This window comes from Bombina bombina, chromosome 4 (assembly GCF_027579735.1).
Source record: "Bombina bombina isolate aBomBom1 chromosome 4, aBomBom1.pri, whole genome shotgun sequence".
NCBI lineage: Eukaryota > Metazoa > Chordata > Amphibia > Anura > Bombinatoridae > Bombina > Bombina bombina.
The window spans coordinates 947,081,562-947,153,650 of record NC_069502.1 but is presented as its reverse complement, the minus strand read 5'-3'; the positions used below and the strand labels follow the sequence as shown (position 1 = coordinate 947,153,650).

Genomic DNA, 72,089 nt, shown 5'->3' with positions numbered 1-72,089 from the left:
TAGCTACAATATAACTATTAGTTATATTGTAGCTAGCTTAGGGTTTATTTTACAGGTAAGTATTTAGTATTTAACCCCTAATCTGCTGCCCCCGTCATCGCCGCCATCTACATTACACTTATTAACCCCTATTCTGCCGCCCCTGAATCGCCACCACCTACCTACACTTATTAACCTCTAATCTTCCGCCCATTATGTCGCCGCCACCCAGCTACACTTATTAACCCTTAATCTGCTGTCCCCGACATCGCCAACACCTACATTATACTTATTAAACCCTAATCTGCTGCCCCAACATCGCCGCCACCTACATTATATTTATTAACCCCTAATCTGCTGCCCCAATGTCTCTGCAACCTACCTACACTTATTAACCCCTAATCTGCCATCCCCAACGTCGCCGCCACTATACGAAATTTATTAACCCCTAAACCTAACCCTAAGTCTAACCCCCACTAACTTTAATGTAATTAAAATCAATCTAAATAAAAATTACTATCATTAACTAAATAATTCCTATTTAAAACTAAATACCTATAAAATAAATCCTAAGATAGCTACAATATAACTAATAGTTACATTGTAGCTATCTTAGGTTTTATTTTTATTTCACAGGTAAGTTTGTATTTATTTTAACTAGGTTTGCTAGTTAGTAAATAGTTATTAACTATTTACTAACTACCTAGATAAAATAAATACACATTTACCTGTAAAATAAAACCTAACCCGTCTTACACTAACACCTAACCTTACACTACAATTAAATCAATTACCTAAATTAAATACAATTCACTTAATTACAAAAAAAACAAACACTAAATTACACAAAATAAAAAATAAATTATCAGATATTTAAACTAATTAAACCTAATCTAATAGCCCTATCAAAATAAAAAAAGCCCCCCAAAATAAAAAAAAACCCTTAGCCTAAACTAAACTACCAATAGCCCTTAAAAGGGCCTTTTGTGGGGCATTGCCCCAAAGAAATCAACTTTTACCTGTAAAAAAAATACAAACAACCCCCCCAACAGTAAAACCCACCACCCACACAACCAATCCCCCAAATAAAATCCTAACTAAAAAAAACTAAGCTCCCCATTGCCCTTAAAAGGGCATTTAGCTCTTTTTCAAGTGCCCCAACCCTAATCTAAAAATAAAACCCACCCAATAAACCCTTAAAAAAAACTAACACTAACCCCCGAAGATGCACTTACAGTTTTGAAGACCGGACATCCATCCTCAACGAAGCCGGGAGAAGTCTTCATCCAAGCGGCAAGAAGTCCACAAGGAAGCCGGGAGAAGTCTTCATCCAAGCCGGCAGAAGTGGTCCTCCAGACAGGCAGAAGTCTTCATCCAGGTGGCATCTTCTATCTTCATCCATCCGGCGCGGAGCAGGTCCATCTTCAAGAAATCCGGCGCGGAGCATCCTCTTCAATTGAAGTCTTCTTGCAGAATGAAGGTTCCTTTAAATGACATCATCCAAGATGGTGTCCATTGAATTCCGATTGGCTGCTAAAATTCTATCAGCCAATCGGAATTAAAGGTGACAAAATCCTATTGGCTGATGCAATCAGCCAATAGGATTGAGCTTCAAACCTATTGGATGATCCAATTAGCCAGTAGGATTGAGCTCACATTCTATTGGCTGATAGGAACAGCCAATAGAATGCAAGCTCCATCCTATTGGCTGATTGCAATAGGATTTTTCATCTTTAATTCCGATTGGCTGATAGAATTCTATCAGCCAATCGGAATTCAAGGGACACCATCTAGGATAACGTCATTTAAAGGAACCTTCATTCTGCAAGAAGACTTCGATTGAAGAGGATGCTCCGCGCTGGATGTCTTGAAGATGCACCTGCTCCACACCGGATGAATGAAGATAGAAGATGCCGTCTGGATGAAGACTTCTGCCTGTCTGGAGGACCACTTCTGCCAGCTTGGATGAAGACTTCTCACGGCTTCGTGGAGGACTTCTTGCCGCTTGGATGAAGACTTCTCCCGGCTTCGTTGAGGATGGATGTCCGATCTTCAAAACTGTAAGTGGATCTTCGGGAGTTAGTGTTAGGTTTTTTTTAAGGGTTTATTGGGTGGGTTTTATTTTTAGATTAGGGCAAAGCCCATCCAAATGCCCTTTTCAGGGCAATGGGGAGCTTACGTTTTTTAGTTAGGATTTTATTTGGGGGGTTGGTGGTGTGGGTGGTGGGTTTTACTGTTGGGGGTTGTTTGTATTTTCTTTACAGGTAAAAGAGCTGATTTCTTTGGGGCAATGCCCTGCAAAAGGCCATTTTAAGGGCTATTGGTAGTTTAGTTTAGGCTAGGTTTTTTTTTTTTTTGAAGGGGCTTTTTTATTTTGATAGGGCTATTAGATTAGGTGTAATTAGTTTAAATATCTGATAATTTCTTTTTTTATTTTGTGTAATTTAGTTAATTGTATTTAATTTAGGTAATTGATTTAATTGTAGTGTAAGGTTAGGTGTTAGTGTAAAACAGGTTAGGTTTTATTTTACAGGTAAATTTGTATTTATTTTAGCTAGGTAGTTAGTAAATAGTTAATAACTATTTAGTAACTAGTCTAAATAGCTAAAATAAATACAAAGTTAGCTGTGAAATAAAAATAAAACCTAAGATAGCTAAAATGTAACTATTAGTTATATTGTAGCTAGCTTAGGGTTTATTTTATAGGTATTTAGTTTTAAATAGGAATTATTTAGTTAATGATAGTAATTTTAATTTAGATTGATTTTAATTACATTAGGGTTAGGTTTATTGGTTAATACATTTAATATAGTGGCAGCGACGTTGGGGATGGCAGATTAGGGGTTAATAAGTGTAGATAGGTTGCAGAGACATTGGGGCAGCAGATTAGGGGTTAATAAATATAATGTAGGTGGCGGCGATGTTGGGGCAGCAGATTAGGGGTCAATAAGTATAATGTAGGTGTCGGCGATGTCGGGGGCGGGAGATTAGGGTTTAATAAGTATAATGTAGGTGCCGGCGATGTCGGGGGCAGCAGATTAAGGGTTAATAAGTGTAGGTGGGTGGCGGCAACATTGCGGGCGAAAGATTAGGGGTTAATAAGTGTAGGTAGGTGGCGGCGATGTCAGGGGCGGCAGATTAGGGGTTAATAAGTGTAATGTAGGTGGCGGCGATGTCGGGGCAGCAGATTAGGGGTTAATAAGTGTAATGTAGGTGTCGGTGATGTCTGGGGCCGCAGATTAGGGGTGTTTAGACTCAGGGTTTATGTTAGGGTGTTAGGTGTAAACATAACTTTTGTTTCCCCATAGGAATCAATGAGGCTGCGTTATGGAGCTTTATGCTGCTTTATTGCAGGTGTTAGGCTTTTTTTCAGCCGGCTCTCCCCATTGATGTATATGGGGAAATCGTGCACGAGCACGTAAAACCAGCTCACCACAGCTTTCAGCAGCGCTGGTATTGGAGTGCAATATGGAGCTCAATTTTGCTTTACGCTCACTTCTTGCCTGATAACGCCAGGTTTTTGTAAACCTGTAATACCAGCGCTGTAGGTAAGTGAGCAGTGACAATAACTTGCAAGTTAGTAGCGCACCCCTCATAACACAAAACTCGTAATCTAGCCGTCTATTTCTTGTTGAGTTTAAATTTAAGAGATGTATGTTGTAAATTCAACTCTTCAAACCATTCTTGCAAGGATTGCTCCGATCAGCAGATCATCAATATATCTTTTGAAATATCTAATGTTCGGCCTTCAAAAACAGTGTCCCATTTAAAATTCAAATTTTGCCATAAATAGATTTGCATATGATGGGGCCAGACTAGCTGTGTCCATCAATTGTAGCTAAAAAACATAATTCATGTAAGAACTTACCTGATAATTTCATTTCTTTCATGGTGGTGAGAGTCCACTAGCTAGTTACTGATGGGACAAACATTCCTACCTAACAATCCTGTACGAAACAGTGAACAAGAAGATTAGCAATCTGTCTGTGAAATAAAACAGAAAGAGCAGAGATTTGTCCTTTCAAAGTATTGACAGACAATCCTTTAGCCAAACCATCCTGAAGAAACTGTAGAATCCTAGGAATTCTAAAAGAATGCCAAGAATAATCATGAGTGAAACTATCAGGGTTATACCCTGCTTTGTTTGCTATTTGCTGCTGGCTGCCATTTTACTTACCTCTCTCACTGAATCTGGTGCAGAGTGTGTAACGCTGCTCACTCATCTGGGCACCATCTTATGGCCAAACTGGTGAACATCATCAATGTGAGACAGGTTGCAGTCCCAGGATTATGATGTCACACTAATTATTTAAAGGGCCTCTGTTCAGTATGCTTTTGCCCATGTGTTGTCTCAGACTTGTTTGTGAGTTCCTTTGTTCCAGTTCCTGTGTATTACCTGGCTTGTCTGACGTCCCTTCTAGTTCCTGATCCCTGGCTTGTTCCTGACCTTGCTGTTTTCCTAATTCCTGATCCCGGCTCGTCTGACTACTCACTTTGGCTCCTGACTTGGCTCGTCTGACTACCAGCTCTGGCTTTGACTCCTGGCTTGTCATTTAGCTTGTGGACTTTCTATTATTTCTTCTAAAGGTGTGATTATTTTTTGCACTTCTCGTCTTTGTCTAATTCCTGGTACCCTGACAGGAACACCATGAATATAGGTTTTCTAAACCTTGTGATATATTTTCCATGAAACAGGCTTATGAGCCTGTATCATAGTTTAAATTACAGAGTCAGAGAAACCTCTATGACTAAGGAATAAGCGTTTAATTTCGATGCCTTCAAATTTAGAGATTTGAGATCCAGATAGAAAAACAGGCCTTGAGACAGAAGGTCTGGTCTTAGAGGAAGTGACCAAGGTTAGCAACTGGACATTCGGACAAGGTCCGCATACCTGAACCTGTGAAGGCCATGCTGGTGTTATCAGAAACACATAAGATTGTTCCATTATGATCTTTGAGATCATTCTTGGAAGAAGAACCAGAGGTGGAAAAATGTAAGCAGGTTGGTAAATCCATGGATCTGCTAGAGTATCCATCAATTCTGCCTGGATCCCTGGACTTGGAGAGGCATCTGAGAAGTTATTTGTTTAGACGAGAGGCCAACAGATCTATGTCTGGAAGATCCAACATCTGCACAATCTGATAGAACACATCTGGATGGAGAGACCACTCCCCCGGATCTAGAGTCTGATGGCTGAGATAATCCTCTTCCCAATTGTCTACACCTGGTATATGAATTGCAGTGATTAGACAAGAGTTGGATTCCGCCCCAAGAAAGTATTACAGAAACGTCTTTCATTGCTAGGGGACTGCAAGTCCCCTCTTGAAGATTGACATATGCCACTGTTTTGACATTATCTGTTTGAAACCGAATATATGATTCTCTCTTTAATAGAGGCCAAGCACAGAATTCTAAGATATTGATTGGTAACCTCGTCTCTCGAGGATTCCAAACTCCTTGTGCTGTCAGAGACCCCCAAACAGCTCCCCAACCTGTGAGACTTGCATCTGTTGTGATCACAGTCAAGCTAGGATGAACAAAGGAGGCCGTTGAACAATAAGGTGATGGTTTAACCACCAAGTCAGATAGAGTTGAGTGTTGGGATTTAAGTATATCAGTTGTGATATCTGAGTATATTCTATCCCTACACTATTGGTGTAACTTGCAAAGCTGTAGAGGTCTCATATGAAAACAAGCAAAAGGGATTGCATCTGATGCTGCTATCATGAGACCTAAAACTTCCATGCACATAGCCACTGAAGGGAATGATAGAGACTGAAGGTTTAGACAAGTTGAAACCAATTTCAATCGTCTCTTTTCTGTTAGGGGTAGAGTCATGGACACTGAATCTATCTGGAAACCTAAAAAGGTGACCTTTGTCTGAGGAATAAATAATCTCTTTGGTAAACTGATTCTCCAACCATGTCTTTGAAGAAACAACAGAAGTTGTTTCATGTGAGATTCTGCTAAATAAAAAGATTGAGCTAGTACCAAGATATCGTCCAAATAAGGAAAAACCATAATACCCTGCTTTCTGATTACAGATAGAAGGGCACCTAGAACTGAGAATATTCTTGGTACCGTTGGAAAGCGAAACGGAAGAGCGAAAAATTGGTAATGCTTGTTTAGAAAAGAGAATCTCAGAAATTGATAGTGATCTGAATAATTCGGAATGTGAAGGTAAGCATCCTGTAAGTCTATTGTGGACATGAAGTGGCCTTGCTGAACAAAAGGCAGAATAGTCCTTATAGTCACCATATTGAAAGTTGGGACTCTTACAAAATGATTTAAAGTGTTCAGATCCAAAATTGGTCTGAAAGAAATGTTCTTTTTTGGTACAATGAATAGATTTGAATGAAAACCCAATCCTTTTTCTTGCGATGGAACTGGGACAATTACCTCTGAAAGTTCTAGATCTGAAACATATTTCAGACAGGCTTGAGCTTTTACTGTTTTTTTTTTGGTACGTGGGTAAGAAAGAATCATCCAAAGAGAGGTCTTATTCTGAATCCTATTCAATACCCCTGAGAAATAATATTCTGAATCCACTGATTTTGGACAGAGTCTGTCCAAACTCTTTGAAATAGCTTAAGTCTGCCCTACCACTGGCTTGAGGGCTGCACCTTCATGTAGGTTTAGGGGCAGGATTTGGTTTCTTATAAGGCTTGGATTTATTCCAATTCAGAGATGGTCTCCAGCTAGAGCCAGATGCCTTAGGAGAAGGAGTGGTTTTCTGTTCTCTAGTCTGATGAAAGGAATTAAAACAATTGGGAGCTTTAAATTTACCCTTAGATTTCTTGTCTTGGGGCAGAAAAACTCCCTTACCCCAGTAACAGTGGAGATAATAGAATCCAATTGTGAACCAAAAATATTTTTTCCTTGAAAAGAGAGGGATAATAATCTAGTTTAGACACCATGTCAGGATTCCAAGATTTAAGTCATAAAGCTCTTCTAGTTAGAATGGCTAAAGACATGGATTTGACATTGATCTTCATAACATCAAATATAGCATTACAAATAAAATGATTTGTATGTTGAAGTAAAATAATAATGTTAGATAATTCAGACTCTGAAGACCACTGCTGTGCTAAACTGTCCACCAGAAAGTAGCAGCCATAGATATAATAGGTCTAAGAATATAGGCAGTATTTAAATATGCCCTTCTTAGATAAGATTCAAGTTTCCTATCTAAAGGATCCTTGAAAGAAGTACTGTCTTCCATAGGAATAGTAGTACGTTTGGCAAGAGTGGAAATTGCCCCATCAACTTAAGGAACTGTTTCCCAAAGTTCTAAATTGGCTACAGGTAAAGGATGCAATTTTTATACCTAGAAGAAGGGTTAAAAGAGGTACCAAGCCTACACCATTCTTTAGCAATCACATTAGAGATAGCAACAGGAATAGGAAATACTTTAGGAGTAATAACAGTAGTCTTAAAAACAGAATTTAGACAATTACTAGCTTTATCATAAGGAGGTTTAGACTCCTCAATACCCAAAGTAATAAAAACTTTCTTTAAGAGAGAACGAATATATTCTATCTTAAATAAAAAAGAAGATGTGTCTATATCTATCTCTGACATGGCATCCCCTGAATCAGAGGAAACCCCATCAGAGAGGACACATCAGTATGCTGAAGGTCAGAACTTAATTCACTAGGTTTAGGAAAATGTTACATTTATTTGAAGGTGGTATAGCAGTTATTGCCTTCTCTATAGCTACAGCAATAAAATCTTTCATTTTTGCAGGAATGCTATGTACATTAGACTGAGATAGAATAACAGTGTGTGCATTTGTACTCATAGATATATTATAAGCATTTAATAAATTGTCAAAACAAGAGCTACATAATTGAGCTGAAGTATTTAGATGAGCTTTATTACAACAAACACACTTAGCTTTGGTAGATGTGTGTTCATGCAGCTCAAATCCTATGGTAGCATCAGAGGCAGGTTCAGTTTGAAACATAATTGCAAAAAAAAAAAAATTTGAAAAAAATAAATTAATTCTGCAAATTTATATCCATGCTCCTATATATGCTATATATAACAGGCTTGAGAGAATGGGAAACAGAGCGAAAATTTATAAAAAAAGAAAACAGATTCATAAAATAATGATTCATGAAAGATCTCTAAGTGTTTTCTGAGAGCACTGAATTAACCTGAGGGCGGGGCTTATTATGCTATGACATAAATAACATCAATACATGTGCGACATGCAAAGCTGTAGTGAATTTCTAATACACCTATCACTCTAAAAAGCAGGTAAGAATTATGATTGTAAATACAAAAAATAAAAAAATAAAAAAATGTACCTAAATAAAGCCTAATGGATACTTCTATTATAACATCATAACATGTGATTATCAACATTACATGAGACTAAGATAATACTTAGCATCCTAATTTATAATAAATTACTAGCTTAAAAAAAAAACTTATTTGTTTCACAGACTCTACCAACCTTGACAAATAGCCACAAATAAAGTTGCTAAAAAATGAAATACTGACTCAAGGCATGTATACAAACAATATATAACAACTTTACTTAAAAAGTGCCCAATCCATAATTGAGAGTGTCTTATATATAAAAGTATATACTTAAAGTATACGACATCCATCCACATATAGCAGAAAGCCTAACCAGTACTGAAACATATCAGCAGAGGTAATGGTACAAGAGTATATTGTCGATCTATAAAGGGAGGCAGCAGATGAATCCCTGCGACCGATTTACAGAAAGCCTTATGAAAAGCTTTCCCATAGGCGAAAACATGGTATCATCAATCAATACTTCCTTCACATCCCTCAGACAAACACTGCACTTAGAGAGGAACTGGTCTTCAATATGCTTAGAAGCACCTTTCACTGAAGAAATCAAGCATGTCATGCTTCACCACCTCCTAAGGAGGCAAGGTTTTTAAAACTGAGGTATGAGTGAGGTGGGAGGTGTATTTATAGGCATTTGAGGTTTGGGAAGCTCTGCCCCCTCCTGATAGGAATGTATATCCCATCAGTAACTAGCTTGTGGACTCTCGCCACCTATATGAAAGAAATGCCTCTTGAAACAAAAATATTTTTTTCTCAAACACATATCCAACAAATCTAGAAGAAATTCTAGCGGAGGCGCAACATAAGGATATTTGAGAAGTTGCCTGAGTATTGAAGCAATTAGTTCATTATGGGGGATAACAGTGTAAAGACTTGTGACATCCAATTTCACTAGAAGGATATCCTCAATCAGATGGCTTTGAATTGCTTTGAATTTGCATTTTATTTCTTGTGTGGGCATGCGCGTTTGTTCGCTTGCTTCCCCATGCATGCTCATCTTAAATACCCCCCCTCATCCACATCCACCAAAACGCAGTCCCTTTTTTGCAGCAACGTCATGCGGTACGTTACGTACAACATCACAGATTCAGATTGGGTATGCGCACAGGAGGAAAAATGCATATACGTATATGCAGTTTCTATTAGACAACATTACCCACGTGACCCAGGAGGACGGGATTTTTTTTTCCAAAACAATCTTTCTCAAAGGATATTATGTATATTTTAAAGAGGTTTGGCTCAAAATCATTATATTTACATTATGCGTACATTTACGCTAAAATCCTTGAGGGTTGAGTGGTCCTTTAATTTCAAATATACCATTTCATCATCCAATTGTGTCATTATCTCTTCGTGATAATAAAAGTAGTCTAACAGGACAATTGCTCCTCCCTTATCCGCTCTTCTCACTGCTATTGAATCATCATTTTTCAGACTTCTCATTGCTTCTCTTTCTTTATGTGTGAGATTATGTCTAATTCCTGTTTTTTATAGTGAATTCCATCAGAGCTTTTCTAGGGTGCGTTGAAAGCGTTGCACATCTATATATAAATCAAATTTATCTGTATAGTGTGTGGGCATATTTGGAAGTTCCTTCTATAATAGTGATATGTTATCTGTTGTTAAGACCCTTTGGCTAATATTCCCAACTATGTTCTCTGGTGTTATCTTTTCTGGGGTCTTCTACTTATATCTACCCCTCCTCGGGTGTGGGCACGTCCTCCACCGTTTTTTGATCTTGTAATAACTCCTGTCTCTTCCTGCATTTTATTCCTTTTTTTGTGATTCTTGAGGGTTGGCTGAATCTGTTCCTGACCCTGAGCTGTCTATTGTGGTAAGACTTATTGGTCTCCTTTGTCTATATAGTGTAAATGGACAAAGCAAAAAAACTCTCCTTAGTGTGGCTCTAGGTGCGTGGTGTGTGTATAGAAAGTCCTGTCAAGGAGGAGGCAGAAGGGGGCAAACAGGGGAAGGGGAAGATGGAACAAATATACCCTATGAAGATCATAAATTTCTCCTCCTCAGAATTAACAACAACTGAAATCGAAGTACTCAGTTTGGGTTTGGGTTATGTTCCCAGTAGAAAATTTAATTTGTTTGACACCATAGTGGACGTCAATAAGTTAGTTAGAGACTTAACACTAAGAACATTTTTCTGGGATAAGGGCACAAATTATCACATAACTACTTCTGATATTCACACATACCAAACAGAGTCACAATTATTTGATTTAATTAACTTTCAAGAAGTTTGTGACATACTTAGTTTACAAGATCTAGGGGCGGAATCCCATATGGAGTCACAGGTACTTAAGACTTCACATTGTGGTTTTAGGCCAAAATCTGTGTTCTACCCCACTCGTGAAAGGGGACCTTTTTTAGAAGCCTTTCACAAGAGAGTTGAACAAGATTTAGTAAAACTCTTTAACAACCCAAAGAAAACATATCCCAATTTGACTATAGCACAAAAAGAGGCAGTAGACAAATTGAAATCAAGGGAAGACCTTGTCATCAAGGATTCGGATAAGAAAGGGAGTATAGTTGTCTTGGACAGATCGCATTATATTGCTGAGGCCCACAGGCAACTATATGATAAAGATGTGTATCGAGTTTTGAACTCTTATCCCACAGAGATATTTAAAACAAAGTTGTGGAGTCTGCTGGATGACAGTCTGGAGGAGGGAGATCAAGAGACTGTTGATTTTTTATATATCTCTAACCCAGTTGTACCCATATTTCATCACCTCCCGAAGGTACACAAGTCCCTGGAGGAGGTTAAAGGGAGACCTATAGTCTAGGATATTGGCTCCCTTTTTGAGCGTCTCTAAAGCTGGGTAGACTCCCTCCTCCAGCCAATCGTCCTGCGGATTCCATCCTATCTATGTGACACAAAACATCTACTGAACGGTCTTGCCCAGGTTGTGTGGGATAAGGACTGTTCTTGGCTAACAGTTGATGTAGTTGGCCTTTATTCAGCCATCCCGCACGACCTGGGGCTTAAGGCCGTTAGTTGTCTCCTAGGCCAATTAAGTAATTATGATGACACTCTTAAAGAATACTTGGTCAGGGTGCTGGATTTTCTCTTGCGTCATAATTATATTAAATTTGAGGGTGAATACTTTCTCCAGAGGCGTGGGACCGCCATGGGCGCATAATTTGCACCATCGTATGCCAACATTTTTATGGCCTGGTGGGAGCGGTCCCACATCTATGGAGAGAGTAACCCTTACAAACATTGTATTAAAACATATAAAAGATACATAGACGATCTTTTGATCATCTGGACAGGTACCGAGGAGGAAAAACTAGACTTTGTGTAAATGATTAAACGTAATGAGGTGGGTTTGCAATTTACCTCCCAATCAGATCCGATTGAAATTGCTTATTTGGATCTAATTTTAATTGGGGACTCTGACATTGGTCAGGTTAAAACCGATTTATATCGTAACCCAATATCATCTAATACAATTTTGCACGCAAAAAGCAATCACCCCAGGCATACTGGGTTTGGGATAGCTAAGGGGCAATTTATACACCTGAAGCGCAATTGTACAGATGAGATTGATTATGAAAAGAACAGTGAAATTCTGAAAGCTCAGCTCTTGGAAAGAGGGTATTCTAAAAAACCCATCAACAGAGCCTCGCTTGAAGTTAAGCGTATGAACAGGTCACAAATACTACTTGACAATAATAAGCTATTGAGAGATAGGACCTTTGACAAAACTAAACCGCTTTTTATAACAACCTATAGCTCACAGTACAGACAAATATGTGGAATTATAGACAAACACCTCCCAATATTAACAGCTGAGGACAGTCTTAAGGAATTTGTACAATCTGGATGTAACTTTGTAGCCAAAAGAGGGTGTACCCTTGGCAATATATTGTCACCAAGCATGCTGAGACAAAAACCAGGTGTGAGTAGCTGGTTACATGTGAAAATGTAATTTCAACAAATGCAGTGCCTGTGGATGCACCAAAGTTACAAAAAACTTCCAGTCAATGGTTACAAACAAGGTATATTTACTCAATAGTTGTACTAACTGTCGCACACAGAATATTGTCTATTTAGTCGACTGTACAACATGTAGAAAACAATATGTGGGGTGCTCCTCTAGGGAGGCACGTACAAGAATACGTGAACATTTAAACAATATAGATAAGGGAGTAGAGTGTTCAGACTTAGCCAGGCACTTTATCCATAAACATGGCAAAAATGTGAATAGTTTTTGCTGGCAAGTGATAGAGCAAATCAGAGCTCCAAATAGAGGTGGGGACATCAATAGCAAACTTCTTTATCAGGAGGCCTATTGGATATTCCAATTGAGAACTAGAAGCCCAGAAGGGTTCAATATTGTAGGTGATGTTATCAATTTTTGGCAACGTAAATAGACAATGAAGTTCCCCACATGTAATTAAAGAAATATTCAGACAGAATAAAAATATGCCTATTTAGAGTAAATATATTGTTTTTTTAATAAATTAATACTTTCTATTTAAATATAGGTTAACATTTACTCAAATTTTCCTATTTTGGACATCAATGGCCCAATAGTTTTGACTATGTACTTAACCTCCAAACACACATGCCTCTTGTGGCATACTTTATATCACATTTCACCTAACTTGTTTTCACTGTTTAGAAGAAAGACAGCTGATCAAACAGTACAGATTGTAAATTCCTTTGCTAATTCTATTTAAAAATATACATTTCTAAGGATTCTTAATTATAAATCCACATCATGAGGATATTTAACAAATTAAATAGTGACAATTTTTTTATAAGATATGTATTGGGACTTTAATTAAGATATGACCCTTTGATAGGATTATGTAGTCTCACTCTGAATTACGATATTTATACGGACATGATATATGGGTCCAAGTAAAGGAGACAATCCTATCTCATTAATAAGTCCTATATACATCAAAATATCTTCATATTGGTATACGGTCCCTTAATTGAGTTTGACAGGTTATAAACGTTAAGTACATATCTGGGCTCATGTATTTGGCTATATTAATTCAGTGCATGTTTTTGTATGTCTGAATTACTTCTAAACTTGTTCCTTCGCAGCCTCCCCAAAATGCTAATTAACTGTGTATTCTGAACGGTAGTTAGGAAATGTATTTCACGCAATAAGAGTCATTTTTGTTTCACATGTCTGTTTGTGTAAGAATACTATGTGAGGCATGATTGTATGCTTTTTTAATCTTAATAATGTACAGCTGGAGCTCTGTGATTGTAATGGACGCTAGGCTATTTAAGCACTGTGTCTATACTCACAGAGTATGTCTATGAGTAAGGCTGACAAGCAGCCGAAACGCGTAAGACAATCCAGCTATTGATCTTATGATTGCACTTTTGTTTTAAATTTGTTCACAATGGATTCCAATAAAGCTAACGGATGTTTTATCGTATTGCCTGGAGGTTTCGCCTGGTCTTTTTGAATTTTGTCTATATAGTCTAAGACAGTTTTCTCTCCATCTCTGTCACTCTTCTGGCTTTAAAAGCAATTTATAACTTTTCTCAATCTTCCAGTACTGCTTCAAACTTTTGATTCTTAAATTCAGTTAATTCTTTCTGATACCCAGTCCTCTTCTCCTTTAGAGGCTAGAATATTAATGTGTTCATTCATATACTTCTCAATTTCAATACAAATCTGATCAAGTGGTGTTCTAACCTCCTGAACCACTAGCAGCATCAGATCTAAGGAACATTTATTTAAAATGTTGCACCATTTCTCACAAAAAGCTGGATTATTTTTACCTATTGTTAGTATGTTTCTAATTCTAAAATTTTTAGGTATATATAGCTTTCTATGATATGTCGAAAGATATTTACCATGTAGCTCCTAAATCTCTTTCATTTTTCTTTAATTTCATACCACAATATATCTAACAGGTTTATTAGTAGGTCCCATAGACAATGTTTCAAATATAATCTGTACCGCCTCCTCCTCTGAAAAATGAAAAATATTAGTACCCAGGACCAGAAGAGCTGTTGGTCTCCATACTTGTAGAATACTCAGGCTGTGGCATGATAGCACATGAACCTTTGGTTCAAGTGTAATTTAAGTCCTTTTTATGTATGCTGGGTGCTGAAAGCAAAATATAATATATCCACAAGAAAGCTTAGCACTCTTGGTAGCCCAATATTGACCAGGGCATGCAACAAAAACAGCAATAGTCCAAAAAAGTAAAAAGCACTCTCCGTATTTAATCCCAATGTGTTTCTTTAACCCCTGAGTGCTAATGACGGCTCAGAGCCGTCATTAGCATTCAACTACCTTTTCTGCAATCTGGGGGCCCCCATCAGCTCCTACCCTGGCGATCGGGCCTGCATAGTGACAGTGGCTTTCCGTTACGTGCAGTGACGTCATGTGCAATGACGTGATGACATCAACGCGCAACTTTATTTAAAATTGTTAATACAAAGTATAGGGAAAGGGGACATGCTGCTTAGAAACCTGTATCTCAGGGATCTAAGCAGCTACAGACCCCCAAGACCCACCATTGGAAAGGTAATCACATAACCTTTCCAATGGTATAAGTCTTGGGGATCTGGGGGGAAAAATAAAAAAGTAAAAAAAAATGTTTTTTGAAAATAGTAAAAAACAGACAAATATTAAATTCAGCTTAGCACTCAATTAATTAAGTGGCATTTTGGGGTTTAAATCCCATCGTCAGACCATAAAGAACAGAAATAAATCACATTCACACACTTATATATACTACTTATATATACTACTCGCCCGTGACCCAAGTGCTATTGTAAAACGCCAAAAACCACCTGTGTACACCAGCTGCGGCTCAACTTGGCTCAGCACATACATAATAAATAGCTATCAGCTGGGTAAACTAAAAAATTAAAAACAAAGATTTCCATCAACAATGTACAGCCTTCATATATAATGTTCCTTCGGAGCATTCATCCCCATAACTTATATGCATATCTAACTAAGGAGTATAATCAGCAAACAACAAAATGTCATCATATATATATATATTGTTTTTTACAGTATCTATAATAGTTTTTAATAATAATTTTTTTTTTTATATATTTTATATTTAATAATTAAATAATGCAATTTAAGATAAGAAATTCTTTATGTGCCCTAACCCGACCTACAAAACTCGAAGCGTATTATGCATATTTTATGTAATTTTTATTATTAAATATATATTCTATATATCTGATAATGTTAATGTAAACTATATATCTTTAGGAATATATATATATATATATATATATATATATATATATATATATATATATATTAATGAATAGCAGCGTGTCCGCAACATATTAAGATTATAGGTTTGATACTATAAACATATAATAGGAATGCTATATCATTTTGTCAGTTATATATGATTTTCTGCTGTTGTTATTACTGATGTGATGGTTATTTTTATTTTTATGTTCTGTATATATCACTGTTGATGTATTGTGTTCACTGTGTTTGGGTGGTTGCTATGACAACCTTTGGCGGTTTTTTCCACTTTGTGGTGGGTGGGGTCTTTATTTGTTTGTATTAGTGGGTATAAAGGGATGCATTTTGTATGTGTCCTCTGTCTGAGGAAGGGGATACGGTCCCCGAAACGTCACAGAAATAAATATGTTTGAAAAGGACCAGTGAGTGCAGCCATCTGTTCATTAATATTATTCATTTTTTTGCTTGCACCCTGGCATGTGTTTTTTGTAAGTGAGAGTGCTCTCCTGTTGCTAATATCTATATATATATATATATATATATATATATATTGCTATATACATATATATTTATATATATATATATATTTACATTATAAATAAAATGTTACTGTATGTGAAAAACATTGGAATTTTAAACATTTATAACTCATGTTGGGTATAGCGCACTTGATTAAACACTGTTGGGATAGCGTGCCAGCTATAGGTGTTAGTTTTTTTTCTTTGGTGCTTATCATTTAAGTTTATTCGGAAAATAACATAACTTGGTTGCCATATTCGTCCTTTGGTTAGTGCGCATTGGGTTTTGATTGCATGCTAACTTTTTTGCTTTCAACTTGTAGGACACGTGCTATCTGATGCACACAAAAAGATTACTTCTAGCAAAGTTTACAGTCGAGTGGGATATCTACATAGCGCTCCGCTTGTAATCTAGTCCTAAAGGTTCCAGCAATTTGGAGGCAAACGGAACTAAGGAGACTGGCCAATAGTTAGAAGGAGTGGTTGGGTCAAGCAAGTTTTTTTTTTAGAATTGGTATGATTGGATAGAATGGTGAATCAGGGCAGGGGTTGAAGAAGCAGAGAGAGAGAGAGAGAGAGAGAGAGAGAGAGAGAGTGAGAGAGAGTGAGAGAGATAAAAAGTTGTGAATTAATTGGGTCAAGTGAGATGAGAAGAAGAGAGAAGTGTGGAGACCTCTTCTGCTGTTATAGGAGAGAAGTAAGAAGATTTTTTATTAATAGAACTGGTGGGTAGAAGGGCTGGCTTTGAGTGGGAGGGAGAGATGCGTTTTCTATTTGTGTCAATTTTATTTTTAAAGTGATCAGCGATAATCTGAGCATTGGGTTTTGTGGTGGGTGGAAGTACAAACTTCTGCTTTATAAATGAGTTAATCCAAGGGCTGAGAAATAAATTTATTTGACCAGGTTGAGAACAGAGTTGTATGGCATGAGGATAAAGTTATAATTGATGAAATCTGCATGGGTGTGTGAATGAAATCATCAGTCTGTGAACATCTCTGAAGATAGCGGGTCTATTTAGTGTGACATGGTTGTCGATGAGCTCACAATCCATGGTAAACTGTGGAGGGTGAAGCATTGTCAACAGGTGATTTGTGTGCAGAATTGTAGTGCAAGGCCACAGGGTCTGGACAAGAAAGGGAGGAAATGTGTAATGCCTATGTTTATATTTTTTGTCTGTTTATTGAATTTGAATGTGTATAAAATGAACCCATTTGGTTTGCTTATTTTAAATGCAAACCCCACCAGCTCCTTTCTGTGCACAACTCAATGGGGCCTGATATTCAAAAAATTCCAGCTCCAGCGAGATATTCTAAGAAGTCTCGTCAGTACTGTGACCTTAATTTTTTTTCTAGAAACACAAATTTTATCTTAGGAAATGTTTATGTTGAAATGTTGTGTTCTTTATGTGAAACAGAAACTCCTACATTACAATACAAGGTCTAAAATATCCCATTTGTGTGATTTCTCTCCATGCCAGCAAGGTTTTGAATATCAGGCACTGAATGCATTAATATAGCTAAAAATTAGGCTAGGAGTGTGTAGCACTGAAAGTGCATATTGGTTTGACACCCACAAAGACAGCGGGAACACATTTCTGAATCTGGTATCGCCCTTTAGTGGCATTAAACTAAATCAAGATATTTGCATAAATATAGCTAGTGCATCACATATGAGCTAGCAATTTTCAGCTTATCATTTTAGGATAGCATTTTTGATTAATGGATTAAATTCTAGGTTTTCACTTTTAAAACTTGTGTTCTAACGTATATATTTTCCTTCTCAGGATGCCTTTTATCACTGGTTTGCTTCTGCATTATACTTGAGTGCTGCAATACTTCAAGCTTACTTTACAGATACTGTTCAGAGCGATACATATTTCTATTTCAGGATATACAATCTAAACATTGCAGCATGTGTAAGTATTTAAACTGGTGTTTGATATTAATTATGTATTATATATCAACTGAAAATGTAAAATACTAAATAACTTAATTTTTTTAATGAAATGTCTTAAATTTAGTCTAATAAATAGTGTACTCATTTTCAAATGGTAGAAGTGTAATTGTAGACTAAAATGTATATATTTACTTTAGCACACATACAGCTAGATTACGAGTTTAACGCACTATAGGGATTTTTTTGTTTGTTATTTAACATATTTGGTACCAAACTAATTCTCATGATGTCACTAAGGAACTGCCTTTACATGAATATGAAATAGATATACATAACAGAAGTTATAAGGTGTTCTATAATTTCAGCCAAAGTCTCTAACTTTATGACATGTAGTAAAAGAGAGGGGTGGATATTTCCAAGGGCCCTCAGTAAGAAGGTTGTGTCAAGCAATTTGATATCAGAGAAGCAGGTATAAAATGTTGAGTTTAACAATACAAGTTGTTCATTCTACTTGGGAGGCTGCTACAGCATGAGTGACCATTTCTCTTGCCCATCTCCCTGGGCTAGACTTATAATCTAGGAAAGTATTAGGTCTGTTATTTCTCCTTTTTATTTTTAAAACTGTTTGATTGTGTATAATTTTTTTTTATTTATTAACATCTTTTTATTAATAATGCACTGTGCATAATTTTTCACATAATAAACATTCACTTATTAAGCTTTTGTCTTTGTCTAATATTTGAACCACGTTACTGAAAGAGACTGGTAGTATTAAGACTGTGTTTTTAGATTATTTTTGCTAAATTGTATTCTGGAATTTAATTTGTATGTCTGAGTTTTTCCTTAGGATTTCCCATAAATAAATCATAAGTGGTGGCAGCTTAGAGATAGTTTTAGTGTGGGTGGCATTAAAGGGGAGTTTGGGCATTTTTTTCTAAATCTAGGACTGCCTAGAGAGTGTTGTTAACTCTTGCACCCACCAAACTAAGTCACAGGCTTACAGCTAGAGGGTAAGCAATGGCACAACAAATGGACAATCTCCCTGTTAAATCAGTGTAAATATTACTATCTTGTATTATATTTATTATTAAACAAAGGGAGTGGTGCTAAGCAAGAATTAACTTGAACCAAATGTGGGAAAGAAAGAGAATATTCCCACTCTAGAATGCACAAAAGCACTCTCTGCCCTGACTACTATAGGCAGACTTGAAAACAGAAATATTGAAACATAGCTTTTATTAATATATACACATACAAATTGGGTAGAAATAAGATTTAAAACAATGAAAGAAAAGTGTTACGATAATAGACCCTGGATCATTATGAAAAATACCCCTCGTGGTTCAATGACCTTAAATAATCTTTCCAGGGTCAGTACTTATGGAGCAGTTATAGAAATGGAGAAGTGAATATGGCAGCTAACAGTACATGATTCTCTTAATCAAATCTCCACCTCAGTTCTAGCAGCATATAATCCATGCCATTTCCTTATATATAATAAATTGGGTTTACGAGTAATGACCATATACAAAAGTATAGCTAGGATGTAGTAATATGCCACCCCATTCAAAGATCAGAGTCATATCAATCATCAAGAGCATTCATACTGATACTGTAATCCAGCTAATTGTAATAACGGTACCTGTGGTCTTATATGGGTGATATACTGCAGTTTCAATCAACGCCTGGTAATACCAGGTAGTTATAAGAAAATATATACTGATATGTGGGGTGTTATAATTATCTACATGTGATTGCTCAATTTAACAGGAACAATTAATAATATGAATAAGGCAAGTTATCGTAAGTAATAAAGATACAATGTGGCAGCTATTCAGACACTGTTTATATTACAGCGAATACTGAAGGTTACGGTGAGCTGTATGTATCAAAGTGAAGTACTGTTGTTCTTGCTCACTGATTTAATATTGCCAAAGTATCAATATCACATACCTGGTTGAAATAATATCTCTGTTAGATACTATATGAATCTAAGTGTATACTTCCAAAATAAAATAAAAAAATAAGAGGTTTAGAAGAGGTTAATTATACCAAATATATGTGAGCATAGTGCTAGCTCTTGCGGTAAGTAATGACTCAACTAGCCTAAACCAGTTATCAATCTAATTAAGCTGAGATATCATGTGATTATATGGATACAATGTTACAGCTATTCAAACACTGTATAATACAGCGAATATAGAGGATTATACCACGCTAAGTGTATCAAAGCAAAGTGCTGTTGCTACAGCTCACTTCTATAATGCTGTTAAAGTACCGATATCCCATTTAAGGTAAAGATAATGCTTTTGTTAAATACAATATAAATCTATGATTATCCCTCCACAGTTTCACTCCAAAATTAGAGGTTAGGAGATGTCAATTATGTCAAATGTAAGTTAGCATTTTGCTGGTTAACTGCAGTAAGTATCGACTGAGAGAGGCCTGTGCTGTGCGTATGTTACACACCACATTAGTCAGTGCCACATTACTAATATGTTATCGATATGAATTCCACAAAAGAAAATAGTTGTCAGTATTGTAAATGTAATCGTGACTGCATTTAGTATGCTCGCCAGTTGGGACGCTAATTAATGGATTAAATATATTTAGATTATTACAAGCGCCATACTATTAGTTAGATAGCTGCTCCAAGACTTATTAGCTAAAACAACTGTTTTCAAGCGGTATTGACAGACAAGTGCCGTATTCAACTACTGCTATATGCGGTCAATATAGATTAATTAAATCACTGCTCCATGGACTATAATTTAAACAACTTTTCTTTCTTTAGTTAAAAAGAGCCCCCATAAGCCCTAAGAGTGTTCCCTAACGCGTTTAACCCTACTGGGCTTTTTCAAAGGCAGCGGGCCACGGTATGTTGTGGAATTTAAGGCCGGTAAGGTGGATAACGTTTGACTGACTTAAGGTAGATTGAGATGCAATCCCTATTAATGGAATTGATAGGAACTAATTAATTCTATTCTATGTTTGGTGAAGTGTTCAGCAAATTGCGTTTCAATCTCACATATGTGGTTATTTTATAGCAGCATATAATGATTTCCCACAATATAGTAGTATTAATACACTATTTTTCATGATTGATTGTTATTATTACTAATATTATTTTATGCAGGTCATACAAATCTTTCAGATCTCCAATGGATCTAAGTTGGTTATATATTCACCTCTATGAGTTCTCATATTATATATGTTTTCCATTATTATAATAATCACAATGAATTGCCTTATGTTCTAATTCACTGTAGGTCCGTGGTTTCTGTATATTGTGTGAATCTATACTCTATTTCCATAAGATCAGTGTTATTAATTTACCATATAGGGTATCAGTTAGGGACAAGTGTAAAATAAATGGTGATTTATACAAAAAAGTGAGCTTGGAATAGTGATACATAAATTTAAAAAATATATAAAATTTATTTTATTAAAGCATATAAAGGAATGTGCCAATTGAGAAAAAAGAGGAAAATTACTCCAGTTTAAAGTGGATCATACTCTAATGTGATCTGTGTTGATGGGTGGATTGATCTGTGTGTTATGTGCCGTGTTCATTTGGACTTACAATGAGTGTGCTGGAATTTATGCAATAGTATATTTTCACTATTGTGTTGTTGAATACTCTTAATGCGGGTTATCATTATTAAATGCTTTAACTATTAATTGATAGAATTTTGGGTCTCCTTAATATATTTAATCCACTAATTAGCATCCCAACTGGCGAGCATACTAAGTGCAGTTACGATCACGTTTACAATACTGATAACTATTCTTTTGTGGAATTCATATCAATAACATGTTAGTAATGTGGCACTGACTGATCTGGTGTGTAATATACACACAGCACAGGCAGTTTACTTTAGACCGAAAACTCTCTCAGTCAATACTTACTGCAGTTAACCAGCATAATGCTAATTTACATTCAACATAATTGACATCTCCTAACCTCTAATTTTGGAGTGAAACTGTGGAGGGATATTCATAGATTTATTTTGTATTTAACAAAAGCATTATCTTTACCTTAAATGGGAGATCGGTACTTTGGCAGCATTATAGAAGTCAACTGTAGCAACAGCACTTTGCTTTTATACACTTACGGCTAGATTACGAGTTTTGTGTTATGGCTGAAAAAGCCTCATAACGCTGCTATTTCACTACCGCTGGTATTACGAGTCTTGCAGGTATTTCTGTACCGCACATTTTTTTGGCCGTATAGCAGTGTAACTACCGCAGCTTTCAAAAAGTCCTTTTTCAATGGGACTTCCATAGTATTACGAGTCTGCCTGGGAGGCCAAAAAGTGAGCGGTACAGCCAATACCATCAAGATCCATACCATAAACTAAAAGTCAGTAGTCAGATGTAGCATAAAACTCATAACTAAAGTGCTAAAAAGTACACTAACACCCATAAAGTACCTATTAACCCCTAAACCGAGGCCCTCCCGCATCGCAAATAATAAAATAAAATGATTAACCCCTAATCTGCTGCTCCGGACATCGCCGCCACTATAATAAACATATTAAACCCTTAACCGCCGCACTTCCGCATCGTAAACACTAGTTAAATATTATTAACCCCTAATCTGCCGCCCCCGACACCTACATTATACTTATTAACCGCTAATCTTCCACTCTCGACACCGCCAACACCTACATTATACTTATTAACCCCTAATCTGCCACCCCCGACACCGCCGACACCTACATTATACTTATTAACCCCTAATCTGCTGCCCAACACCACCGACACCTACATTATATTTATTAACCCTAATCTGCTGCCCCCGACACCTACATTATACTTATTAACCCCTAATCTGCCGCCCCTAACATCGCCGCCACCTACCTACATTTATTAACCCCTAATCTTCCGCCCCAATAACGCCGCCACTATACTATTGTTATTAACCCCTAACCCTAAGTCTAACACCCACTAACTTTAATGTAATTAAAATAAATCTAAATAAAGTTACTGTCATTAACTAAATAATTCCTATTTAAAACTAAATACTTACCTATAAACTAATAGTTACATTGTATCTATCTTAAAGGGACAGTAAACTCAAAAAAAATCTTTCATGATTTAAATAGGGCATGTAATTTTAAACAACTTTCCAATTTACTTTTATTAGCAATTTTGCTTTGTTCTCTTGGTATTCTTGGTTGAAAGCTAAATCTAGGAGGTTCATGTGCTAATTTCCTGGACCTTGAAGGCTGCCTCTAATCTGAAAGCATTTTGACAGTTTTTCACCACTAAAGGGCGTTAGTTCATGTGTTTGATATAGATAACATTGCGCTCAGGCACGTGAAGTTCCTAGGAGTCAGCACTGATTGGCTAAAAATGCAAGTCTGTCAAAAGAACTGAAATAAGGGGGTAGTTTGTAGAGGCATAGATACAAGGTAAAAAGTATATTATTATAACAGTGTTGGTTATGCAAAATTGGGGAACGGGTAATAAAGGGATTATCTACCTTTTTAAACAACAAAAATTCTGGTGTTTTCTGTCCCTTTAAGTTTGATTTTTATTTCACAGGCAAGTTTGTATTTATTTTAACTAGGTAGACTAGGTAGGTAGTTATTAACCTAGCTAAAATAAATACAAAATTACCTGTAAAATAAAACCTAACCTGAGTTACACTAACACCTAACATTACACTAAAATTAAATAAATTACATTAATTAAATACAATTAACTAAATTACAAAAACAAACAAACACTAAATTACACAAAATAAAAAACAAATGATCAAATATTTAAACTAATTTCACCTAATCTAATAGCCATATAAAAATAAAAAGCCCCCCCAAAATGAAAAAAACCCTAGCCTACAATAAACTACCAATGGCCCTTGAAAGGGCCTTTTGCGGGGCATTGCCCCAAAGAAATCAGCTCTTTTACCTGTAAAAAAAATACAAACACCCCCCCAACAGTAAAACCCACCACCCACACAACCAAACCCCCACAAATAAAATCCTAACTAAAACAACCTAAGCTCCCCATTGCCCTGAAAAGGGCATTTGGATGGGCATTTCCCTTAAAAGGGCATTTAGCTCCTTTTTTCTTGCCCAAAACCCTAAGCTAAAAATAAAACCCACCCAATAAACCCTTAAAAAAACCTAACACTATCCCCCGAAGATCCACTTACAGTTTTTGAAGACCCGACATCCATCCTCAGCGAAGTGGCAGAAGTCTTCATCCAAGCGGCAAGAAGTCCTCAATGAAGCCGGGAGAAGTCTTCATCCAGACGGCAAGAAGTGGTCCTCCAGACGGCAGAAGTCTTCATCCAGACGGCATCTTCTATCTTCATCCATCCGGCACGGAGCGGCGCCATCTTCAAGACATCCGGCACGGAGCATCCTCTTCTGACGACGGTGACTGAAGAATGAAGGTTCCTTTAAGTGACGTCATCCAAGATGGCATCCCTTTAATTTCAATTGGCTGATAGAATTCTATCAGCCAATCGGAATTAAAAGGTGAAAAAATCAGCCGATAGGATTGAGCTCACATTCTATTGGCTGTTCCAATCAGCCAATAGAATGTGAGCTCAATCCTATTGGCTGACTGGATCAGCCAATGGGATTGAACCTCAATCCTATTGGCTGATTACATCAGCCAATAGGATTTTTTCACCTTTAATTCATCTTGGATGACGTCACTTAAAGGAACCTTCATTCGAGAAGAGCCATCATCAGAAGAGGATGCTCCGCGCCGGATGTCTTGAAGATGGAGCCGCTCCGCTCAGGATGGATGAAGATAGAAGATGCTGTCTGGATGAAGACTTCTGCCGTTTGGAGGACCACTTCTTGTCGTTTGGATGAAGACTTCTCCCGGCTTCATTGAGGACTTCTTGCCGCTTGTATGAAGACTTCTGCCGCTTCATTGAGGATGGATGTCCGGTCTTCAAAAACTGTAAGTAGATCTTCGGGGGTTAGTGTTAGGTTTTTTTAAGGGTTTATTGGGTGGGTTTTATTTTTAGCTTAGGGTTTTGAGCAAGGAAAAAGAGCTAAATGCCCATCCAAATACCCTTTTCGGGGCAATGGGGAGCTTAGGTTTTTTTAGTTAGGATTTTATTTGGGGGACTTGGTTGTGTGGGTGGTGGGTTTTACTGTTGGGGGTTGTTTGTATTTTTTTTACAGGTAAAAGAGATGATTTCTTTGGGGCAATGCCCTGCAAAAGGTTTTTTTAAGGGCCACTGGTAGTTTATTGTAGGCTAGGGTTTTTTATTTTGGGGGGGCTTTTTAATTTGATAGGGCTATTAGATTAGGTGTAATTAGTTTTAATATTTGATAATTTCTTTTTTATTTTGTGTAATTTAGTGTTTTTTATTTTGTGTAATTTTGTTTTTGTAATTTAGTTAATTGTATTTAATAAATGTAATTTATTTAATAGTAGTGTAAGGTTAGGTGTTGGTGTAACTCAGGTTAGGTTTTATTTTACAGGTAATTTTGTATTTATTTTAGCTAGGTAGCTAGTAAATAGTTAATAACTATTTACTAACTATTCTACCTAGTTAAAATAAATACAAACTTAGCTGTGAAATAAAAATAAAACCTAAGATAGCTACAATGTAACTATTAGTTATATTGTAGCTAGCTTAGGTTTTATTTTACAGGTAAGTAATTAGTTTTAAATAGGTATTATTTAGTTATTAATAGTAGGTTTTATTTAGATTTATTTTAATTACATTAAATTTAGTGGGTGTTAGGGTTAGGTTTAGGGGTTAATACCTTTAGTATTGTGGCGGCGACGTTGGGGCGGCAGATAAGGGGTTAACAAATGTAATGTAGGTGGCGGTGACATTGGGGGACGGCATATTAGGGGTTAATAAGTGTAGGTAGGTGGTGGTGATGTCGGGGGCTGCAGATTAGGGGTTAATAAGTGTAGGTAAGTGGGGGAGACATTGGGGCGGCAGATTAGGGGTTAATAACTGTAATGTAGGTGTCTGCAACGTTGAGGATGGCAGATTAGGGATTAATAAGTGTAGGTAGGTGGCGGCGATGTCGGGGGCGGCAGATTAGAGATGTTTAGACTTGGGTTTATGTTAGGGTGTTAGGTGTGAACATAAATTTAGTTTCCCCATAGGAATAAATGGGGCTGCGTTACCAAGCTTTACACTCCTTTATTGCAGGTGTTAGACTTTTTTTCAGCTGTCTCTCCCCATTGATGTCTATGGGGAAATTGTGCATGAGCACGTAAAACCAGCTCACCGCAGCTCACCGCAGCTCACCGCAGCTCACCGCAGCGCTGGTATTGGAGTGCATGAGCACGTAAAACCAGCTCACCGCAGCTCACCGCAGCTCACCGCAGCGCTGGTATTGGAGTGCGGTATGGAGCTCAATTTTGCTTTATGCTGCAATATTGCCTGCTAACGGCAGATTTTTGTAAACCTGTAATACCAGCAAAATAGGGAGGTGAGCGGTGACAATAACTTACATGTTAGCACTGCACCGCTCATAACGCAAAACTCGTAATCTAGCCGTTAGTGTGTTATAATCCTCTATATTTGCTGTATTATACAGTGTTTGAATAGCTCTAACATTGTATCCATATATCATACGATATTTTATCTTAATTAGATTGATAACTGGTTTAGGCTAGTTGAGTTGATACTTACTGCAACAGCTAACACTATGCTCACATATATTTGTTATAATCAACCTCTTCTAAACCTCTTATTTTTAAGAGGTATACACTTAGATTCATATAGTATCTAACAGAGATATTATCTCAACCAGGTATGTGATATTGATACTTTGTCAATATTAAATTAGTGAGCAAGAACAACAGTACTTCGCTTTGACACATGCAGCTCACCGTAACCTTCAGTATTCACTGTAATATAAACAGTGTCTCAATAGCTGCCACATTGTATCTTTATTACTTATGATAACTTGCCTTAATCATATTATTAATTGTTCTAGGCAAGCGACATGATCCCGTTAAATTGAGCAACCATATGTAGATGATTGTAACACCCCACATATCAGTATATATTTTCTTATAACTACCTGGTATTACCAGGCATTGATTGAAACTGCAGTATATCACCCATATAAGACCACAGGTACTGTTATTACAATTAGCTGGATTACAGTATCAGTATGAATGCTCTTGATGATTGATATGACTCTAACCTTTGAATGGAGTGGCATATTACTACATCCTAGCTATACTTTTGTATATGGTCATTACTCATACACCCAATTAATTATATATAGGGAAATGGCATGGATTATATGCTGCTAGAAGATATTTGATTAAGAGAATCATGTCCTGTTAGCTGCCATATTCACCTCTCCATTTCTACAACTGCTCCATAAGTACTGACACTGGAAAGATTATTTAAGGTCATTGAACCATGAAGGCCTATTATTCATAATGAACCAGGGTTTTCATTGTTTTAAATCACATTTCTACCCAAAAGCTACGTTTTAATATTTCTGTTTCCAAGTCTGCCTATAGTAGTCAGGGGAGAGAGTGATTTTGTGCATTCTAGAGTGGGACTATTCTCTTTCTTTCCCACATTTGGTTTAAGTCACACGCTTGCCTGGAGTGGCTAGACTGTGACAGATTAGTTAAAGTGGAAAGGGTCTGTTAACTTTCTGTGCTAAACAAGTGACTGCTACAGAGTTGGTTAACCCAGGTTGTCAAACCTAACATTACAAAACAAAATAAAATCTAAAATTACACAAAATAAAAAAGCTAACATTACACAAAATAACAAACAAAATTATCCAAAATAAAAAATATTTCTATTCTAATACCCCAGTTAAACCCCCCCCCCCACATCAAAATAACCCCCCCAATAATCTCTAAATGAATTACCAATAGCCCTTAAAAGGGCCTTTTGTAGGGCATTACTCTAAAGTTAACAGCTCTTTTGCCCAGAAAATAAACAAAGTAAATAACATTACAACCCCCCACCCGCCCAAAATAAAATAAAAAAACTAACTAAAAAAACCCTAATCTACCCATTGCCCGAAAAGGGCATTTGTATGGGCATTCAGCTCTTTTTAAACCCATAAAAATAAAAAAGCCCTAATCTTAAAAAAAAAACACCCCAAAAAAAACAAAAAAAATCCTAACACTAACCCCAAAATAGGTACTCACCATTTCTGAAGTCCAGCGATCCATCTTTATCCAGGTGGCGAAGGGTCTTCATCCAGACGGCTCCATCTTCATCCATCGCGGGACCATCTTCTATATTTTTGGCGGAGGCGGAGCAGTTGGAGGAGCAGAGATGATCGGCGACGTGGAAGTCCTCTTCATGCGATCGTCTGCCGCACACTAAAGATTGAATGCAAGGTATCCCTTTTATATAGGAGTAACATTGCATTCCTATTAGCTGAAAAATTCAAATCAGTCAATAGGATGAGAGCTGCTTACATCCTATTGGTTGAGTTTATCAAAGTTAGATTTTTTTTTTTTATTTTGGGGGTGGGGGTTGTAATGTTAGGGGGTACTTTGTTTTTTTTCTGGGCAAAAGAGCTGTTAACTTTAGGGCAATGCCCTACAAAAGGCCCCTTTAAGGGCTATTGGTAGTTTATTTAGAGATTAGTTTTTTTTGTTTTGGGGTGGATTATTTTTAACTGGGGGTATTAGAATAGGAATATTTTTTTTGGATAATTTTGTTTTTTATTTTCTATAATGTTAGCTTTTTTATTTTGTTTAATTTTAGATTTTATTTTGTTTTGTAATGTTAGTTTTTATTATTTTTTGTAATGTTATGTTTATTTATTTTTGGTAATGTAGGTTTTTTTTGGTAACGTAGGTTTTTTATTCTTGTTCTTTTTAATTTTTTTAAGCAAGTAATGTAAGTTTTTTTTTAGTTTAAGCTTAGGGTTTTTATTTTTTTTAACAGGTAAGTTTTTATTTATTTTAAGGTAGTTAGTATATTGAAACTTTAATTTAAAGTTAGGAGGTGTTAGGTTTAGGGGTTAATAGTTTAATTTAGTGTTGGCGATGTGGGGGTATGGCGATTTAGAGGTTAATAGGTTTATTTAGTGTTGGCGATGTGGGGGGACAACAGTTTAGTGGTTAATAGGTTTATTTAGTGTTGGCGATGTGGGGGGCGGCGGTTTAGAGGTTACTAGCTGTATTTAGTGTTGGTTATGTGGGGGGGGGGGGTGGAGGTTTAGGGGTTGTAAGACAAGGGGCTTATGTTAGGGTGTTAGGTTTTTGTAAAACTTTTTTTTCTCCATAGACATCAATCCCAAATATTAAGCTTTATAACTATGTATCGCTATGTAAGTTTGCCTTAGATTGGATAAGGGAAAGGAACTATGTCTCCTTTACTGAGATGGAATCTCAACTAATTCAGCCGTATTCGCTGAAAGCAGTTCTACATATACCAACTTCCAAATTGCCGGCAAATGTGATCCAACTGTACACCTTTAAACATATAATCAAAGCTTGGCAAAGTGTTTGTACAGAATTGAAGATTAGCTATCACAGATCTGGCTATTTACCTTTAGTTGGGAATCCTGAATTTGGACCCGGATTGAAACAAGGGGTATTTACAATATGGGCTAGGAGAGGTATCAGATCTATCAGGAAAGTGTGTAAAAATGGAATGCTTCAAGCTAAATTATTCCAGGATTTGTGTTTGGAGTTCAATATTCCGAGAACTACATTTTTTGCATACCTCCAGACTAGACACTGGATTGATTCTCTTAAAACGGAAGTGGGAGCTGATTTATCCTTAGGAGAATTAGATAAAGTTATTAGAGCATACTCAGGAGGGAGTGTCTCTATTTCAGTCTTATATAAAACTCTTATTAATTGTCATGGAGGGATACATATTAAAACACTCTTCTCTAAATGGAATAAGATACTGATAGATCTCCCAATAGAAAATATTATGAAAAGCATCCGGTTAGTTGGAAGTACACTGGTCTCCTCTAGCTGGGAAGAATCTCATTTTAAACTGATTAACCTATTATATGTCACTCCCAATAGAATAGCAAAATTGTACAATAAAGAGGAGAACTGCCTGAGATGCGATGCGGTTTCAGCAAATATCTTACATTGTTTATGGTATTGTCCCAAAGTTTTTCAGTTTTGATGTAAGGTGTCTTTTTGGGTTAATAGATTATATAATGGGGATTTTAAACTCCAACCTGATCGGATCATTTTTCTGACTAAATATTCAACTACTAATACCAACTACAAACTCATAAATAAATAAATACTCTAATTCTGATCTTTAAAAATTGTAAAATAGAATAGAAATAGAAAGGGGACGGTATTTACTGAAAGGGGACGGTATTTACTGAATTTATAAAAATGGTACATAATCAAATTATATTAGAACAGTTTAGCCTGAAAATATTCAATGAAAAACAGGTGCAGTCCTTCTTCTACAAATGGGCTACCCTGATTATGTCCTTGGCTGTCGAGTCTCAAATACAAATTGTTACTCCATTCAACGGCTCAGAGTGGTTCAAACATAATATTGACAATGGCACCTTCCCAGTGATCTGGAAGGAAAATATCTAAAACATTTTTTTTTTTTTTTCTTCCCCTTCCTCGCATATCATTCATAATATCATATTACTTATTGTTCAACTTTCAAAGTAGAGATGTATTCAGTTACAGAGTTAATCTGGAACATATTTTCTGTTTTGTAAATGCAAATGGTATTTGTAACTTTGAATTAGCAGGAATACTTAAAGTGAATGTCAATTTTAATGCTAAAGTGCCCAGTTTTTAAAAATTTGATTAAAAACAGGGGCACTTTAATTCATCAAAATTTACATTTCATTCCTGTTTTGAAAAAAAACTTACCTTTTAATCTGGACATCAGCTCCAGCTTCCTCCGGCCGTTGCAAGCCATTTCTGACGTCAGAAATGATGGATAGGTCATCCTCCAATCACGGCTTCCCCCCCCCCCCGGGGGAATCAGTGTCTAATTCAACGCCGTGATTGGAGGAAGCCGGATTCCTCATTTTAGACCCAGGAAGAGGCTTTGCGACGGGTACTGTATATGGTGTGAAAAGGCCAATGTACCTAACCTTGCTTGTAGCATATCTGTATTAGTTCAAGACTCCATGATAACAGGTATAAGTACTTTCCTTAATCTGCTCGGTTTCTTTTTTTTTTTTGTGTTTTCTTTTTTTGGATTTTGTTGAATTGCATGTACTTAACACATTAATGTAATGTAATTAATGTTATCAATAAAAGATAAAAAAAAAAAGAATAAAAAAAAAGATATCGGGCACGCAAGGAGATGGCTGCTTGATCCCTGGCTCCTAAGCCCTACACCCGATAGTACTTTAATAACAGGGCAGTTCCCTTACTTATTTACCCCATACCTTGGGCAACACACCAACAACATATCCTGCCATACATTTGAGTGTGAGAAGGCCGTTTTGAGGAAGCTGCGACATCGCTGGAGTTTGCGGCCTAGACGGCCCGGTGGCCTCACATATATTATACAGCTCCATGTTCCCATGTCATACAGACATTGACGGCAGCGCAATCGAGACCCGCGCTCTAATCACTGGGCCATAGAGAGGTGGAGGCAGCCAACCACTTGTGAACCGATCACAGTCAGCCCATGTAGTGTTCCCGCGCCGCCTAAAGCATTTGACTGACTGAGGCTGAAAAGAGCTCTGCTGACCTCTGGTAGAGTCGGCATTTGGCGGGTGTAATATCCTTCACACAAAAAACTACTACACGTGAGGTGAGAAGGCTCAGATTCGAATCTAATACGCCCGTCTGGAGCACAGATTAGCAGCACTGTTGGGGGACCGCAGAGCACTTGAGCGTGATGTAAACTTTACATAGAAGCTATCTTGCTGAGGGATGTGAAGGTGTTTGTTTATCCTTTTTTCTTTCTGTGCCACTGAATTTGGGGTGAGAAAAGACCCTCCTTACAATTGGCCATATTGAGAGAATAAATGTATAGCGGGTTGCTGCCATATTAGGGGATACACGACACGGAGATCATACTTTACTCCCCTCCCTGCTTCATAACATATCTGCCCTAACAGCAGAGGGACTACCCAACAGAGCTGGGACATTAGATCATTAATTGAACAAAGAAGGGCAGTGCAGCAACTCATATTGTAACATCTGCAACAGTAGGGGTACTGACTGACATCAGTTAACGGAGCATATAAACTTAGGCAGGGCCTGAATTCTCACAAGAGCAGGGGATAATAAAACCTGCAAACAGGAGTAGCCTGCATTTAAGGTAAGATTTTGAAACAACAGTCATAGCAGCAACCACTGTCTTGGGCTGAGAGTGTATTACAAAATATACACCTAAGCTTAAAATATGTCTAACAGGAAAAATAACAAAGCAGAGAAGGGCCCCAGGAGTGCAAACCTCACCAACTATCTCAAATTGGTAAACCCAGGCACAGACATAATACCCAGGCACAGACATAATGCGCACGGAGTCACCCCCACCTACTCCATTGCCGGCTGTTGAGGGTCCAACATCAGATTCATAACCACAAGAACTTACTAGAGAAGACCTAAATGTTATTTACTAAAAAAGCTCATATAAATGCTGTGCTGACGGAGATGAGATCATTGTTTGGCGACATAAAAAAAGACTTTCATCAGGTCAGCCAGCAAGTGGAGACACTTGAAAAAAAGCATGAGACAATGCAAAAATAGGTGACCTCCAACTCCCAACATATCCAAGAAGGGAATATACAGTTTCTGTTGTCCAGGATAGAGGACCTGAATAACAGAGGAAGAAGGAATAATTTGCGGATCAGGGGGGTCCCAGAGACAGTTGGTAATACCGCACTAGAGGGCTACTTGCAAGATCTATTTAGAACAATAAAGGGCATGCCAAACTCAACGGATGTCCCACTTTAAAGAGCTCACCGAGCTCTGCGGCCAAAGCCCTCTCCTAAAGCCCCTCCAAGAGACATAATAGTAAAATTTCTGAACTACAAGGATAGGACACAATTTCCCAAAAGGCAAGAAGATATGACGCATGTGGGAATACCCTTACAGGTTTTTTCGGACCTAAGTCAAATTACTCTGCAGAAGAGGAGGGATCTTAAGTTTATCACCAGTGAACTCCAGTCGCGAAGAATCCAGTATAAGTGGGGTTTCCCGGTGTGTATCATAGCCATCCTAAATGGAAAGCAAGTGATATACAGAACACAAACGGACCTGTCTGAATTCTGCAGAATACTGAAGATGGATATCCCATCGCCTGACAAGGCGACTACCTCTCTGCAAGACCAAAACACATAGGAGGATGACCCTGCTAAGTAAATGTTAAACACTGGACAGACTTTCGGTACATCAAGCACTATCCTTTTGGTCTTTCTCGAGGAGCTTGTTAAGTATTGACTGTTTTTTGACAAATATGTATATTTATGTGTAAAATGTTGTTTACTGTGTTTGGCACATGTTTGCATTGTTGAGCTGTAAACTGTACATATATTTGCTATTTTGAGGACATACACATATAGCATAGCATAGTCCATAGCAGGCGTATAGATATATGTGATCTGATGAGGTACAACTATAAACCAAGGTACGCTTGGTACACATGTTCGGATAGATGGCCGGATAAACAAAGTGGGCATTTTACCTTCCCAGCAGACATGAACACGAGATTCCCATAAAGCAACACTGACATATGTTACTACAGCGAGCTGTTATGTTAGTTAAGATGTAGCTTTAAAAAAAAAAAAAAAAAGTTTCCTTTTAGTTCGAAGGCCCCAAGAGACCTTTGATGCTATGGGGGCACACCCCCGCCAAATTTTATGTTCAGCAACATGTTGGGGTAAACTTAAATAACTTGTCAACCACTGTTAAAAATTAGAGTTTTTTTTGTTTTTTATTACTGTAAAAGTTATTGTATTGAGTTAAATGCTGTTATTATATCTGAATAGAGGATTTCATCTAGATTTGGCTTTTTTTCACTTAGGAAATGCCCAAGGTTCCTACCGGTACCTGGCTGGCTCAGGTACAACTGTACCTTCTATATCATATTCTTTTACACTAACCATATCGGATGTGGGGATACTGGTCCCACACTTTTTTGTTCTTCTTTCTTCTTTTTCACTTATCACAACCAAAACAGGTGGTTCACTTCTGTGAGTTTACTAATTTCTACCTTACCTAACTACACTACCTACTGCTTATATGCCTGAACAAAACATAGGAAAAATAACCTATTAATTACAAGAGACTCCTGATCTCTCCATTTGGCGTAGAGGCTTACTTACTTTCCCTCTTTTAACTCCCCCCCCCCCCCCCCCCCAATTTTTTTCTTTTTTTCCGTTCTCCCCTAACTCACATCAACATGCCCATGAACAGCATACACAACTTGTCATTGATGACATTAAACACAAAAGGCCTCAATATCCCAGAAAAACGATCATTTTCATTTGATAAGAGATGCCATTAGGCTGCATTGTGACATAGTATTTATACAAGAGAACCACTTTAAAAGGGGCAAAGAACCAAATTGGCCTAACCCGAAATTTCCGACTTCCTACTTCGCGTCAGGTACCACAAAAAACAATGGGGTGGGCATAAACATTCTACTCCCTTTTCCTTGACACATATAGAAAGGGACCCTGAGGGAAGGTACATAATATTGTTGGGCACTTTGCATAACAGGATGGTCACTTTAGTTAATGTGTATTTCCCAAACCAACACCAGAACAAATTTATGACCTCTATTACAAACAAAATTCTGGAACTACAGAAGGGGGCGCTGATCCTCAGTGGTGACTTTAATCTCCCCCTTGATCCCCTACTGGACACATCCAGAGCGAAAGCCTCTACTCCAAAAAAAATGATCAAACAGTTTAATTCCAGACTCGAAGAACTAGCGGTTCATGACACATGGCGTATTCTGTACCCAACTAGACGGGATTACACCTTTTTCTCACATCCTCATGACCTTTTCACAAGGATTGACTATATCTTCACGGACCAATCTACCCTAGCCCTGGTCACGAATACCCAGATACTCCCAATGACATGGTCTGATCATGCCCCTGTCGTTTGCAAACTGAAATGGCCTACCGTGCCAGATTACCCCTTTATATGGAGATTTGACGATTTCATGATTAACAACCAGGCAATTAGAACCCAAGTAGAGAATACACTATCGGAATACTTCCAAAACAACTACAAAGGTGAACTATCAAATCACATTGTATGGGAGGTGCACAAGTGTGTTCTAAGAGGTGAACTAATTAAGCTGAAAGCCTTACTATCTAAACAAAACAGAATTAAATACACATCTCTACTAACTAGGATACATGATCTAGAAGTTAAACATAAAAAAACACCAACAAACACCTCAATTAAGTTAGTGCTTCAAAAGGCTAGAAAGGAGATACAAGACTTGCATTCCCTAGAACACCAGAAAATGGCCCTAAAAATACAACAGAAGTATTTTGAATTTAGGGACAAACCGGGCAAACTTTTGGTGAGAGCCTTGAAAAGGAAACAATTCAAGTCTCATGTCCATTCCATTACAAATCAACACAATCAAACATGTTCAGATAGCCCGGCAATTGCGGAGGTACTACGTACATACTACCATAACCTGTACAATATACAAAGTCCCACAGATGTTTTGAGAGATGGGAAAAAAACTCTACCCTTGTCCGATATTGAATCATACTTGGCCTCTTTAACGCTCCCGTCACTATCGGGGGAGGAGAAGGAGGAGCTTGATGCTCCTATCTCAACGGACGAAGTAGCTAATACCATAGACAGTTTACCAACCGGTAAAAGCCCGGGCCCAGATGGCTTTAGTGCCAAATACTACAAATTGTTTAAAACCATTCTATCACCAAACGTAGCCTCACTGTTCAACACAATAGGGAGCACACAGGGATTTCCCCCCTCTATGCTGCTGGCACACATTACCACCATCCCAAAAACCCGGAAAACCCGCAAATCGCCCTGAAAACTTCAGGCCAATTTCTCTCCTCAACGTAGATTTAAAAATCTTTGCCAAAATACTCTCGACCAGACTAAACAAATTTTTGCCACAATTAATATCCCCTGACCAGGTAGGGTTTGTCCCTGGAAGCCTCCCTCCTTGTAAATTACCTGGACCTTTCTTAGAGCTACCCTGTTGAAGATGAATTTCGGACAACATTTTATAAATAGGGTTTTTTCCCTCTATTCGAAACCCTCAGCACAGATTAAGATAAACAACATCTTGTCAGACCCCTTTAGAAAAACCAGTGGCACGCGACAGGGCTGCCCGCTATCACTGTTGCTATTTGCCCTCATGATAGAGGTGTTGGCGCAGAAAATAAGAGGTAACGGAAAAATCTCGGGAATCAAGATAGGGGATCATGAACATAAACTATCTTTAAATGCGGACAATGTTCTTCTGTATGTCACAAACCCTCTGATCTCGCTTCCGGAGACCCTTAAGGAGTTTGAGGAGTACAGCAAGGTATCCAATTTCCATTTAAATCAAACTAAGTCTGAACTCTTGAATATAAACCTCCCTCAGACAGAACGGTGCCAACTCTCAGACATCTGTAAGTTGCGCATACAGACTCGCACACTTAAATATTTGGGGGTTAATCTCACACCAAATGTAGATACCATTTTTGAGGCTAATTATGCACACCTACTATCCTCTGTAACTGGCGATCCTTTATCGTGGAAGAATAAAAAGGTTTCCTGGTTGGGTAGGATTGGAATAATTAAAATGAATATCCTCCCCCGTATTTTATATTATCTGCAGACTCTACCGATTCCCTACCCAGCACAATACCTACAAAAATTGCAGGGAAAAATGGAAGAATTAATTTTGGGGGGGGGGGGTTAAAACCACGTATTCCATGGCACACAATGTATCAATCAAAAGAGAGGGGTGGTCTGGGGGTTCCTAACCTTTTGTTATACAAACAAGCCATAAACCTTCAACACCAAGTGGAATGGAGTAACAATTCAGAAGAAAAAATGTGGGTTCAAATAGGTAGAACACTTCTGGGAGCACAGAACATGGGATTGCTTGGGTGGACCTCCACTAAAACTAGACCTAAATTGATCAGTTCTTACCCAGTCCTACGGGAATTCTTATTACAATGGGATAAAACAATAATAGAACATCCCCATATATCCTCAAACCCCTCCCCTTTAACCCCGTTCGTTCACAATCCGGATATACCATTTACAGACACACCCCATGTGGCCCTAAACAAAATGCAAATAGATCAGACAGCATTTCATAGATTAATGTCTGATAAGAAACTTAGAAAACGTGAGGAATTAGAATGCTCTACAACATTATTTATCATCACATAAAAGCTTGCAAAACATAGCCAGACAACCAACCCTGTTGGAAACACATTGGCCTAGATTACGAGTTTTGCGTTAGAGGCTATGCGGTGCTAACGAGCAGCTTTGTCTCACCGCTCACTTACCTACAGCGCTGGTATTACATTTTTTTACAAACCCGTCGTTAAAAGACAAGAAGTGAGCGTTGAGCAAAATTTTGATCATTACCGCACTCCAATACCAGCGCTGCTTAAGTCAGCGGTGATCTGGTCGTACGTGCTCGTGCACGATTTCCCCATAGGAATCAAAGGGGAGAGCCGGCTGAGAAAAAGTCTAACACCTGCAAAAAAGTAGCGTAAAACTCACTAACGCAGCCCCATTGATTCCTATAGGGAAATAAAATTTATGTTTACACCTAACACCCTAACATGAACCCCGAGTCTAAACACCCCTAATCTTACACTTATTAACCCTAATCTGCCACCCCCGACATCGCCGACACCTACATTATATTTATTAACCCCTAATCTGCCGCTCCGGACACCGCCGCCACCTACATTATATGTATTAACCCCAAATCTGCTGCCACCAACATCGCTTACACCTACATACTATTTATTAACCCCTAATCTGCCGCCCCAATGTCGCCGCAACCTACCTACACTTATTAACCCCTAATCTGCCACCCCCAACGTCGCCACCACTATATTAAAGTTATTAACCCCTAAATCTAAGTCTAACCCTAACACCCCCTAACTTAAATATAATTTAATTAAATCTAAAGAAAATTACTATCATTAACTACATTATTCCTATTTAAAACTAAATACTTACCTATAAATAAACCCTAAGCTAACTACAATATAACTAATAGTTACATTGTAGCTATCTTAGGGTTTATTTTTATTTTACAGGCAAGTTTGTATTTATTTTAACTAGGTAGAATAGTTATTAAATAGTTATTAACTATTTAATAACTACCTAGCTAAAATAAATACAAATTTACCTGTAAAATAAAACCTAACCTAAGTTACACTACCACCTAACACTACACTATAATTAAATAAATTAACTAAATTAAATACAATTACCTAAATTAAATTAAATTAGCTAAAGTACAAAACCCCCCACTAAATTACAGAAAATAATAAACAAATTACAGATTTTTAAACTAATTACACCTAATCTAATAGCCCTATCAAAATAAAAAAAGCCCCCGCAAAATAAAAAAAAATCCCTAGCCTAAACTAAACTACCAATAGCCCTTAAATGGGCCTTTTGCGGGGCATTGCCCCAAAGTAATAAGCTCTTTTACCTGTAAAAAAAAAATACAAACAACCCCCCCAACAGTAAAACCCACCATATAAAAAAACTCCCCATTGCCCTGAAAAGGGCATTTGGATGGGCATTGCCCTTAAAAGGGCAGTTAGCTCTTTTGCAGGCCCAAACCCTAATCTAAAAATAAAACCCACCCAATACAACCTTAAAAAAACCTAACACTAACCCCCTGAAGATCGACTTACCGGGAGAAGTCTTCATCCAAGCCGGGCCGAAGTCCTCAACGAAGACGGGAGAAGTCTTCATCCAAGCTGGGTGAAGTGGTCCTCCAGACGGGCAGAAGTCTTCATCCAGACGGCATCTTCTATCTTCATCCATCCGGCGTGGAGCAGCTCCATCTTCAAGACATCCGACATGGAGCATCCTCTTCATCCTACAACTAAAGATGAATGAAGGTACCTTTAAGTGACATCATCCAAGATGGCATCACTTAGATTCCGATTGACTGATAGAATTCTATCAGCCCATCGGAATTAAGGTAGACAAAATCCTATTGGCTGATCAAATCAGCCAATAGGATTGAGCTCGCATTATATTGGCTGATTGCATCAGCCAATAAGATTTTTTCTACCTTAATTCCGATTGGCTGATAGAATTCTATCAGCCAATCGGAATCTAAGGGACGCCATCTTGGATGACGTCACTTAAAGGTACCTTCATTCATTTTTAGTTGTCGGATGAAGCGGTTGCTCTGCGTCGGATGTTTTGAGGATGGACCCGCTCCGCGCCAGATGGATGAAGATAGAAGATGCCATCTGGATGAAGACTTCTGCCCGTCTGGAGGACCACTTCGCCCGGCTTGGATGAAGACTTCTCCTGACTTCATTGAGGACTTTGGCCCGGCTTGGATGAAGACTTCTCCCGGTAAGTCGATCTTCAGGGGGTTAGTGTTAGGTTTTTTTAAGGGTGTATTGGGTGGGTTTTATTTTTAGGTTACGGTTTGGGCCTGCAAAAGAGCTAACTGCCCTTTTAAGGGCAATGCCCATCCAAATGCCCTTTTAAGGGCAATGGGGAGCTTAGGTTTTTTTAGATAGTATTTTATTTTGGGGGTTGGTTGTGTGGGTGGTGGGTTTTACTTTTGGGGGGTTGTTTGTATTTTTTTTTACAGGTAAAAGAGCTGATTACTGTGGGGCAATACCCCGCAAAAGGCCCTTTTAAGGGCTATTGGTAGTTTAGTTTAGGCTAGGGTTTTTTTTTTATTTTGGGGGGGGCTTTTTTATTTTGATAGGGCTATTAGATTAGGTGTAATTAGTTTAAATATCTGTAATTTGTTTATTATTTTCTGTAATTTAGTGGGGGTTTTTTGTACTTTAGCTAATTTAATTTAATTTAGGTAATTGTATTTACTTTAGTTAATTTATTTAATTATAGTGTAGTGTTAGGTGTTATTGTAACTTCGGTTAGGTTTTATTTTACACATACTTTTGTATTTATTTTAGCTAGGTAGTTATTAAATAGTTAATAACTATTTAATAACTATTCTACCTAGTTAAAATAAATACAAACTTGCCTGTAAAATAAAAATAAACCCTAAGATAGCTACAATGTAACTTTTACTTATATTGGAGCTAGCTTAGGGTTTATTTTTACAGGTAAGTATTTAGTTTTAATTAGGAAAAATTTTGTTAATTATAGTAATTTTATTTAGATTTATTTAAATTATATTTAAGTTAGGGGGTGTTAGGGTTAGACTTAGATTTAGGGGTTAATACATTTAGTATAGTGGCGGCGAAGTTGGGGACGGCAGATTATGGGTTAATAAGTGTAGGTAGGTGGCGGCGACATTGAGGGCTGCAGATTAGGGGTTAATAAATATAATGTAGGTGTCGGCGATATTGGGGGCAGCAGATTAGGGGGTTCATAAATATAATGTAGGTGGCGGCGGTGTCCGGAGCGGCAGATTAGGGGTTAAAAATTTTAGTATAGTGTTTGCGATGTGGGAGGGCCTCTGTTTAGGGGTTAATAGGTAGTTTATGGGTGTTAGTGTACTTTTTAGCACTTTAGTTATGAGTTTTATGTTACGGCGTTGTACCATAAAACTCTTAACTACTGACTTTTAAATGCGTTAGGACTCTTGGAGGTAGAGGGTGTACCGCTCACTTTTTGGCCTCCCAGGACAGACTTGTAATACCAGCGCTATGGAAGTCCCATAGAAAAAAGACTTTACGAAGTTTACAAAAGTTGTTTTGCGGTAAGGCCAAAGAAGTATGCGGTGACCCTAAACCTTCAAGACTCGTAATACCAGCGGTAGTAAAAAAGCAGCGTTAGGACTTCTTAACGCTGCTTTTTTACCCTAACGCACAAATCATAATCTAGCCATTTGTTTGCTACCTCGCACTCCAAAACTTCTTATATCTATAATGTATCGTTTGCTGACGTCACACAAAGAGACACCTATGCCTACATACATTAGACAGTGGAATCGAGAGATGATACCTCCTCCCACAGACAAAGAGTTGCAAAAAATATTCCACAATCATACAAAAGCGTCGGTCTCATCTAGAACCCTTGAATCTAACTACAAGTACCTGTCTCGTTGGTACCTTACACCCGATAAAAAAAAAAAAATATATACAAGCAGTCAGATGGGAAATGTTGGAGAGGTTGCGGAGAACAAGGTACATTTCTCCACATATGGTGGAGTTGCGAGCTAATAAAACCATACTGGCAGACAATTCTGGACACGATAGACTCTAAATTAAAAATCACACTAAATAGGAGACCCGATCTTCTTCTCTTCCATGGTCTCCCTAAATTAACAGACAAACCCAAAAAACACCTTCTATATATAATGCTCAATAGCACCAAATCCCTCATCCCCAAAAATTGGAGATCCATTAATGTTCCATTGATTCCTGAGTGGGAAAATCAAGTAGATAGGCACTTGTTACTGGAGCGATTCCGATGTTAGAACTCTGGAAGACCCCGGACGCGTAGTATTTTATGCTTTATAAAACCCCACAACCATCACAATGACCACTCATAACCCTTCTCCTTTTTTTTTTCCCCTTACCCCCTTTTCTAGACGGTTGTTTCTCCTTTTTCTTCTTCTGCTTTCCCTCTTCTTATCTCCCTTATTCTCCCTTTCCCTTTCATTATTGTTACATATCGCTGCCATGCATCGACGGTTTGATGCATGTCAAGATTTGAGTATACTGTTTGGTGTGCGTTAATACACCTATAATATAGTGAGTGCAACAGTTAAAGTGTTACAACTTAAGAACTGGAGATCTCAGGTTAATAAACAAACTAAAGCACTGGAGAAATCATTGAAAAAGATTATAAGGGCGAGACTTAGAACCCTACATTGTTGCCATACGATCATATTGTTGTGTAATATGGGACATTCGAAAAACACGTATACTATATCAACGGGAAGATCGACAACAAGTTACTAGACTGCAGATCTCTGGGCCCTGAAAAGGTATAATGTACCTGAGATCCTTTAGATTGTATCATTTATCTTTTCTTTGTTTTTATGCACTCTTTTCATGTAATGTTTTCATGATAACCAAATAAAGCTTTTGAAAATTGGAAGAAAAAAAAAAGATATCAATGGGGAATGCGAAAATGCGGTAGCGATTTCTCAATCACAGGTGTTTTAGGATTTTGTTCCTACATTTTTTATCCATTGATCTCTATAAGGGAATACGTGCACGAGCACGACAAGTCAGAACTTGTTTTTTGTGTGGTATGCGGCTTACCGTACAATAACGCACGAGAAAAGAAAGTTTTATGATGACTTGTAATGGCGGCGCTATGGAAATAGCGTTACAGACCCATTTCTCACTGTGTGTACGCAACAGGTTTACCGCACAACTTGTAATCTGGCTAGACATGCATAATGGATGAATGAGGGGAAATTTTGCTTGCTAAACTTAACCAATTGGGGTCTTCAGTGCCCAAACGCTTAATAAGTGTTATTAAAAGAAAAGGTGATTTTACACAGTGGTAAACAGTGGACTGTCCCAACTTTTTTGGAGTGTGTTGCAGTCATCAGATTTGAAATGAGTGCATAATTTTAAAAAACTAAATTCACAAAGTAAAACAAAAATTATATGCTATGTTGATAATGTGTTTTCAATATAGTACAGGGTGAATTGAATTTTCAAATGACTCTTTTTTTTTTTTTTTCATTTTCCATATTGTCCCAACTTTTTGGAATTGGAGTTGTATGTATATATATATATATATTTATATATATATATATATATATATATATATATTTATATATATATATATATATATATATATATATATATATATATATATACACACAACAAATATAAAGTCTGGCACTCTCTTGTAAGCACACAGCTATATTAAAAGAAAAATGGAAGAGTTAGGTACAGCATTTTGATAAATGGTGATAGGCTCAGGACCATATCAAGGCTTTTTCCTCACTGTTTCACCAAACTAGAGCCACACAATGCATGCCTTCAGCCAAACACACTGAGATAGAAACAAGGGGGACACAGTCCCTTTGTAATTTTCCCAACAGAGAAATTAGGCAGGCACAACTCCAGACCGCATTAAAGTTAAAAAACAAAAAATACTTTATTTGTCATCCATTAAAATAAGTACATGCAGACAGGCAGTATAGTGGACAAAAAGTCTAACATGTTTCGCGCCTCCACGGGCGCTTACTCATAGACTGTAGTCTGTGTCTGAACTCAAACCCTTTATAGAGCATGAAGCAGCCAGAGTTAACCATTTCATGCCCCAAAGGGAAGAAAATGTGAGTAAAAACAACAACCTAATGTGACACTGAGAAATATTGCCATACTTCAAAAAAGGTGTACTTAGACTATATCTTCTAAATGGTAAATCCCATGATTTTTGTATATATATATAGAAAACTACAAACAGATGTCACAAAGATAAAAACAAATTAATATTATGAACATATATTAATTATTAGTAAACAAACACATGTTAAATATTAACTATGCTGAATTTTAAAAATGTGTGTGAAAATATGTAAGGAACTAACTGTACATATGCTGAAAGACTGCAGTGAACAGAAAAAATAATGATAATAATTATAACAATAACAATTACAAAAACCATAATTATTATAGTGACAAATATCATTATAAAAGAAATGAAAAGAGATGGTGAGCTGAGTGACCTATCAGTTAAACAATTTAAACTATGGTATACATGTCAAAATTGTTTTTAGAAGTGTATGAGAAATATCTATTGGCACATGACTGCACTTCCTATTGTTACCAATACCCGCTAGCCATATGTATTAATTATCTATGAAAAAGTTAATATCACATTCTCGATTCATTCCATATGGCGAGCGGGTACACAATTTCAGTATCCAATAGAGTTCTTTTTTCTCTAACATTTTGTCCCTGTTTCCACCCCTTGGTGGTGTTATAGCCATATCTATGATTTGTAATGAAAGGTTGGCTTTATTTGTTAAGTGTAAGTTATTAAAATTATCTGCTACTGTGGAATCCTTGCTATAGTTTTTTACATCCCTTACATGCTCATTGAAACGTGTCCTTACAGTTTGTGTGGTTTTCCCTACATACTGAAAAAAACAAAGGTTGCAAGTTAATAAATATACAACTAACTTAAAGCCACAATTGGCATAAAAATCAATTGGATAAGTTTTCTTATTAACTTGACACAAAAAATGATCTTCCTGTAAAATGTTGGGACACGCTAGACAAGTTCTTATTCCACATTTAAAGGTTCTTTTTTTTGTTTATCCATGTGGCTGTATTGTGGGACTGTGTTGTATCTAATTTAACCAAACTTGGAGACAAAACTTGCGCCAAGGTTTTGGATTTTCTTGATACAAATTTACAGTTTCATCAGCTTTTAACAGATTTAGATGCTTTTTTTATAATTTTGACTATCTGGTCATACTGCTGACTGAACAGTGTGGAAAACACTATAGCATCATCAAAATTTAAATTAGTATCTTGTTTTGTGACCACCATAGTATCATCATGATGTTTTACAGTGTTTCTCACATCCTCCAGTTTTTTAGGTTTGTATCCTCTTTTAACCAATCTATCCCTCAATTCAATGGATTGTTTTTCATAAATATCATTTGATTGTGTGTTCCGTCTAATTCTTAAAAATTGGTATTTTGGAATTGAGTGTATTAAATGTTGCGGGTGTTGTGACTTTGCGCGCAAGATGGTATTGCCCGCAGTTGGCTTCCTATATGTTTTATTAGTAATAGTATTGTCAGTAACTTGTAATGTTAGATCTAAATATTTCTTTCAGGTTATAATCTCCTGTGAATTTCAAATTCAGTTCATTATTATCACAGAAAAGAATAAAATCTTAGAAAATATTATCATCAAAAGGAATCTTAAAAATAAAAAGCAAATCATCTATGTACCACATATATAATTCAATTTTATCACTCCAAATTTTATTCGGTGAGTAAAGATATAGTTGTTCCCACCATGCAACGTAGATGTTAGCAAACGAGGGGGAAAATTTTGCCCCCATCGCCGTGCCACATGTTTGGATATAATACTCATCATTAAATAGAAAATAGTTGTGAGATAGTAAGAATTTTAATACCTCACAAATATAATCCACTTCCTCTGAGGTGTAAAGTGAATCTCTCTGCATAAAGTATTTGACAGCTGTAATACCCTGACCCTGTGGAATGGAGGTGTAAAGAGAAGTGATATCTACAACTCCCCAGGAAAAGTAGATGCGAGGTGTCCTGTAGGTAGCTCAACTGTGAAATAGCAATGGGTTGTAAAATGGAATCTAGCCATTCGGCTAAGGTTTCAAACAATGAACCGATTCCTGCCACAATCGGTCTACCCGGAGGGCACCTCGCATCCTTATGAATCTTTTGCACATGATGAAATATAGGACATATAGGATTTTCTGGTATTAATATATCAATGTCACTTTCATCAAAGATGCCCAACAATATACCATCCTTAATGAGTTTTTCTAATTCCCTCTTAAAAAGTAAAGTTGGGTTCCTTTGTAGTTTCTGATATGTCCTATCATTCGAAAGTTGTCTATATGCCTCATCAAAATAGGTTTTTTTGTTCATAATTACAATACTGCCTCCCTTTTCTGAATTACGGATTACTATGTTATTGTTGTCCTGTAAGGATTTGACCGCTTTTCGCTCTTTAGCAGTCAGATTCAGGGAGGCAGTATTGATTCCAACATTTTCTTCTAATGCCAAAATATCTTTTTGCACAGCCTTTTGAAAAGCATTAATAAGGGGCCCCCTGTAATTAGTAGGGTAAAAGCTTGAGTGTTTTTTTCTAGGTTTTGGGAAAGGAGATGATTGAAACTGTTGGTTATTATCACTGTACATATTAACTAGTGTTGTAAGTGTACATGCTTCTTCAAAATTAATATGTACATTCTTTTTATATTTCTGTGGCTTTGCCACATCTCCTAGAGGTGAATCTTCACGTTTATTTAAAGCAAAATACCTTTTTAAGGTTAATTTGCGCACAAATTTATTAATGTCTAGGAGTGTGGAAAAGCCAGAGAAATTGCTTGTTGGAGCAAATCCCAAGCCTTTTGAAAGTACATTCTTTTCATCCTCATTCAAAATGTAATCAGATATATTAACAATACTTAGTCCATGTTTTTCACAGCCTATAATAGATTGAGTCTCATTTAGAGAATTATCTGATATTAGTGTCCCTTCTTTTTCTTGCTCTTTTCTTCTCCTTTTGTTCTTCCATCGTCGCCTTCTTCTTTGTTTTTTTTATTTATTTGAGAATTTTTTCTCGTCTTCGGTCTGTCCATCTGGGGTTCCTCGTCTGCTTCCTCCATTGAAGATTCCTGTAAAAAAGAGGAGGAGGGGGAGACAGAAGAAGAAGAAGAAAGGGACATGGAGCTGGCAGAAACACATGTACTTCTAGCACTGGCATCAGAATCTGTGGATTCACCCTCATCAGTGCTAAACACCACCTTTCGGTGGCTTTTATTTTTTAGTATGGATTTAGGCTGTCCCAGGTCTTGTTGTGTATCATATTGACTCTTTGTTCCAGTATTTTTATTGGTGTTCCTTCTATGTAAATTTTGTCTGCGCACTGCTGCCCAATTGTACACCTGATTTTGCTCATAGTCCTCTTTGTCACGCAATAATTTTTTGCCTTTTCTGGTAGCCTGATCTCCATCAAATTTTTCAAGGGACTCATCCATTTTCTTTTTATATGTGATACATTTTATGTTTTTCTCATAATTTTTTAGTCCCTCTTTGGCAGAATTTAAAGGGTCTATAAGTTTAATGCGCTTTTTTTCTTTTACCCTTATAAGTATATCAATTAGTGTTAAGGAACATTGTGTGAGTGCCATATTCCAATATTCTAGGTCTTGTTCTTCCTCAAATTCAAAAGAGGGATATTTTTTTATTCGTAGGCCTCTAGGGATGCGTTTACAATCCCTATATTTTTTAAAGGCTATCACATCCCACATAAGTCTTAGGTCAGTACATAGTAGATGTTCCAAATTCTTAAAGGTTTTTTTAATGTCCTGTTGGTCTCTTTGCTCAGCCTCCAACTCCTCTGCAAAGATCTTATTAAAATATGTCTGTCTTGTTTTAGTGTCAAACACTGCATGCTGATACTGTGTGTCCCATATAATCTGTTCATTGTCAGTAGTTTCTACATTATCATTTAGAAGATCGATTACTGCTAAGTTACTGGCTTCAGTGTCTACACCTGCCATGTCTGCTAAGTATGCGGTCACAGGTACAGGAGTCAGGATAACAATCACATTTCAATCCGGTGGGTATATTTAATAACCCTATCAGAAATCCTTAGTCAATTAACGGCATGTAAAAACAATTACACAAACTGTAACTTTAAGGCAGTTTTAAGATTCACTGTATCGGAAATATTGTAACAGCAAAAAAGTCTCTTACTTCTTATCTCCGTAGTCTGTTCCGTCTGTGGCCATATAGACTTTGTAAAAGCTGTTGCCGATATCCACTGATGTTGTCCGGTCAAGCGGTAAAGGTAATCCGTGATACTCGTAGGAGGAGAGGTAACCGCAACCAGAACAAACAGTGCCTGACCCGGAAGCCCAAACACTAGATGAGCTCAGAGACCTGACGTCCTGGTATGCCGTAGCCAATTGCGGCAGATCAGACCGCAAAAAAGTGCACCAACAGAGAAATTAGGCAGGCACAACTCCAGACCGCATTAAAGTTAAAAAACAAAAAATACTTTATTGGTCATCCATTAAAATAAGTACATGCAGACAGGCAGTATAGGGGACAAAAAGTCTAACATGTTTCGCGCCTCCACGGGCGCTTACTCATAGACTGTAGTCTGTGTCTGAACTCAAACCCTTTATAGAGCATGAAGCAGCCAGAGTTAACCATTTCATGCCCCAAAGGGAAGAAAATGTGAGTAAAAACAACAACCTAATGTGACACTGAGAAATATTGCCATACTTCAAAAAAGGTGTACTTAGACTATATCTTCTAAATGGTAAATCCCATGATGTTTGTATATATATATAGAAAACTACAAACAGATGTCACAAAGATAAAAACAAATTAATATTATGAACATATATTAATTATTAGTCAACAAACACATGTTAAATATTAACTATGCTCAATTTTAAAAATGTGTGTGAAAATATGTAAGGAACTAACTGTACATATGCTGAAAGACTGCAGTGAACACAATAACAATTACAAAAACCATCATTATTATAGTGACAAATATCATTATAAAAGAAATGAAAAGAGATGGTGAGCTGAGTGACCTATCAGTTAAACAATTTGGGGCATGAAATGGTTAACTCTGGCTGCTTCATGCTCTATAAAGGGTTTGAGTTCAGACACAGACTACAGTCTATGAGTAAGCGCCCGTGGAGGCGCGAAACATGTTAGACTTTTTGTCCCCTATACTGCCTGTCTGCATGTACTTATTTTAATGGATGACCAATAAAGTATTTTTTGTTTTTTAACTTTAATGCGGTCTGGGGTTGTGCTTGCCTAATTTCTCTGTTGGTGCACTTTTTTGCGGTCTGATCCGCCACAATTGGCTACGGCATACCAGGACGTCAGGTCTCTGAGCTCATCTAGTGTTTGGGCTTCCGGGTCAGGCACTGTTTGTTCCGGTTGCAGTTACCTCTCCTCCTACTTTGTAATTTCCCTAGACACATACAAACACGGAAATGGACTGCACTCTCAAACCAGACTGGGTACACATCCTTGACCCCTGCAAAACTTACAGCCCTGGGTGCTCACTAGCACTCACAGACAGCTGCACAGCTTTCAGAGACTAAGACAGTTAACCCCAGCCAAGCATGGGTGCAAAGCCCATAGGGAAAATTACAAACCAAAATGTTCGCTTTGGACTTTGTGCCCAGGCTTGGCAGGGGTTAACTGTATTGAAATGTATTTTTTGCATGATGTTGAAAGTCCACAAGATCATCATATGTGGAATTATGTTTCCTTTCCACCAGGAGGAGGCAAAAAGCACCCCTAATTCCATTGCATTGTTCTACCCCAAACTCCTCAGCAATCAAAAAGTCAGAGATATAGGGGCAAATGAAGTGCAGAAACAAGTCCTGTTGCCAGCTCTATATAATAACAAGGGCAGGGGTTAATGGACCCTTTCCACAATGAACTTATCAAGTAAGCAGAAATGTAAGTGAAATGCTTGTGCAATGCCGCCCCTATCTCACCAGCAGCTAATCAGCCACTAGCAGGGGGTGTCAATCATCCCCATCATATCAGATTGGGATGATTTCAGTCCACCACCTAAAAGGTGGCAAGAAGTTAAGGAGCAGCGGTCTTACAGCCGCTGCTTCTTAACTTATGTTTCAGGCGAGCCTGAAACAATGGTGGTAGGAAGCAGCATTCGCTGCTTAATAAATCTACCCCATGTGTGGGACCAAATACCCAAGTAGCAATGTCCACAAAACCACCACGAAAGAGAAAGGAATAATAAAGATAGGCAGGCATAATACTGGTCAGGCACAACATCCCACAGTACTTTCCTTCTTAAGGCCACCTCAGCAGAGGTATAAATATCAAAATGGTCGAATTTGGAAGATGTATTCAAGGAAGACCAAGTTGCTGCCTTACATATCTGATCCAGAGAGGCATCATTATAAAAGGCTCATGAAGTAAGAGCTGGACACAAGGTGGGAATCAGAATTTCCTGATTGATAGTACCTGTGGATACCACTTTAGGAAGAAAAGAAAATCTATTAACAAAACAGTATTATCCTAATCGAAGATCAGTAAAGGAGCCAATGAACCTTGCAGCGTAAAGCAAAAACCTCAGACAACAACCAAGCTGAGGAAATGGCTATTTGAAAAAAAACTTCCCAGGACAAAGGCTGAAGGTCTAACCCATGCATGGATTCAAATGTAAGGGGATGAAGTAACCTCAGAACCAAATTGAGACTCCAATGTGAAGTTAATGGATGAATAACATATTTGAATTATATAAACACCTACAAAAAGGTCTGAATATTGGCAGATTTAGCAATCTCACTAAAATACAGAAGAGACCCTTAAGAGAACTTGCTGTCAAGCATTTCTCCAAGCCATCCTGGAGAAATTCATGAACTTCTATGTTTGGTAAAAACTGACAGTTTTCTTTCTTCTGCAAAAATCAAAGGAACGGCTGAATGATAGCAAAAATCAACATCATTTAATGTATTGCTTTAGATCAAGTGTCTAGTTCTTGGTAATAATGATCAAGTCATTCAAACATTTAATGGCGTTCTTCTACAACTTCTATGTGTGTATCTTCAAGGAATAATTTTAAAGCTTGAAGATTGACTGTACATTATTCAAGACTTTATCCGGCTGTTTGCAAATATTTTTGTGTCTGATTAACCTCATTTAAAACTTCACACTAGAAGAAAAGATAGCTCAGAAAAGAAAAATACCTTTTAGCAGAGAGCAAACTCTGAGCAGACCCTCCTGTATCCTTGCTTTCTTTTGGACCACACAGGTCTTCCAAGGCTAAGATTAACTTTTTAAAATGTGTATTTACTGCACGCATAGCTTCATAATGAGCACTCCATCTTGTCTGGGAAAGTCTTTTCACTTTTATACCTACATTCTGTAGCATTTCCCATCGATGAGGTGAGACAGAATTTTTTTATATATATTTTTTCCAAAGTTCCAAAAAAAGCCACAAATGTAGAAACGCTTGTAAAAAGTACAAATATGGGCCTCTATTTATCAAAGTCTGGCGGACCTGATCTGACAGTGCGGATCAGGTCCGCCAGACCTCGCTGAATACGGAGAGCAATACGCTCTCCGTATTCAGCATTGCACCAGCAGCTCACAAGAGCTGCTGGTGCAACGCCGCCCCCTGCAGAATTGCGGCCAATCGGCCGCCAGCAGGGGGTGTCAATCAACCCGATCGTACTCGATCGGGTTGAATTGCGGCGATGTCTGTCCTCCAGCTCAGAGCAGGTGGACAGGTTATGGAGCAGCGGTCTTTGTGACCGCTGCTTCATAACTGCTGTTTCTGGCGAGTCGTCAGAAACACGGGCCGTCAAGCTCCTTTTGGAGCTTGATAGATAGGCCCCAAGGACTTAAGATTGGATTAAGATTGGTTTGTTTAATGTTTGCCTGAATACCACCATGAATATCAGTCATAGTTACAGCATTGTTATATCTGTGACTCTGACACAGGCTTATGTCTAGTCTATTACTATTCAATTGTTTCAAGATCTCATCTGTGAGTTCAGCAGCAGTCTTCCCAGAAATACGAAAGAAGCACAAGAATAATTTCTTTATTTCAATATCATCATCTTCAATATGGACATCAGGCATACTATCAAAACGAAATCCATAGTATTTTGCTTTCTTTATATCTGTCTTTATTTTTTCTGAAATGATTTCCAAGAGGAAGATTAAAATTACTAGACTACTAGAAAATAATAAGGGGCCTTGGGTTCATACCAAATAACATAAGCTATGAAAGTCAAATAATATTCATGATTTAGATAGAGCATGCAATTTTAGACAACTTTTCAATTTACTTCCATGATCTAGTTTGCTTCATTCTGTTAATATCCGTTGTTGAAAAGCATACCTAGATAGTCTCAGGAACAGCAATGTACTACTGGGAGCTAGTTGCTGATTGGTGGCTACACATATATGCCTGATGTTATTTGCTCACCCCATGTGTTCAGCCAGCTCCCAGAAGTGCATTGATGCTTCTTTAACAAAGGATACCAAGAGAATGAAGCAAATTTAATAAAGGTAAACTGGAAACTTGTATAACATTGCATGTTTTGTCTTAATCATGAAAGAAAAACATGTGGGTTTCATGTAACTTTAAAACAGACTACTAGAACAGTTTTTCTCAAGTCTAGTCCTTAGGACAAACTAACAGGCCAGATTTTCAGGATTACCTTGGTTGGGAGCAGGTTAATAAACAATGTTACTGATTAGCTGATTATGTCTGTCACCTGTTCTCTAGTTTAGACATCCTGAAAATATGCCCTATAAGAGTATCCTGAGGACTGGAACAGAGAAGCACTGCACCAGAAATACAGTATGTTTGAGTCTAAAGTTGCTAAGCAAAGATCAGGGGCCAACATAGGGCTAGATTACGAGTGGAGCACTAATTATTAATATACAAAGTATGAGACTAATTTGAGAAAGTTACACAGAAACTTTGAAAGCATAATCACAGTCCTAAATACCCTGCTGAATACAAAATAAAATAGAAAATAGAAAGTGCAAAGTGTAAATGTAATAAACGTTAATCTGAAGTGTAAAATTATATAACATACAAAGCACAAAGTATAAATGCAGCAGAACTCTCATGTCAAGTAATTATATATTGTTCTGAGCTTGACTCTCCTTCACACAAAGAAACGCAGGGAATGACCCTTGGAGAAGTATAGCTTTAATACTGTGAGAATAGTCTTTTCATGCTTTAGCTATTCCCTAGGAGAGAAAGAGATTAGTTCAGATAAGGTTAAGAACCCAACTGTGGATTTGATTTCGTACTGGTTATTTTCTATATAAGTCAGTATAGGTACTGTAGATATATAGAAGGTTTGTGGGAGAGATCATGCTACTAGGATGATCTGTAAATTTATAATGATAGGTGGAGGATAAATCATTTAAGAAGCAAGACCTCTTCCATTAATATAAGGCGAAGCAGTTTAATATTTCCTCTATTGCCGCAAGGTTGCAACTTAATAGCGGCAGAGGAAACAAACAGTTCACCTTGTTACAATAAACCATAGTGCACAACAATTCTGGGAGAAGAGATACAATAAGTTTAATAGGCTTACTATTTTTAAGATCGGAGTAGGATCTGAAGGGCCTGAAGCTGGGTATCGAATACCTTCCAGTATTAGGTACAAAACCTGATTGGAGAGATACCTTTGCAGCTCTGTGTACTCCGTGCGGCTACTGAGAGAGTGAAACTTTGGCGTGTGACGTCACTGCATGTGAAGCTTACAGATCTAATGAGTGGGGAAGATTCAGAGAGGCGGATAGATCAGAGGCAATCCGGATTGAAGCTAAATCCCCTAAACATTCACAAAAAGAGAAAGCTCAACAACGTGGCTTTAGACAAAGACTTTAAGTAGAACTCCTTGTAGTAGAATTACCAAGCACAGAACAGAGCGTGGTTTGAGCTTATATACAGGTGGATCCAATCAGCCAATAGGATTGAGCTTGCATTCTATTGGCTGATTGGAACAGCAAATAGGATGCAAGCTCAATCCTATTGGCTGATTGAATCAACCAATAGGATTCTTCACCTTTAATTCCGATTGGCTGATAGAATTCTATCAGCCAATTGGAATTCAAAGGACGCCATCTTGTATGCCGTCATTTAAAGGAACCTTCATTCGTCGTTAGTCGTGGAAAGAAGAGGATGCTCTGCGCCGGATGTCTTGAAGATGGAGCCACTCCGCGTCGGAAGGATAAAGAAAGAAGATGCCGTCTGGATGAAGACTTCTGCCCGTCTGGAAGACCACTTCTGCCGGATTGGATGAAGACTTCTCCTGGCTTCATTGAGGACTTCTTGCTGCTTGGATGAAGACTTCTCCCAGCTTCGTTGAGGATGCATGTCCGGTCTTCAAAACTGTAAATGGATCTTCGGGGGTTAGTGTTAGGTTTTTTAAGGGTTTATTGGGTGGGTTTTATTTTTAGGTTAGGGTTTGGGCACTGAAAAAGAGCTAAATGCCATTTTAAGGGCAATGCCCATTCCAATGCCCTTTTCAGGGCAATGGGGAGCTTAGGTTTTTTTAGTTAGGATTTTATTTGGGGGGTTGGTTGTGTGGGTGGTGGGTTTTACTGTTGGGGGATGTTTGTATTTTTTTTTTTACAGGTAAAAGTGCTGATTTCTTTGGGACAATGCCCCGCAAAAGGCCCTTTTAAGGGCTATTGGTAGTTTAGTTTAGGCTAGGTTTTTTTTTTTTTTTGGGGGGGGGGGGGTTGATAGGGCTATTGGATTAGGTGTAATTAGTTTAAATATCTGATAATGTCTTTTGTTATTTTGTGTAATTTAGTGGGTTATTTTTTTGTAATTTAGGTAATTTAATTTTATTAAGGTAATTTATTTAATTGTAGTGTAAGGTTAGGTGTTAGTGTAACTCAGGTTAGGTTTTATTTTACAGGTAAATTTGAATTTATTTTAGCTAGGTAGTTAGTAAATAGTTAATAACTATTTAGTAACTATTCTACCTAGTTAAAATAAATACAAACTTGCCTGTAAAATAAAAATAAATCCTAAAATAGATACAATGTAACTATTAGTTATATTGTAGCTATCTTAGGGTTTATTTTATAGGTAAGTATTTAGTTTTAAATAGGAATAATTTAGGTAATGATAGGAATTTTTATTTAGATTTATTTTAATTATATTTAAGTTAATGGGTGTTAGGGTTAGGGTTAGACATAGGTTTAGGGGTTAATAAATTTAGTATAGTGGCAGCGACGTTGGGGGCGGCAGATTAGGGGTTAATAACTGTAATGTAGGTTGCGGCGATGTTAGGGACAGCGGATTAGGGGTTAATAATATTTAACTAGTGTTTGCGATGCGGGAGTGAGGCGGTTTAGGGGTTTATATGTTTATTCTAGTGGCAGCGATGTCGGGAGCGGCAGATTATGGGTTAATAATTGCATTTTTAGTGTTTGCGATGCGGGAGGGCCTCGGTTTAGGGATTAATAGGTAGTTTATGGGTGTTAGTGTACTTTGTAACACTTTAGTTATGAGTTTTATGCTACAGCCAAAAATGTGTGCGGTGCCCCTAAACCTGCAAGGCTCGTAATACCAGCGGGAGTGAAAAAGCAGTGTTATGAGCCTTAACGCTGCTTTTCTACTCATACCGCAAAACTCGTAATCTAGCCAAAAGTTATTAACCCCTAATACGCCAACCCCAACATCGCAAAGTACCTAATAATGTTATTAACCCCTAATCCGCCAACCTCCCACAACGCAATCTACCTATTAAAACTATTAAGTACATTTTTGGGGTTTAGAGTTAGGTGTATTTTTCTGGATTAGAGTTTTTTTTTATTTTTTTATTGGCTGCAAAAGAGCTGACTGCCCTTTTAAGGGCAATGCCCATACAAATGCCCCTTTAGGGGCAATGGGTAGTTTAGTTTTTTTTTAGAGTTAGGTCTTTTTTATTTTGAAGGGTTGTAATGTTAGGGGGTAATTTGTATTTTTTTAGGCAAAAGAGCTGATTTCATTAGGGCAATGCCCTACAAAAAGCCCCTTTAAGGGCTATTGGTAGTTTAGTGGTATATAAAAAGTTTTTTTTTATATTGGGGTGGCTTTTTTATTTTTATAGGGGTATTAGATTTGGTTCAATTTTTTTATTTTGGATAAGTTCGTTTATTTTTTTCAGTAATTTTAGATTTTTTTAATTTTTTGTAATATTAGATTTTTTTCTTTAATTTAATCTTAGTTTTTTTTTGGTAATGTAATGTTAGGATTTTTATTTTTAATGTTAAATTAAGATTTTTATTTTTTATTTTAATTTAATTTATTAGTAAGATAGTCTTTAATTTTATGTAATTGGGGTTAAAAAATACTTTACGTTGTGGGGGGTTAACGGTTTAGGGGTTAATAATTTTAATAGGTAGTTTGTGTTGTGGGGGGATAGCAGATTAGGGGTTAATAGGGTAATTAGCTACTTTGCATTGTGGGGGATGGAGGTTTAGAAGTCAATACATTTTATTATTAGGTGTGATGTGGGGGGATGGCTTTGACGTGTCAGGTTTATTTTTGGTAGGCGGGTTAGAGCTTTACGTGTGTTTTAACTTTTTTTTAATTTTACTTAGGAGCCGGCAGATCATAAACTGCTGTAAGTCACTGGCGACATTTCCGCACATTTCTGAATGTCGTTAGTTTATCTGATTTATGGCATTTTCTGATCTGCCGGCACAATATATGTGATTCACCCAATGTGCGAGGTGAATTTACGGGCGGTGTGGGTTTCAGCAGTTGCGCTGAAACCTATGCCGTATATGTAATCTCGCCTCAGATGTGTTATCTGTTTCATCTTCATACTGCTTTTTAATCGTGTTCAATACTATGATCCATTCTGGCTCTAGGCAGGTTTTCCTACATACAGAAGATGTCACAGATTACGGGCTAGATTACAAGTGGCGCAAACAAAATTGGGTTTATCATAGCCGTTTGCGAGCATCAGCAGGTGAGAGTAAGTGCATTCACTCAAGCGCAGTTAAATTTGACGTGCCTTGGTTTAGTTCGACTTCAGAGCTCTGGTTAGCTGTTACGCTCAAATAAATAGTGTCACCAAAAAATCATCAAAAATACAAAACTACAGTTACTCTCATAATATCGCTGTCTGATAAAATTATTAAAGAAAAAATTGCAATAAAAAGTTATAAGGGCTCAAATATATGAGGTCTCAGGTGTTTGAAAAAAAGGATATATATATATATATGCACACAGTATATATATGTGTATGTGAGTGTACATATGTATTTATGTGTTTATTGTATATTTAATTTACATATTTCACATTCCAAAGTTCTTCACTTACAGTATAAAGTTCTTTTTATTGTAAATACATATTTCTAGTATATATATATATATATATATACCTATATCTGTATATCTATTTCTATATATATGTAGGTATATATATATTTTACATGAAAAATATCATATATATATATATATATATACTCCACAGTGTTTGCAGCGTCGCGCTCTGCCCTACCCTCCACACACGCTATCACGGCACTCTGGAGCTCCGGGGGGGGTGGGTGACGTCACCCAGATATCCCGGATATGCTGCTGAGAAAGCACTGCTCGTCTTTCAGTGCCAATATGTAAGTAGAAAACATAGAAGACTCAGGCACTTCCTGGATAAAAGGTCAAAAGAGCTTTATTTTTCAAAAATAAAAACAGGCAATAGCATAGTTCAGTGTATCCACGCTGACACAGCTATAACTACTATCACACAGTGAATAAGGACTGCTGGAATCCTGTGGCAGACATGTTTCGTGCTAGGATAGCACTTGTTCACTGCTTACAGGATACCCAGACTCCTCTCTGGGTATTTAAAATATGTGTTTTTTTCGCATCTACTTGTGTATGTCTACACAGCATTTGGGGGGGTAACTCACACAAAAGCACTAACATGCACCTAGTATCCGAGTTTTGCGCTATAGAGGGTGCGAAACGAACACAACAAAAGTTGCGTTATTTCACCCTCCATAGCGCTGCCATTACGAGTTTCAGAAAAGCCTGCCTGTGCGTGTGATATGGTGGCGATAAGCTCCATAAAGTACAAAATACAAGGGCTGCTTTGACGTGCTCGTGCACACTTTCCCCATAGACATCAATGGGGAGAGAATGTTAGAAAAAAAAATAACACCTAAAGTGCGGAATGAAAAGCTCTGTAAAGCAACCCTATTGATGTCTATGGGGAAAAAAAGTTACCTAAAATAAACGCCAAGTCAAAACACCCCTAATCTGCTGCCTTCGACATCACAGACACCTAAATAGTTATTAACCCATAATCCACCGCTCCCAACATTGCCACCACTAATAAAAGCTATTAACCCTATTCCGCTGCTCCCCAACATCGCCACCACTATAATAAAGTTATTAACCCCTATTCCGCCGCTCCCTGGCATCGCCGCCAGTAATAAAAGTTATTAACCCCTAAACCTCTGGCCTCCCACATCACCGCCACTAAATAAACCTATTAACCCCTAAACTGCCAGCCCCCCACATCGCAAAAAAAACTAAATTAAACTATTGACCCCTAAACCTAACAACCCCCTAACTTTATATAAAAATTAAAATATATCTATCTTAAAATAAATAAAAGCTTACCTGTGAAATTAAAAAAACCTAAGTTTAAACTAACAACCTAACATAACTATTATACTAAACTATTATACTAAATTAAAATAACTACCAATTAAAAAAACTAAATTATACATTAAAAAAAAACCTGAATGAGGATGGATGTCCGGAAACTGTGAATGGATCTTCGGGGGTTAGTGTTAGGTTTTTTAAACTTTTTTTGGGTGTTTTTTTTTTTAGATTAGGGTTTGGGCTTTTAAAAGAGCTGAATGCCCTTTTCAGGGCATTGACAAAGAGCTGAATGCTCTTTTAAGGGCAATGCCCATACAAATGCCCTTTTCAAGAAAATGGGTAGCTGATTTCTTTAGGGCAATTAAGGGCTATAGGTAGTTTATTGTAGGCTAGGGTTTTTTTTATTTTGGGGAGGGGGAGCTTTTTTATTTGTATAGGGCTATTAGATAAGGTGTAATTGTTTTTTTTAATAATTTCATTTATTTTTTCGTAATTTAGTGTTTGTTATTTTTCGTAATTTAGTATGTTTTATTTTTTGTAATTTTATACTTACATTTTTTTAGTAGTGTTAGGTTTTTTTAACATGCAATTTAGTTTTTTTTATTGGTAGTTATTTTAATTTTAGGATAATAGTTATGTTAGGTTAATTGTTAGTTTAAACTTAGGTGTTTTTAATTTCACAGGTAAGTTTTTATTTATTTTAAGATAGGGATATTGTAATTTTAATTTAAAGTTAGGGGGTGATAGGTTTAGAGGTTAATAGGTTTAGTTAGTATTTGCGATGGGGGCTGGCGGTTTAGGGGTTAATAGGTTTAGTTAGTAGTGGCGATGTGGGGGGCTGGTGGTTTAAGGGTTAATAGGTTTAGTTAGTGGCGGCGGTGTCGGGGAGCGGCGGAATAGGGGTTAATAACTTTATTATAGTGGCAGGTATGCGGGCGGCTGGCAGATTAGGGGTTAACAAGTTTTAAATAGTGTTTGCGATGCCGGAGGGTGGCGGTTTAGGGGTTAATAGGTAGTTTATGGGTGTTAGTGTACTTTGTAACAGTTTAGTTATGAGTTTTGTGAAACATTTTTGTTGCGCAAAACTCATAACTACTGCTTTCAGATGGCGGTATGAATCGTGTTGGTATCGGCTGTAGTGCTAGCATTTTAGCCTCACCGCACAACCTGTAATACTGGCGCCATGAAAATCCCACACAAAAACATCATTTTTTTGAGGGCGGGATTGACGTTGCGTTACAGGCAAAAATGCTTGCGGTATAGTTATACCGACAAGACTCGTAATGGCTGCGTTACGTTTTTTACGCTGAAATTGCAATTTTTTTCAGCGCTAAAACTGCAACGCACAACTCGTAATCTAGCCGATTAACTTTTAAATACAATAAAGGCAAAAGCCTAAAATGGTTTCAAGAGCGTGAAATGTCTTAAGTGTGAAAATAACTTGTCATCTATAAAACTTGTCAAACTGTGGCATAACTTTAAATAAATTGTATTTAATAGGTTTTTTTTTGTTTTATTGCAGGTATTTGCCTTTATTACAACAGTTTTGTATTCAGTTCATGCAACTTTTTCCCTTTTGAGATGGAGGAGATCTTCCTAAGTCTGAATACTTTAAAATATACTGAAGATCACAAAAAGAAAAAACAATATATGGTCACACATAGCACCTGCATGCATTCCCTTTGGGCGTCAGATTAGAAATATGTTTTATAAAAGTTTTGCTTTATTACTTAAGAAAGATTAATCTAGATGTCTATCTTTTAAAAATATAATATTTTGGTTCATTGTTAATCTAAATAAAAGACAAATTTTACCTTTTGTGTCTGCTAATTGTGTCCATACATTAATTAGAATGTAGAAGCAACCCACACAAAAAGACAACAATGTATTGGTTTCTTTACTTTTCAAAACCTAGTGAGAATTCATCCTTCAACTGAAAGGTCATTGTATTTAAAATTGTTACAAATTGGAGAGTAATAGGTAGAACTGACGTAGAGAAATAAAAATCAATTGGTAAAATTTAAGAAAATCAGCAACATGATTATGAGGTAAGAGAGATCTGGAAATGCGGTACATAACATTGTATATTTTAGTTTTCTATGTCAGAGACCGAGAGTGTCACAGACTGATCAGTGATTTATCCCTTGTTTGTCAAGTAGATTCAAAGACAGAACTTTTTAAAAATTGGTAATATAGGATGTTGCTTGTGCAACTATTATTTAGTGACAGTGTTCTTTGTTTGTCTCTTAATAAGTGTCTCCATACAGCAAATTGCAATGTGCAGTCCAATAAAGAACAATTGTCTCACCACTCAACACTGGACCCTATATAAAGTAGGTACCAACTTTATTTCTATATTTTCAGGAACCTTTCATCCCCGAATCCTCCCACCTCCACAATAAACCATATCTAGCCCACCAAAAATAAGACTAAACACGTCAGACCCCCACAACAATTAATATTTCTTTGTGGATCCCCAATCACCTAAATCCCCACACAAGGACCCTGACCATATATGTCCACAGCAATGTTATCTCTAATTTGAGCAGTGTGTGCAAACAGTTTTATCTGTGCAATTTTGGCCAAGTGATTCAAAAGTGTGCGTGCTGGAATCTTGCATGCAGTCAAAGATGAAAATGTTTTGAAGGTAATAACACACATACACAAACTTACACTTAGACATTCACACACTCATTTTCATTCACGTACACAATCCCAGAAAAACACACACTCACAAACCCACTCTCACAAAAAACACACACTCACAAACCCACTCTCACAAAAAACACACACTCTCTCACACATACAAACATACTCACTCATACATACATACTTTCTCACACACTCTCTCATACATACACACTCCAATAAATTCTCTCACAAACAGTCTCACACACACTCACACTCCAACAAAAACACTCTCTCACTCTCACACACACATACACACATTCACACTCAAACACACACACACTCCCATACATACATTCATAAACACTAATACACACATAGGGCTCCCCGGAATCGGGATTTAAGAAGCAGCGGTCATAAGACCGCTGCTCCTTAACCCATCCACCACCTGTGAGGTGGCGGACTGCAATCATCCTGATCAGATATGATCGGGATGATTGACATCCTCTGCTAGTGAGTGGCCGCGAATGTGCAAGAAAATGCTTGTGCAATGAGAAATGCCATCAGCATTTATCGATGTCGGGCGGACATGATTCGCTACAGCGAATCATGTCCACCCGCCATTTGTTAAATCTATCTACCCCATATTCTTATGTCTCCATTCACATTATTTTGACAGGATAGCAGTAGAGGCAGCTCAACAAGTAAAGCTGCTTCTCCCATAAGAGTCCTGTCCTTTCTTCAAAAGCCTGTGCACAGGCTGTAGATCTCACTGTACTGAGTGAAGGCTTTTGCAAACTAGGCAGCAACAAAGTCCAAAATTCAGTCCCTTTGAATATGACCCGGGCTCCTCATTTAAAAGTAGATGATCTTTTCATTTAAATTAGGTCATTAGAACTGTATTTCACATGATGCATATTCAAATTTCAGATGTTTTAACCTATTTAACCAACTAGTTAATACATATTGGAGGAATCTCAATCTATGTTTCTTTATTAGCCAAAATTTAACCCATAAAACTTTGTCATATCTTTTTTAAAATATTTTTTTTCTTCTTTTCTTAAGAAGTATGTGGCTCTCTAGATAGCTCATGTTAAATGTGCAATGCAAATTACTTAAAGAGGCAGTAAGCATTAAGAGTTAGATTACAAATAGAAAGCAATTCCCCTCCGTTTAAATTTATAGATCCTTCCCAGTTCTCATATAGACACCCATATAAATTACACTACTCCCAATACCTTGGGATTATTAGGCGACATCTCCACCCTAGTTCACATAGATGATGCATGTAAATAGATATTTGAATATTATTACAGCTAATTCCAAAGGTTTAAACTGCCCCCATAAACGTAATGTGGTGGCGCGAGATATGATTCGCCATAAAGGTGATATTATTTTTTTGCAGGAAATGCATTTTATGCACTGCAAAGAAACTAGGACTTTTTCCTTTAAATTTGGAGCTGCATATTATGCATCTAATTCAGTCGAAACAAATGGAGTAGGTATTTTAATAAAAAGGGATATGAAATTTACTCTTCTCAAAAAATATAAAGATAATACTTGGCGCTATCTCATACTAGTGAGAAAACTATATAATACAATTGTAACCTTGGTTAATGTATATGCACCCAATTTAAAGCAGGATACTTTTTTCAAGCACCTTACCAATGTGATTCTAGAAGCGGCTAAGGGAGTTACCATTATGGGAGATGACTTCAATCTCACTCTGAACCCCAGATTGGATAATTCTAATGAACAATCATCCGTCCCACATATGGTTATAAATTCGGTAAAGCAGTGTCTGAAAGATCTCACTCTCCATGATGCATGGCGAATAATACATAAAGAAACTACGGAATATACTTTTTTCTCCAATCCCCATTGTAGACACTCGTGCATAGATTATTTTTTGTTAGATGTGTCTAACTTAACCAGAATTACACAAATAAAAATATGCCCCAATACTTGGTCGGATCATTCAATCGTTAGCTGCTCCTTAGATTGGCCCCATAACCTATGACGGTTTATTATCTGATCCAGTTTATTTTCAAAGAATTGAGAAGGCACTGCAGGAATATTTTCTTTTTAATTCTGGCCCTGACACGGACACTAGAACTACTTGGGAGTATCACAAGGCAGTTATTAGGAGTGAAATGATTAGTAATAAAACCCACCAAAATAGATTGGCCAGAAGACTTTTAGATAACACTCTTAACGAACTTACAAACTTGGAAGCCCAGCGTAAAGATAGACCCTTGGAATTAAATATTTCCCAAAAAATAACTGATTGCTAACTGCGAAGTAACGCAATGTTACATAAAGAATGTCAAAGATATGCTCTTAAATTACAACTGTATTTTGAGGGAGACAATAAAAGTAGCACATTATTTGCTAGAAAAATAAAACGAAAAGTAAACAAAAAATGTATTCTTACCCTCAAAACAAATAAAGGAAAATACTTATTTGCATTCCAACAAATTGCAAATGCTTTCAGGGAATATTATGAAAACTTATACAATTTAACACCTAAGCTTGATACCCGAGACATGAGTTCAGAGGCCGACCGCACCATAGCAGAGCAGTATCTCAACGGCATCGCTTTACCTCACCTTACCACTGACCAAAGTGACCTTTTAAATTCTCCCATTACTTTTAATGAGATACTTGAGGTCATAAAAAACCTACCTAATAATATGACACCTGGCCCAGATGGTTTTTCAAACACATATTACAAACTTTATAAGACCTTACTTATCCCTCACCTATTAGGTTTATTTTACAAAATTAACGACAGTAACCCATTTCCTACCTCAGCCCTTGAGGCCCACATTGTAGTTATACCCAAACCAGGGAAACACCCAGACCGTGTAGAGAACTTTAGACCAATTTCGCTTATTAACTCAGACCTAAAAATCTACGCGAAAATTTTAGCGAACAGACTGACACTGATCCTCTCATTTCTCATACAGAATGACCAAGTTGGATTTATTCACTCCAGAGAGGCATGGGATAATATGGTCAGAGCCTCCCTTCTTATAAACTATACTAATGTTAATAAAATTCCTTCAGTGGTGGTGTCGACAGATGCGGAAAAAGCTTTTGACCGTGTCTGTTGGCACTTTTTGAGAACTACCCTGGAGAAATTTCAGCTCGGGAAAAAATGTATTTCTAAAATTATGGTGCTCACGGACAGTAGCAGAGATCCTGACAGGGATACAGAGTGATCGAGGGGTCACATAGCAAGGTCCCCCACAAAAGATCCTTACCTGGGCTAAGTGTAAAACGCAAGAGTAGTGATAAAGTCACTAGATCTCCTGATACAGAGACTTGAATTAATCTGAGTGAGCAGCTGACAAACTTTCTTTTTCTTTGGTGGGGAGCAGAGGAGAAAGGCACCCTGTTTTGTTAATCTGTGTCACTGGCAGAGCTACCCCATAGGGGCAACACATCTTAAGGATGGCAGCAAAGAAACCAACTAAGTCCTCCCAGGGAAGTAAAGCCACCACTACACATCACTTTTTTAAACAGGTGAAGGGGGATAAGGCTGTGGTTACCTCACAGGCAGAACAAGAAGAAGAGGCAGATTCTGATAATAGTACCTCTGAGTTTCACACAGACCAGAAGCCAGTCACTAAGGCTGACATTAAAATGCTAGTCTCCAAACAGGACATATCAAATACATTTGACAAACTCTGGGAAAAGATGGATGCAATGCAAAATTCAGTGACCAGTAGCTTGGATGAAATTAAACATGAAATTCAAGATCTGGATAACAGGGTGTCTACTTTGGAAGATGGTGAAGGTTGAGATCCAAAAACAGGAGCTGGAGTTGGTACAAGATAAGATGGAAGATCTTGAGAACCGTAGCCGGAGGTGCAATATTCGCTTGAAGGGCATTCCGGAATCGATGCCCCCAGAAGGGTTGGAGAGCTACTTATCACAGCTGTTTCAAGCCATCACGGGCCACTCTGAGGAAGGATGTTTTCAGATGGAGAGAGCCCACAGAGCCCTCAGGGCAAAACCTAGGGGGGAAGCACCTCCAAGAGATGTCATTGTACGTATGTTCCGTTTCAGAGAGAAGGAGGCTATACTGGCAGCTTCGAGGAAAAATCCAACATTTAAGTTCCAGGGGTCGGTGGTGCAGCTTTATCAGGATCTGAGTGCTCGGACCTTACAGAAAAGGCATGCTATGAGACCGCTTACACTTCTGCTCTGAAAGAATGAGATAAAGTATAGATGGGGTTTCCCATTCGCTCTCACCATGCTACATAAAGGAGCTACCTTTACTATTAGAGAAGCTAAAGATATCCCAGAAATCTGCAGCCATCTAGGTCTGGAGACTCCTCAGGTACCTACGAACCTTCCAGAATCTAACAGCAAGGATTACAATAGACCCTGTGCTATGCCGCAGAGGCAGAACTGGGTAAAGCAGTCTAAAAAGAAACAAAAGACCTGAATTCCCTATTAAGGGGGAATTGGAATAAGAATTGCAGAAGAAGGGAGACATCAAGTGCTCAGGGACTCTTGCTTTTCAAGGACTGAACAGAATCAGATGAGTATGAGCATGTTTTGTTAGTATAAAGTTTACTGGGGTCTGAAATCAAGAAACTTACCATGGACTGGGTAATGGAGGGATCTTAGGAGGATTGGGGAGGAAATGTTTATGCTGGGGGGGGTTGGATATTTAGTGCCTTAAGTACACAAGAAATGTGCAGCTCCCTTGGGCTCAAAGTTTAGATTTGAAAATATAAATGTTAGATGCAAAAGAGGGGTTATGTTCACACGGTGGGTATTGCTTGGAAATGCTTACTAATGTGACTGGGGCTTCAGGCCCATTTTCTATTTACAATGTTCATTTTGTCATGTTACACTGTTTAATATGTTTATTATCGTTGATTTTCTGTGGCACAGAATTCTGCAATAGTGGTAGAGATAGGGGTACAAGAAATAACTTGATAGGTAGGACCTGATAGATGGATAACTCTATTAGAATAATCTCACACAATGTGAGGGGACTCAATACAGATGTGAAGATGAAAACAGCACTCACACAATATATAAGAACTAGGGCGGAGTTAATTTTGTTACAGGAGACCCACTTCACCAATTCAGTTATCCCAAGGTACTGGTCTAGGAAGTTCCCTACACACTACCATTCAGTGACGGACACAAAAAAGAGGGGGGGTTTCCATTCTTATTCACCAATCGCTTCAGTTTCAAACAGAGGAAGTAATCACAGACCCGGAGGGGAGGTTCCTTATAGTTAGAGGGTCCATCCAAGCTACCCCGGTCACCATTTGCAATGTGTACGCTCCCAATGAGAAACAGGGGGCATTCTTTAGACACATCTCTCACTTGCTAACCCAGTGGTCCCAATCCAGAATTATTCTGGGAGGGGATTTTAATATCTCCCTACTCCCACTAGGTACAACAGGGATGGTAAAATTAACTAATAAACAAAATAGACACAATTCTATTGCAAAGTCTATCAGGGACTCCCTAGCAGTACATAACCTATTGTACACCTGGGAAGCTAAATATGGTAGGACAAACGACTATACATACTACTCCTCAGCGCATCGCTCATACTCAAGGTTGGATTACATATTTGTGAGTCAAATATTGATTCCGAATGTGCTGGCATCCTCTATTCAGCCGTGCATATGGTCTGACCACTCACTTATACTGTTAGAGGTGAAGGGATTAATTAACTACAATAGACAATGTTCCTGGACTTATGACCCGACAGTACTTAGAGACTCCAAGACCCAACAGACTTTTGCGAAGTTGCTAGAGGAATACTGGACTCACAATGCAGAGACAACTGTTAATCCACTTAATATCTAGGTGGCTCACAAACCATATCTCAGGGGTTTATTGATTAAGGAAAAAGCGAGATTCATGAGACAACACTTAGACACAATCAACACATTACAGAGGGAGATTGGGGAACTAGAGAAAAGGCATCAACAAACATTGTCGGGATCTACACTTAAGCTTTTACACCTAAAGAGACAGACGCTAAAGAATATTTTAGATTCCAATTCGGTTAGAGCTATACAGAGAATGAAGGCACAGTATTATGTGTACTCGAACAAACCGGACAGATACTTAGCGCACAAAATTAGGGAGAGGACTAGTGCCTTCTCGATCCCCTCGATAGTACAAGAGGATGGTAAGCGAACTTTTGACCCCCAAGAGATAGCAGATTCTTTTGCGGATTATTATTCTATCCTGTATGACGGGAAAAAAGTGGAACACACCCCTATTGCTCAGGAAACCCTTAAGAAAATATTGACTAATGCAACTCTCAACAAAATTAGTGAACAAGACAAAGACCTGTTGAATGCTGGCATTACTAGGGGGGAGATCCTGTTAGTGCTCAAGGATCTGAGGGTGGGAAAAGCCCCGGGCCCAGACGGATTCCCGGGGGAGTATTATAAAACATTTAAAGAGGAATCTGCTACCCACCTACAGACCTTCTGTAATGATGTTATGCGTGGAGGGGTCATCCCTTCCGAGATGCTTTGTGCCAAAATTGTTGTGATCCCCAAGTTAGGTAAGAATCCAGAAAGATGCCAAAGCTACTATAGAGGTATTATATGGCACCTGCCAGGGCTGCCCTCTCTCGCCGATTCTTTTTGCGTTGTGTATGGAGCCATTAGCGGCAAATATTAGAAATAACCCAGATGTCTCGGGGGTGCTGGTCAGGGAGGCAGAATATAAATTGTCGCTTTTTGCTGATGATATCCTGCTAACCTTGACTAGACCCCTGATATCCTTGCCTAATTTATACCAAATCCTTCGGGACTTCTCTCTTGTCTCGGGTTTGAAGATTAATCTGGACAAGTGTGAGGAGCTACCCTTAAATCTCCCCCAGCAGACCAAGAAGCTGATTGAAACTAATTTTGAGTTCTCCTGGGCCAAGAAATCCATCACCTATTTGGGTATTAAGTTAGTGGATTCATATCAGCACCTGTATAGTTTGAACTACGTTCCATTATATAACACTATAAATAGGGACTTGAAGAGGTGGAAGGCATTTAATTTCTCTTGGTACGGCAGGCTCTCTAGTATTAAAATGAATATTCTACCAAGGCTTCTGTATTTGTTTAGGGTGCTCCCGATAGTGGTGCCGGGGGCCGAGCTACAGAAATTACAACTTTCACTGACCAACTTCCTGAGGGGAGAGAGACGGGGCAGTATAGCACATTCTCACCAGGCATAGACAACTGGGAGGGGTAGGCCTTCCAAATTTGATCGACTACTACAGAGCAGCCAGACTGGCCCAAGACTCCTTATTGAGTAGAAATGATTATAACATTATATGGACGAGACTGGAAGCGGACCTGGGGAGCTACACATACCCAGCAGATGTACTTTGGGAGACAAAACACACGACTGAGGGTCCTCCCTTTAAGACTCAGACCACGGCAGATACAGTTAGGGGATGGAAAATAGTAACGGGATCTTTAGCATTGATTCATAGAAATTCTAGGGCCAGAACATTAAATCTGCTATTGCATCCAGATTTATGAGCACAGGTGGGTAAATGGCAAAATAAGGGGCTATATAGAGTAGCTGACTTTCTGGAAGGTAATCGCATACGGACATTCTCACAGATTCAGGACAGCATTCACTCACTCAAATTGCAGTGGTTTCTCTACCTACAAATATCCTCCGCACTACAGAAATACTGTTCCCTGGGGACTACTCCTACACCCCTAGAACATATATGCACTACACGAGAGCGGTCAAAAAAAAGTTATCACATCATTATACTTGGCCCTCCAGGGAGCTAAATCTCAGAACAGGTCGTCGGTTGTGACCAAATGGGAGCAGGACACAGGATTGGTTCTCTCGCGGTCTCAGTGGGATATGATTTTATTCAACTCAAGCAAGGGGTTGATTAGTGCTGACCTTAGGGAAAATTGTACCAAGACTGCCTTTAGGTGGAATCTCATGCCAGACAGGACAAGACACTTCACCCCAGAGGGTTCGGACCGATGCTATCATGGATGTGGGGCCAAGGGGACATACTTACATATGTGGTGGGAGTGCAATGAGATTAGGTCAACTTGGGTACAGCTAGAGAGTCTTTTGGGGGATGTATTGGGAGACGCAGTAAACCTGACGGTGGCGCATGCACTTCTTAATAGCAGACTAAGACCATACAATAAAGTAATTAACACCTTCATTCGGACAGTGTGCGCAGCTACTAGGGTCTGCATTGCCAGACATTGGAAAGTAGGGGCGCCACAATGGTCAGAGGTGTTGGATAAGATTGAACACATATATGCTATGTCAGAGATAGCGGCCAATATACAGGGAACCAGGGAACACTTTACTAACATTTGGTTTTACTGGATCATGTATAGAGCGAGGAGGTAGAGCAGGGGATGGAGAGAGTGGGGAGCCGCAAGAATAAGAGGGATTCGATATACAGAGTAGTACCCCTATCAGAGAGTCTAGTCTCACTTGATATAGGTTAGTAGCTCCGTGAGTAGAGAAGAGACAGGACAGGAGTTGAAATAGGAAAAATGTCAGTTTTCTAGTGCCACAGATAAATTTGGTTAGTTCTGGAACAGTTGGTTGAGTCCAGAACAGTGTTTTGTTATTGTTGGGGAATTTTATTTAATAAAATAAAAGGGATCACAGGGAAGGGAGGTGGGGCTGAAGGATGACAGCAGTTCCTTTTATGAGATTGTCTATTGGTCATAACACGAGTTTTTCTTTCTGTATAAATGTTAAAGATTGGGTTGTGATTCCAATGTATGTTGCCTCTTCTGTTATGGAGGATATTTTGTTATGTACTTTACCTTGTGATCCTGATAATAAAGAATATTTCAACATAAAATTATGTTGCTCTATAGCTCCCCGATGGCCAGAGTTAAAGTCAATGGTCTACTGTCAGAACCATTCCAAATATCTAATGGCACTAGGCAGGGGTGTCCCCTATCTCCCCTACTTTTTGCTTGTGTAAATGAAACTTTAGCTATTACAATTAGATCTAATGAAGATATCACTGGTATCAATATACATCACACTATACACAAACTGCTGTTATATGCAGATGATGTATTATTTTTTTCTCACGAACCCACTCTCCTCTTTTACTAAATTATTAATAGAATTTGATAACTTTCACAGTGCCTCGAACTTTCTGGTTAATAAATCCAAATCTGAGATGCTAGCGATTCATTGTGATGACCGTCATCTTTCTCTCCTCATGACAGCTTGTCCCTTCCGCCTACAGGTCAAAAATCTAAAGTATTCAGGGATATTTTTGTCATCCACCACTCAGGAGATGTTCAAAACAAACTATGGCATCTTACATAAGTCCATTATTGTGGATCTTTCTTCATGGAGATCCAAGAACATTTCTTGGGTAGGTAAAATTAACTAGATTAAGATGAACATTCTCCCAAGGTTATTATACTTATTACAGACACTCCCTATCCCTCTACCCAAAGGTTATTTGTCTGCTTTACAAGATAAGATTTTTTATCTCATTTGAGCTAAAAAAAAAACAAGAATCAACAAATCTTTAATGTGTCTACCTGTTTCTGAAGGCGGTTTAGGAGTTCCCAACTTAGTTAAATATAGACAGGCAGCCTTTTTACAGAGAGTAGTGGACTGGTTCTGTCATCACTAACATAAAGCATGGGTCCCGCTGGAACATGACTTAGCAGAGAAATCTCATCTGGGCACAATATGTTGGTAACCAAGGCCAAATTTATCAGTTAATTTCAAACAAAACAATATATTAATGGAAACATTAAATGTATGGAGAAGGGCGGTGGTTGAATTTCCATGCCTTACATCTCAATTTTATAATAGTGAAATACACCTAGCTCCTGCTGAGGAGGGACCCTTAGGCTTTGGATTGTCGACACCTAGCTGTCAACTGAGATAATGGAAATTGCAAAGAGTACCAAAGCGCCAAACCTGACGGAGGCTGGGTCTATATAAGTTACATCATTAGTACAAATTTATTATACAAAACAAACAATATAAAAACATGGATCCATGTGTGAATTTAAACAACAGAGTAATAAATTACAATGCAATTAATTATAATGCAATAAATTATGATAAATATGGTACAATACAGTGGTACAATAATCCTAACAATTAGATACTTAAGAAGTAGCTTGAGTATCAAGTACAATACTAAAAGAGTCAAACTGTGCAAATAGCTGTAAGGATACAAAAGCGAGGTTGGTGCTTCTTCTAAATATAATTAAGCAAAATAAGGGATTCCTTTGACTATGTGTTTAACATAAAAAACTGTGATAGAAAAAATAGTGGCAGAGTTTGTCAAAATAGTAACATAAATACTGTGACAATATAAAGAATAACAACTGGATAAATCCTTGTGATAATATACTTGGTGAAAAATGACATTTAAAAATAAAAATAGAAAATTGATAGTTGAAAAACTAAATCCAAAATCAATGGGAGTGAGGACTAGAATGGTCAATAAATATCCCTCAATAGATTCTTTAAAACATTGTAGGTAAAAATATTGTAGGTAAAAATATTGTAGGTAAAAATATTCAGCTCCAATGCTTCGTATAAGTGTCAGCTCCCAATTTCTGTATATAGTTAGTCAATAGATATTGTGTAGTCTTCTTAGTGGGTGTATATGGTTCCCTGAGCAATCCTTCTGTAAAAGAAAGGTGCGATAGTGTAGGTTGTTTTAAATAGGATTAAAAATGAAATTAAGCTTACCAGTCAACACGTTTCGGTCTCACAAAGACCTTTCTCAAGACTGGTTTGAAGTGTGTATGGTCGCTTTTTATACCGGTTTGTTTGCTGACCGGTTCATGAACTGTTTCCGGTTTCTTTTAGAACAAATAAAATAAATATAGTATATAAAAAATATATAGTATATAAAAAATATATAGTATATGCTTTAAAAAACGTATTCAATTTTACATTGTTTTCTAATAAACCTTTGTTCACAAGAGTTATATAGTAAGACCCAGCCTTTTATGCTTGAAAGTCATATGCCGTAACTGATATCGCATTTAATTTGGTATGTGATAGCCGCTAGATTTTGGTAAGTGGTAATTATCCTCTATATCTGTATGGTCTTTATGTTCAATTTTTTAACGATTTGACAAAAAATATATAAAGCTGATTTTTGGCTGATGCTATTGGCTGTGACGTCATCTCGCAATGCAGGCTTGATGTTTTTGGTACGCTTGCTATTGGATAAAAATACAGGTGTGTGCGGGAGGTTCAATTCCATTGGCTCCTTTGTTTATCATTATGATAGTAACAGGGGAAAATGATTGATTCATCTTGTATAGGCTTACCTATATATTTCTTATTCGAAGTGTTTAAACATTTATTATTTACCTCCTTTGTTGGAGAGTGTAAAGATCAGTCGATGTCATAGTTTAATATAGAGCCGATTTCTGGCATACTATATGATGCACTTGTATTGAATAAAGTTGTGGGTGTGTGCTAGAGGTCAAATTCTATTGGACCTTAGTTTTTTATCTATGATGTGATAGTAGCAGGGGGTGTAATCGGTTCATGCTATGTGGTCTTACCAATATATTTACATTTTCTAAGTATAAAGTTTACTTGCTTCTTTCTTCTGTTCTTTAGAGGTCTGAATTCAATAA

The 72,089-nt window shown here is 37.6% G+C and overlaps 1 long non-coding RNA gene across 1 annotated transcript; it reads left to right on the top strand.

Moving 5' to 3' along the window:
- The first annotated feature begins 17,724 nt into the window (after positions 1–17,724).
- Positions 17,725–59,635, top strand: LOC128655717 (uncharacterized). Its single transcript, XR_008401889.1, has 2 exons — positions 17,725–17,957; positions 59,345–59,635. It is a non-coding gene; the product is annotated as an uncharacterized LOC128655717 (long non-coding RNA).
- Positions 59,636–72,089: the final 12,454 nt, after the last annotated feature.